We start from the raw sequence: 72089 nt of genomic DNA, 5'->3' as shown, positions 1-72089 counted from the left end.
AATATAGAAATATAGCTTTACTCCCTATTAAGTAACTCATTTTATTTAGGACCCCAAAAGTATCACCAGAAGAAACCACATGTCACAACTCTGTGCCTCATGCACACATTTTGCAATATGATGATTTCTGTTTAACTACCCAATGCTTTCTAAACACTCTTCAGTGTCTCGTATGCTCTGTCACCCTACATTATACGAGGCAAGAACCTCGAGGGCAGAGACCATATGTTTGTGCATTTTTTAAATATATTTTCCTACCCATGGGTGGCCTTCAATAGATGTTGGACCAACTGTCTATCACCTGGAACTGATTTGAGGGATTGAGGAGTCTCAAGAATCTGAAGTCATGAATTATGGGAAAATAATGTCTTTTCACTACTTCAAGATTTGTGTGTTATAGTATGCCAGTGCAACAGTCTGAGTGTTTATGTCTTCCCACAACTCATGTGTTGAAATCCTAACGCCCAATGTGATGATATTAGCAAATAGAGCTTTGGGAGGTGGTTAGGTCATGAGGACAGAGGCCTTATAAATGAGATTAATGTGCTTATCAAAAAGTCCACCGAGAGCTCCCTTGCCCACTTCTATCACATGAGGAGACAATGAGAAGTCTGCGACCTGGAAGAGAGCCTTCACCCAACCACACTGGCACCCTGATTTCAGAATTCTAGCCTCTGGAACTATGAGAAATAGGTTTCTGTTCTTTATAGGCTACCCAGTCTGTGCTATTTTGTTATAGCAGCCTGAACGGACTAAGACAGTGAGATACCTTGGAGCACAAAGGAGCTACAAAGATGAATAAGATACAAGTAAACTGAGCAATTATAGTTTATTCTTAGGAACCACATTTCAAGTAACATGGGGTTAACAATTGAACAAAATTCCACTTCAGCATCAAACATTCTCTCATTTGTTTCTCTTCTGAGGCAGATAAATAAAAGCTAGATTGAAGAAAAAACTTTCCTAACTAATAATACAATATGATTGAAAAACATTTGTCTTATGGAGACAGGAACATTGCATGCATCTGTTACATAGCTTAGGTTCTCAAGACTACAAGTCAGAATTATTTTTTCCTGTATACCCTTAGGGTATATAATATCCCATAATATCTGAAACCGGCAAGTCAATTTTGCTTAGGAAATTTCAAAATTACAAACTTTTTGACCAGATTTTTCCTCTTCTTATCAACCACATACATTTATTGAGCTTTATTTTTTGTTAGTATCAAAATCTATTGATTCACAAGATAAATATTGACCTGACCTTGCCTTCACCTCAGTTTATATCTACTTCTTAAGTCAATAAATCTAGAAACTGATCTGACAGCAGTCAATATTTGTTTAAAATTCTTAAAATAGCAGCTTTGCTGTAAGGTAATAATTCAGTATTGTATAGATCCTGACTCAAAGAAGTAAAAAGGGAATGTAACTTACCAATTTCCTAGATAAAACTATTTCTGTGTCATTTGGTTTCAAATACAAGGATACCACTCATGCCACAGAACATCTCTACTTTAATGCCTATATATTTTAGACTAATCTCTGACCCAAAGTATTTGAAATACTTTATCCCATTTGCTGTTGGCAATTGAACACAAGGGTCTTGCTTTGATTCTAATTATAATTAAGCTATATAATTATTCTCCAAATGACTGATGCTTTCCGTTGGGCTCAGTTCCCTCTGGACTGAATTTTACCTGGAGGTATAATAAATACAGTCAACAGCCATACTGGACTTTGGGAGTTAAAGGCAGTAATACATTTGTTACCTCATTAATCTGCTTGTTTTTATCTTTTCAAAGTCTAGGAGATATAAAACTACAGGTCAAGATTTGCATATATTTATACTATAGATAAAGGAGGTGAGCTTAGGGGCCTGGTCGTAACCAAAGCAATATATTCTACAATTTATTACTTTTTGTTAAGGCCACAGCACTCATCTTTTACTTACACTATTTCCCAGGGCTTTGGAGGATGGATGACATATCATAATTCTGAATTCCATAATGAAATCTCCCAAAATGCTAAAAAAAAAAAAAAAAAAACGCTTTCAATTTCCATGTCAGTAGCAAATAAGGAAATTTTGTTTTGGAAATAGTCTATACCAAGTTATGTTCTAAAGAAACAGGTTGTGATATTAAAATGTATATAAATAGACCACCATTTAGAGATTGGGTCCAAATGTCATGGGAATAGATGACGAAATCAAAACAAAAATGCTATACAGTTTTTATTTCATGCATTAAAAGCATCCTGCTATAGGACATTTCAAAGTGTAATGTGGGATATAAGTTGCTAATAGTCTTATTAAAAGTTTAGTCCATTCTTAGTGAATGATTACCTAACTAGAGCACAATCATGCAAATTTGCCAAACGATGCAAGGGAAATACAAATGCTTCAAGAAACACTGATGCTTCACTTGGAATCACATTAGAAAACTTTATAAGTGCAAAGTTAATAATCCTTCCAAAAATTTTAAACTTTTTGGGGGCAGATGTTATATATCTTATTTATATTCACATCTTTACATGTATGTATGTGTAACATGCTTTTCATGTATGTGGCTCTCAAAATCATATGCATACAATAAACTTAGGCAAATAATTTTTATTCTACCTTAATTAACCATCTTTGGTGTTCTTTAGAGAAATGCTAAATCTAGATTTAGAAGAGACTTAGTGAATACAGCAGCTAACTATAAGTCTTGATCATGACATGACATATTTCACCACACAATGTGATCAGAGTCAGGGTCATGAAGGAAAGCCCCATTGGCAAACAGTAGACTTGATAAGGTTAGTATTATCATTCATTCTTTAACTTTTGATCCCACTATTCTCACAAGTTGCTTTTTTTTATCCTGTACTATTTCTTATAATCTATTCCAGCTTCACAAATGTGTGTTTACACTGAATTTAGCATTATAATAAATATTAATTATACTACTTATTGAAAAGAATTCAGACAAGGTATTTCGAAATGATCAAAATGCAGTTCATAATAATTATGTAACTAAGTCTTTATAGTAAGATAAAAAGTAAAGAAAATATCATAAAATAATTCTAATTTATGTCCAAAAGAATTAAAAAATTTAAATGGAACTCCTCATCTAATTATTCAGCTCTCTCTCTTCTCATATATCTAAGAAACTGAAAATGGTTACAGAGAGACAGTTATTTCCAGAGAACTGGCATTTGAAATTCAACAAAATGAATTCTCCTCTTACCTAGAATTCTTTATATTTTTCATACTTAGTTTTGGTTAACAGAGAGTGCTGCTTACAGTATCTCTCATTTGTGTAAGTGAAAAATAACTATGTTTTTATTACTTAAAATATTACAAAAAGGGACAATATGCTAAAAATATGCAGTGAACAAATATCATCTGTACAGACTGGAAGAGAACCTTCATAAATTAACCTTATTAGTGCATTACTGTAAGCGAATGCCAAAAAAGCTCCTAATTTGCATTAAGATAGATTTTTCAGGTTGGCTGCATGATTTAATTAAAGAAAAGATTAAGAATCATTAAACAAGCTGCTCTACCTTGCAATAACAGAATTCATATCTGATTCAGGTTAACGAAAACACAGATGGTGATTCAGTAACTGTTGAGTTGCTGTAACAGAATGAAAATGATCCCATTAGTTCTCTGGAAATGTGAGGGAATTTGGAAATTAGTATGCAGATACATTGTATGGTGCTAGACAGCTTGGTCTGCTCGGATCATCGCTGATTATACTTTGTTTGGGTTGGCAACACTGAACTTATAAATGAAAAAATGTTCCAGGATACCACAGTTGGAAACTGTTCAAGGTTGAAATAGGTGTGCAGGCTTTCAAAAGGAGAGAGTTAAGTAAACAAATGTCAATCAATCCAGAGCTGGAAACTTTTTTTCTTTTCCTTTAAAAAATATGTCTGTTCTTAAGAAGCAAGTGTCATAAAATTGAAACCCGTTACTGGATACATATGTCCGTATGGTATTTATTATTACAAAAGCATTTTAAACGCATAGTATCAATTTGAGGAAGATGTGCAAGCATTTTAATAGCCTTTTTTTCTGGCAGAAATAGAAAAATCCAGTCACTATGAAGATGATTATATTTTTTCACAAAAAGAAATCAATATAATTCTGATGGAAAATGTTATGACAGGATAGAAAAAGTGTAAGTATAATGGCTATTGAAAGTTTAAAGGTGTCAATAAAGACCACAAAGTAATCCTCAAGGAGCCTTCTGGGAAAGAACAACTTAAACAAGTAGCATAGTCAATCACCGCAGCTGACAGAAATAGCCATCCCGTTCAAGAGCTCAGCTACACGTGCAGCCTCCATTTTTAACACCTGGTTCAGGCCGTTGGTCCGGGTGCTCAGGCTCTGACTCTTTGCAATGAATCTCAGGGACTTTGCAAAAGACCCAGCTGGACAGAAGTCCTCAAAGGCAGGCAGCAAATGACCCTGTTCCGTTAACTTGTTACAATGCAGCAGATATAACAACAGCAGTTTAAAGTTTATTTCAGGCCTGTAATTTCCCAGCAACTAACACACAGGCCAGAACAGAACACTGATCATACGGAATGCTCAGGGGATTATAATAAAATGGAGGTGAGACATTCTAGATTAAAATGTTCCCTGTTTATAGTGTGTTACAATTTTTCCAGAATATGGCACTGTAGTAAGGACTTCATCCTGCATATGCAACCCACCATAAAACATTAAAAAAATTGACATCACGTAGTCTTGGACAACCTATATTTTCAAATGTGATAATATTAATTTCATGGAAAACATAACCTTTTTTCAGAATTAGCACAATAAGGCTTTAAGCCAATTGACTTTTCTCTGGCCATTACTATTGATTTCATTAAACTTTTTAAAAAGAAATTTATATCACCATTTTTTTCTAACTTTCTAAAAATGATAGTCTATAGTGCATAACAGCTTCAACACCTGGCAACATTTAACAGCACACATTATAAACATTAGTGTCTTGGTTACAAATGACATCCCCATAGTTCCTCCACTACAAGCCTTTTTTATGGCTTTCAAACTAGAGTTCTAAGGAAATTTTACTGTTGAGAAGAAATGCTACAAAATACTTTCCACTCAATGTGGGATACAAACTCAGTATCTATAATTATAAAGGCCTTGGTCCACCCCCATTCCTATTAACCACAACTTCATCTGCTCTGTCTTCTTTAATAAAATATTCCATGCCAGTTTCCCCAAGTACTGTATCATCAAGAAAGACACTGGGTATACGGATTGTGCATGCAACATATGGTACTATTTTAAGTTGAGATGTTTAAGAATAAAACTAGATCAAGTTGTTATTTGCCACTACAGTTTAGTATGGTCCCTATTACATCAATGGGAGCCACCTTCACACTGAATGTTCAATGATCTTTTTAGCTACATTTAAATACGATTATGTGAAGATTTGTAGTCAGTGCTCTCCTCCAGTGTTCAATAATGATTTCAGCTAGATTTTTCTTTTGGTATGATGTCACTTATTTTCATTATCTCTATGTCTGAATATTCTCTGGAAAGGTTTGAAGCCAATGGAATGGAGATTTTTGGAAAGAGTTATGATACATGGCAATTTTTTTATGCTATTTGTTAACCCATTTCCTTTAAAACAAGAGCCTATGCTGTGGCAAATTGGTATTTTTTTTATTGTTGTGAAGCTGTTTATAGGTGTTGCAATATTAGCTTTGCAATGACATGGAGAAAAGTTGATCTATAAAAGTAAAAAAAAAATAAAATAGAAAGAAACATTAGGCTTCTTTATTTTAGAGAAAGCGTCACCATAGGATTCTTTATTATAAATAGTTAATTCCTGGTGGCTGTAGCTTATTTACAGAATAAAGCAAATATTTGCCCACATTCAGGTAAACTTTCCTATGTGACATAAAGTTGGATAAATATATAAACCAAATTTCAAACCGTTATGTTTAAAAGGCCATTAAAATTAAAATATAATTTAAATATACATCAAATTAGTGAAAAAGAATGAAGGCTTGGTATTGCCCTTAGTTAATCTGCATTTACTTATCATTTCTTAAGTTAATATTTTAAAATTATCTACATATGCCACATAATGTACTAGCAAATATCACAAGAATTTACATTACTTTATCAGTACTACCTTGTTATTATTTCCATTTCAAAGATTATCACATTGAAATTTAAGTAACTTAGCAGTTTTCATAGCTAAACAGGATTTGACCATGGCACTTCTTATGCCAAATTCAGCTATGTTCCTTTCAATAGTCATTAACCTCAACTAATGCAACTACTGCAATCCTTACTATACTTCCGATTCAAAAGAGCCTTTGAGTGGTAAATAATGCAGGTAAGAGGCAGTTCTGTATTCAACTGTACTGCGCCAAATTGATTTCGACCTGTTGACACGTTGCTTTGCAAAGTGTTCTGTAACTTGTTTCTGACACGTGTGGTCTATGTGTCCAACAATGTAGATTTAAGTATTGATCACTGTAACCACTGTGCCCAGGATAGAGTATGAACACCCCTACCACAAGCATCAAAATGCATACAAAAGAGCCATGAAAGTCTCCATTGGAGAGAGCCTTTGTTTACTCATTCACAACTAATAAATTAAGGGATATATTTGTTTATCTTTCACTTACCTGAACAAATTGTTTCCACAGAGTGGTAGGAAAGAGTTCCCTACCCCAAACTGCTGGAGGAAAATTGTCTCTGTTCAGGGAAAAGGTGGCCCTGAGCTACTACCTATTCAGCAACCAAGTTAATCTGGCAACCTGCCCTGGCAGAAATTCTATTCTGGTTCTTGTCCAGAGTAGAGGCGCTATTCTCCGTGCTCTGCTTAAGGCTGACCTGCTCTTAAATAGAAGGAATCCTATCTCCTGCAGAGGCAAAGTTTGAAAATAAATTATTGGAAGAGGGAGAGAAAGTGCTCAAAGAAGAAATTATCCTATTAGCATTAAATAAATGGAAGCAGGGGAAAGGAAGGAGCTTAAAGGAAAATGAGGAGGGGGAGAAGGAAGAGAGGGAGAGAGAGAGAGAGCGGGAGGGAGAGGGAAAGGAAGAAGAAAGAAGGGAAGGGAAGAGAAAGGAACAGGAAAGAAGAGGAGGAGGAAGAAGGAAGAGAAGAAGCAGCGAGATATCAAGGTAAAAACAAAAGAAAGTGATTAATTAAAAACAAACTGAAAAGAGGAAGGAGGGAACAGGTCATGAGACAACAGGGAAACACTCTGATGATCCCTGGGCCAAAACTAAATTGTCATGAATCCAGAGGTGTTTTTCTTTCTCTTTTTCCCCAATCAACATCCCAGTGCTTTCTCCTATCTTCTCCTAGAAATAAATAGAATAAACACTGGACATTCTTTTCCTGATAGGGTTCCCATTTACTCTCTCAGCTAACAGACCAGCTTTGGTAGACAAAGCATGACAGCGTAGTGGTGACGTCAGTGTCTTGTCCAATAGACAACAAAGGGCAATAAAAAAAAATGGCAGTAATCCTTATAAGCAGACTACGTTAGAGGAAAGTCAAAGAGGTCACTGTGAAATCATTGAATGCCTAAACTACCAGGAAAATTCAATATCTTAGTACTTTTGATTATTTAGGTCACCTTATCCTTTGTATCTATAATTGCCTCCTGGTCAAAAAAGGATGTTAATATGTAAACAGATGGCAACTCTAACAAATATAAATTCTTTTTCTTTATGCATATAAGTATCTTTTGTGTATAGCATCCCACAGGGCCAACCAAAGCTTCAATTGTTCTATTCCCTGCTGCATCATATGTCTTTCTACACACTTATTGATCAATAGCTCCCGGCTGCCACAACTCCCTTCAAAATAGAGAACCCCTCAAAATCCATGAAAGCAAATCTTCAGAGAAAATAAGATTGGAGGGCTTGCCCGGTGGCGCAGCTGTTAAGCACGCACGTTCCACTTGGGCGGCCTAGGGTTTGCTGGTTTGGATCCTGGGTGCGGACATGGCACTGCTTGGCACACGATGCTGTGGTAGGCATCCCACATATAAAATGGAGGAAGATGGGCATGGATGTTAGCTCAGGGCGAGTCTTCCTAAAAAAAAGAAAAAAAAAAGAAGATTGGTTGCAATTTCACAACTTAATGTTGTTCTGACTGCTTTGCCATACATACTTGTTAGGTTGTATAAATGTGGTATCAAAATGAAAGAAAAACAAATGAATGAGTCAAAGATAAAACAGTGTGGAATTAATAAAATTCAACATAATAAAAATATCTACCTTAAAATGCTATTATAAGAATTAAACAAATTAATACACATAAAAATATTAAGCATTCAATACATATTAGCTATCATTAGTTTTTATTATTTATGAAATGTGTAGACATAGATACATGATACAAGGAATTTCATGTAGATCAGTATATCAAAATTAAAATTTTAGATATTAAGAACTTTTTTTTTTCTCCCCCAAAGACAGCCTATCTTTCTCTATAATCTCACAAAAGTACAACTGAATGGCAAGTCAAGAATTTACAAAAGGTCATAGAATGGGACAACGGTCATATTCTCTTTAGCCTGCTTTGCATCTAAAGAAAATAGAGGTGAATTTAACTGGTAAACAACTGTTTTGAAAGAGAAGGTGGCTGCATCAGTCATAGTCCTGGGATGGAAGTGGAGATAGGATTCATTTTCAATGAACACTGAGTAACTCCATTCAAACCATTAGTTTCATTATTTGGTTCTCTTTACTATGTACCACGGCAATAAATACTATAGAGCATTAAAATAAAATTGAGGAAGTTGAAAAAATACTTCCTAGAGATAGTGTTTGAATAGGGAATAACTGTTATAAGTTCACAGGAAACTGTTAAAAATCTAAGATACATCTAAAAAAGAAATTAGCAACTTCCAGTGACAGCTCTAGTTAATAAAGAACACAGCTCTATGGATGTCCTACAGATTTACAGAGCCTGTTGGCAATATGGTCATTGTACTTTCAAGTGAGATGGCTCCCACCAGTAAAGGGCAGGTTAATTTATCCTAATACACACTGGAGAATGTTGTAGAAATTCTTAGATTTTTTAAAAAATAGAGAGACGAATTGAAAGAGGTAAATTAAGCTGCACCACGCCGTTCACACTCTGTAATGGCGCAGTTCTTGGACCACGATAGGGACTCAGTAAATACTGATTGATTAAACTATTACACATGCTTTAAATTCCTCATTGGGCCTAATATTAAGAAAATATAGTTCTTCTCCTAATTAATAAGAAAAATAGATTAACGAAAACTAAGGGAAATAAAGTCAAATTTTTTTTACATACAGTCTTGTTTTTGGAATTACACTTTATAGAGACAGAATTTTCAGTCTTGTATGAATCTAAACATCATCTGTTACAACTCGATCATTTTATAGATGATTACATAGAGGTTCAGACAGTTTTTAGTGGAGTTTTGAAAATCATGGGGAATTAGTGTATTAGTACATTATCCTCATGTAGCAAAAGGTCTATATTTTAGTTTAATAATTAGAATGAAAATGAAAACTTTACATGGCCAGATCAGAAGGTCATAACAACAGTTTGAGGTAGGCGCCTAGATTTACCAATATCAAGTGAAGTGAAAGTGAGACAGGTCACTCTAGAAAAACCTTTGAAGTGGATATCAAGGACCTGATTCTTGGAGACTCATGTCCTCTTTCAGATTCAAAACAGAGTCAAGGGTTCAAAATTAAGAGAGTATTTTATGGTGAGATTTTTAAAGAGCTACTGAATTGCTGTTACACTTCTCCAGGGAGCTGGGTTGGGGATGCTGCCTCAAGCCTAGTAAGAGCTTATTGAAACGGGGGCCTTTTTTGGGAAAACCTAGAACACTAGTGCCTGTGTCTGTTTAGTAACTGTATTCACCTCCGGCAGTAAAAAGTAGGGATTGGGTAGAGGTTGGGCCTGCACTCCCAAAGTTTCCTGAGGCAGAGGGATGTGAGTATTCCCATGCACCAGATGTGGGCCACATGGAGACTAGGGCCCACCTGTGGCCTTTTGGGCTCCTGCTAAAGAAGACCTGGCAGGGTCATGGACTCCAACAAGGAGAATGGACGGAGGAGTGGATGTTGGAAGACCACAGGGTGAGGAGTAGCATTAGTCAGAGGATACAAGATATATGCTGCCTAATTTTGTCAGAGGGACACTGCAGGCAGGAAGAACTCCTAAATGTGCCTATGAAATGAAAGTCAGCCTTAAATATCGGCCCACCAGAGGGTCTCAATGCTGGGAGACAATGGCACCGGCCACATGGGGCTATACTCTTTCCTCACAATCTCTTGCACCCTTGAGCCTGACCCATGGGAGGTTAGATGCAAGAGAATGCTGCAGAAGGAGAAATAGAGGTCAAAGCGGGGAACGGGCCAGGCAGGCCGGGGGGTTGGGGCGGGTGCAGCCCTCTCATGTGCCCCATCCCCGCTGCCCCCCAGGATGGAGAGCGGCAGGGAGGACGAGCGCCTGCGCTGTGCTGAGCTCCAGCGAGAGGAGAACCAAAGAGAAGCCCATACTGCCCTGCCTTCTCCCAGTGCCCCGAGTAGGCCCCTCCTGGGGGAGAGATTTAGTGCCACATCAAGTTAGAAATCAGGATTATTACAAAAGATGAGAGTGCTATTTTCTGAATTGAGACTGGGTTTGTGACTGAAAACAACTAGAGGATTTTTATTACCAGTGAGTGTCCCAAAGGAAAATGGACATCTCTAGTGACTGGGAAAGACATTCTCTGACTAAATAAATTTTAAAGGGATAGTGGCAGCCAAAAATAAAGTTTTATTTTGCTTATGCTCCAAAAATCCTGCATAAGCTTGTAGAACTGTTTACTAATACAAATACTAAATGTATAGAAAAATACACATCATATTTATTGATATTATAATATTAACAAGCCATAAAGTATTTCTAAAATAATTTAATAATTTTGCTATGAGACTAGACAGCTATTTTCAGGTTGTTCTATCCCTTCAGCTAGTAGCAATCAATACGTCTACAGATTACTTAAATTTGGTTAGAGCAGTGATTCTCAATCCAGGTGGTTTTGTCCACAGGCAATATTTGGCAAAACCTGTAGACATTTTTGGTTGTCACGATTGGGGGTTGCTGCTGGCATCTAGTAGGTAGAGGCGAAGGATGCTACTAACCATCCTATAATGCACAGGACAGCCCCTACAACAAAGAATTATTCAGCCCAAAATGTTAATAGTTTCATGACTGACTTAGAGGCATAATCATAAAAGCGTTATAAGTTAGCATGCAAGGCTGAGAAAAGATATTATGCATAGCTTCCATATTTAACAAATGAAATCTAGATAGTCTTGTAGACTATCCTCCCTTATTCTCACTGGGTACTTCTTGTCAGTTCCATCTTCTAGCACTTCCTTCTTTGAGCGGTGCTAGGTCCATGACTGGGATCCAAATGTGTAAACTGTGGGCCTCTGAAGCGGAGTGCACGAACTTAACCAGTATGCCACTGGGCCAGCCCCTGATTGACCTATTCTTGGAGTTCCTCAGGGCTCAATGCAGCCTTCTCTACTCCTGTGTCCCTAGTTAGTTTCATCTCTTAACCAATTTGTAAAATAAACAGGATAGATGAGATGATCATTTGGGTTCCTTCCACCTCTGACATTGCAAGATTCAGGTTTACCAATTTTTTTTGATAGAGAGAAATACACAAAGAGGAAGAAGGAAATAATGAAAGTCAAATAGAAAGTAAAGGTAAATAATGTACATGAATAATTTGAATGATACACAAAACAATTGATAAAAGTACATTAGTACAGATTTCGGTCTCAATACATTTTCCAACTAGATATATTTAATGATATGGAAGCTATGATAGTTCTGCCTTTTATTCTAATATTCTGATTTAATGATAATACAAGGGGTGAGCCTAATGATTCCTGATGTGGTACCTAGAAGCTAAAAGATGTTCAGTAAAAATTTCCAACATGAAATAAAATATTTCCCATTGTTATTGGAGAAGTACCTTTTGTGATTCTTTCTAGATGATGCAAGTATATTTTTGCTGGAAGATAAGGAAAGTTCCCTTTCTTCAATCTGGATATATTCCTAAGCCAGTAGAATTATTTGCCTATGATCTGAGCTCTGACATATCAGTAACCAGGGAGGATTGGTCAGTGAAATCAGCGGTTACTCTCACGCAATGATTGCTTGAGAACCTATCTGCTTGATAACGGTAGCTTTGCTAAATTGAGTAGATGGTCTGAAAATAGATAGCTACTCTTCCATTTAGGGAAGAACAGAATTTGGAAGATGAGCACAGAAGGAAAATCAAGATTAATTCTAAACATACTTTGTGACTTTACATAAAATCCACTAAAAACCTCTTCTGTTTACTCCTATTTTTTGCCTACTTTATTTGGAAAAATAGGGAGATTTACCATTCTTCTACTTGAAACACGCTATTTTTTTAGGATGTTTACCACATGTAAAAAGATCCAAACCATTTAATGTATAACAATCTATTCTGACAAAATGAAGAAATACCTTTAATTTGAAATATTCTTGAGAGGGAACAACGTTACCAAAATGTCTCCTCTACTTCTAAAATCAAACGTCCAATGTTTGATAAATTGAGCTCAATCCAGAGAAGTAACTGTGTAAGAACAATTTATGATTCCAGAATGTGAATTTTACCTAAGTTTATTTGTACTCTCAAATAGACTATGATCATTTAACCAAAAAGCTTTGAAAATGCCAAACTTCCTTATCTCTCGCTGTCCCTTCCTCCTTCCCCCCCTTTCCCTTTCATTCTTGTTCCCTTTCCTGCCATGGCTTCTTACGTTATCTTTTGAAATGCATTATCTTCCTAATCAGTTGACTAAATGCATGCCATCCACTAGCTACCTGATTTTATCCTGAATCATTAAAATTCTACGTTTACCCTAGATCTACAGTGTACAGCCCCTGGGTCTTATTTTCTACAAATAACATTAATTTTTTGTTTGTCCTCTTGTGGTCTGTTACTCCACATTAGAGGTATGGTGGCACAGTACTGACTTGCATTGTTCCAGTCAGATCACACATAGTACAGTACAATTCAGCAGGAGTGATCATAAAAGCAGAATTCTCTCTCACCCTGGGAGGATTTCCCTTCCTGTAAAAGTTGAAAGAAATGTATGGAAGCTCACCGTAATACCACTCACAGCTTACTAGGCTATGAATACAACACAACTTCAGTAAGGGCAGCTTGATGGGCATTTTTGAGTAGGCTGAGAGGAGTGTAGTGAGAAGATAGAAGTTAAAAGTACCTGCCAGCAAAACCCACCGTGATGGAGTGCCGTCAATCCACAAGCCTTGAAACTCCAGCATCATCCAACTGCTAAAGCATTGTAAGATCAAACACTTATACTTAAAATTCAGAATGCATGTTTTTGTTGCTTTTATTTCAGTGTTCCTTCAGAAGAAAACACAATTTACAAGCATTCATTTGTCTTACTAAACTTGTGCTTCCGTCAAAACCTCATTAATTCTAAACTAAGCTAAGACGGAACCTAAGGGTAAAGACAGCAGAATAAAACTAAAGCACAGTATCTCTTTCCCATGGTATTCCCTCTCTGCTCCAGGAAAAAGGAAAAACTCTGCCACCATGAACGCTTCCACAGTAATATCAAAAGGAAAAGTGCAATATGGCAGCCAAGGACAGAAAACAAAAATTCTGGTGTGGCTTATATTTTTGCTGGGCTGCTATGCCCTCCCTCTCATTACCTAAAAATATTGCTGAAGAGACAATGTGAATGAGCAGAATTCAAAGAAAATTATTGAATTTAGAGAGAAATTTAGAGAGAGAGAAATTTAGAGAGAGAGTGAATAGCTTCCCAAGAGAAAAAATAAATCACAGAAAAGGTACTGGGAGAAATTACTACATACAGTGGCAGGATCTCAGAGGACAAGCTAGAAAGAACCACCTGGGCTCTCCCATTATATACACTCGTAGTTTAGAGAGGAGTGAAACCAGACAGCTAGGGGCCAAAAATGAAATCAAATGAAGCTAAATATCTCAGGCAATAAAACGAAACATTAAATTTAGTATAAAGATAAGTGAAACAAATCTTTGAAAGTAGAAAACGTGGAAGGACACGTTAAAAAGCCCCCGATGGTGGGGCTGGCCCCGTGGCCGAGTGGTTAAGTCCGTGCGCTCTGCTGCAGGCGGCCCAGTGTTTCGTTGGTTCGAATCCTGGGCGCGGACATGGCACTGCTCTTGAAACCACGCTGAGGCAGCATGCCACATGCTACAACTAGAAGGACCCACAACGAAGAATATACAACTATGTACTGGGGGGCTTTGGGGAGAAAAAGGAAAAAATAAAATCTTTAAAAAAAAAAAAAAGCCCCAGATGGTATGTGACCTCCCCTCCCCCAGCTATCAATATTGAGACCACAGACACCCTAATATGTCCCCCATTTTAATGCAGATTCTGATTCAGAAAACCTAGGGTGAAGCCTGAGATTCTGCTAACGCTTCTATGTGATGTTTGTGCTGCTGGTCCACAAATACTTCAAGTAGTAAGGAAATAGAAAAAAGTAACAAGTGTACCTGGCTGTATGATAGAAGCATAGGTTTTAGTTTTCCCAGAAAGAGAGAGAGAGACAAAATTGATTGATTCAAAGTCCTAGATCATTGCTCCCATGTTCCCAACTATTGGTTTGTCAAAATCTAAGAAAAGAGAGCAAAATCTGCAACCTCCAACAAGACAGCACATACATAGTTCAGCTGAGCTCCGCCCTCTCCTCTTTACTCCCCTACTCACCCTGCCACACACACACACACACACACACACACACACAATTTCTCTCAACAGCTCAGACTACAGAGAAACACATTATGGTTCTGAGGTGAAGATAGCCTATCCTTAAATAAGATGGAAAGAGGATACAGGAGAATTCAACCATATTGTGTCAGAATGATGTAAAACTTGAATAAAGTCTCTCTGTTAAGTTAAAGCAATGAAAATGAAAAGAAATACAAAGACAAGTAAGCAAACATACTTTGGAGAAAAGAAGAGTAAAAAAGCAATATAGCATGCAAAAAGCAGATGAAGACCACAGTCGAAAAGACAATATAACATGGATTAAAATAATATTTCTTCGAGTGATTCACACTACGGAGGAATTTAAATTGGAACAACATTAGGGCTCAAAGATGAGTAACTTTAAAAAAAAGAATTAGCTGAAAATGGATTTTGCCTCACTAAGAGAACGTCACAACAAATAAAGTGAAAAAGTACATTCAAGTATGCATAAGAACCATATTGCCAACAGTGAGCGAGGCTTCATAAAATTTTAGTGATTAAAGAGAAAAGAGATGAAGACATTGAAGAAATTAATAAAAGTAATAAAATCAGGATACAGACAATACAATAATATTCAGTGTTACCAAATTAGAGATTTGAGCATATGGAAAAGAAACGTTCAATGAGTTAATAGAAACTTCCAGTTAATGATGTTTAGTTATACATATGGATTTACATCAGGTTTCATCAACTCAATAAAAAGATAAACTGAGACAAATTAACTGTATGCAATAGATATAGCCAGGTTACCCTATGTACAAGTTAAATATAACTGTAAACAACTACCGTTGGACAACTTACAGGCATAGAACATTAAGGACAAATAGCAAACAAAGTGAAAAAGGCCATTTTGAACAAACAGAGCAGATGCTATATCCATGACACGAGAACAGTATGCTATTTAAAAGCAAATATTAAAAGAACAGCAATGAGAAAAACCCAGAGCTTTTGGAAAGTAAGTATATTACAACAGGAAGGAAAATTCAATAGAACAGTAGGAAAGTAAATTTGATATATCTCCCAGACATGCAAGATCTCAAATTGTTGAGCTACAGTACACCCTTCTCAGGAGGTTACTAGAACATGGGCAAACAGGAGATTAATCCGAGAAAGACCCAGATGTATCATCTAAGAAAAGAGAGGTGAATGGAATCCTCAGGCAGCTGGCAAGGGGGACACTGGGATGAAACCTGTGTAGCAGGCAGGAAGAGCAAGCATCCTGTCCAGACGAGACCAGGTGAGCAGGCTCACGAGGGATGTCCAAAGATTACACAACTGATAGAGCACTGATGTGATTAGACACACTAATATGAGCTTTTCATTAGGTAAGCTTTCAGGGAAGAATTAGTAATTAATAAAAGACAAACTGAGCGAACAAAAAGCAAGATAACTATCAACTCCAGGAAAAACCATAAACTGTTCAAGACAGGAAATGTCATTATAGTCTTGTATGTCCATCTTTTGTAAATAGCATTTACATAGTAAACTGCTATGAAATCTGAGAATTATTAAAGGATGAGTCAGATCAAATAAAAACTATGTCCATGTAATATTTTACTTGTATTAACTCATTTAACTACCCATGGTGGATATCATTTTCCATTTCTTAGGGGAGAACTTGTCTAACTCTGATATTTTTAACAACAGAAAAGAGAAAAGGGAATATTTGTTTGAAATACAGTAAGGCGCATTTATGTTGCAGTAATAAGCATTTAAGGAAAGTCAGTGCCAGAAAACATCCTGGTTAAGCTAGTGAACTTTAAGAATCATGGAGTTTTGCAGACATCTGAATGGGAGAAAGATTCAGGCTAGTGTCGGGATCCTTTACGCAATATTCATTTGTTCATTCCATGGATGCTTTTGGAGCGCTCCCTATGTGTAAGATTTTGTTTCAGGCCACAACGAAACAAGCAAAGTTTTCTTCCCTCATGGAGTTTACCTTCTCACTAATTTAATGAGAGAAGACAGTGGAACAATGTGTAAGAGGTCTAAAAATATTAAAGGCAGATCCAATACTAATTAATTATAACATAAAAGAACAAACATTCTCAAACGTGAAAATGCTCAAGAAATTCAGCATCTGTGAGTTTTTTGGTTCAAGCCAACCAAGAGGAAATTTCAAATAAATAACTCAGGAATAGAGACACCATGGTAAAAGAACCAGGAGCAAGCACTTAATAGATTTAAATGCAAACTTAATTCTAAAAATCTGAGAATTTTATTATGAAATATAATGAAATTATAGATCTTGACATCACACATATTTATAATTATAAAAATTGAGAAACAAAAGACAAATGGAAAAAGTGCCTCTTCATTTTTCTTCCTTTCATAGTGTAGGTAAAAAAAACATTGCGCTTAACTTCCTAATTTTTGTAATAATCTTTTTCTTGAATTGAAAGGGATTTTTTAGTAACTAGTATTGTCTAGGAGTGATTTAAAATGTATCTATACTTCCATCAAATTCTTCAAAGTTATTTCAGATTTTCTTTATTCCTGTTTTAAATTTGAGTGCTGTTATATTTGACACTTTGTTTTATACGTATATACACATATATAATTTTACGTTGGTAATATTATTCCTTTTCTAAATCCATCTACCCGTTCTATCTTTCAGGAACAGAGTTCATCTTTATTTAATAAAGGCCATTTCTGGATGATGGTTTGGGGGTCTTCCCCCCTCCTTTAATTTTTTTTGAGGAAGATTAGCCCTGAGCTAACATCTGCCACCAATCCTCCTCTTTTTGCTGAGGGAGACTAGCCCTGAGCTAACATCCGTGCCCATCTTCCTCTACTTGTTATGTGGGATGCCCACCACAGCATGGCTTGATAAGTGGTGCACAGGTCCACACCCCGCATCCGAACCGGCAAACCCTAGGCTGCCAAAGTGGAAGGAACGTGTGATCACTGTGTTAATCGCTGTGCCACTGGGCTGACCCCTGGGGGTATGTTTTTATTTCCTTATTCATATTTGTTTTACTTCTTGAATTTATTATAATAAAATGTATCACTCTTATAAAATAGATACATTGTAAATATAAAAATATTTTTGCAGGGTTTTTGTTTCCTTTGATTTTATTTGATTTTCTAGGTACTTTTTATAACACATTTAGGCAATTGCTAAAGTACGTTATCTTTAACTCCAATCAGAAAATTGTTCTGTCATGAAAAGGATCAAGATATAACTAACCCTTCCTGGTACTGCAGCAAAAGCAGAGTACTAGGAAAGATATGATGATCACACAGATTCCAAGTGGAGGCTGTCGCTCTGGAGAAAGAAATTTGTCATTTCCAGGAAAATAAGGGATTAATAAAAATCATATTGCGGAGCACTGGAGAAAACAAAATGCATTGGAATTTCAGGATGGTTCTAGGAATAAACTTTGAGCAATTACAAAAACCTGGAAAATCTGAAAATATTGGGAAATGACCCCTTCTCGAACCAGAAATAGAGAGAATCAACAATTTCTCAAAAACACACCAAGTAGAGGAATTCAGATGGGTCCAAACTAGACAGTACTGTTTTCATCATATATGAGGAGGAATCAGTGACTCAAGTGTAGGTCATCCAACTTTTGTTGTTTACAGTTATATTTAATTTATATGTAGGGTAATCTAGCTCTATCCATTGTGTACATTTAATTTGTCTCAGTTCATCTTTTTATTGACCTGGCACAATTCTAAATTAAAGAACCACATCAGGTATTTTAACAGAGTAATTCAGGCAACTGATATTGGTGAGCGCTGAAGATGTGGAAGGCATTCTGCTAGGTGCTAGGGTTACAATGTTGAAGAAGACAGTTCCTATCTTGGGGAGTTTAAAACCTGGTGAAGAGACTCAAAGAAAGAGGCCAGTGTAACGCAGGGTGCTCCCTCTGACTCTTACAATCAGAAAGTTGGCACACTCATCAGCAAAATCAGAAAAGGGTGCCACTTCCAGAGTGCTGGCTTTTATTGGAGCCATTTACAAGCAGGTGTTCTAGATGTTAGTCATATACCTTGAGTTCTTTTCCAACAAAGCAGATGCTTCTAATCTCACTCATTCACTTGGTCTCACTCAGTCGCCTTTGTGACTAAAACACGTTTTCTCTAGATGACTGATGGAGATGAAGGTTTAGCACATATTTAAAAGACCTAGATGAAGAGTCCACGTTTAGCTTTAATCACAGTAACAATCACCTTCAACCAACTAGACAGAGCACAGAGAAGATAGCCGCATATCATAATGTGACATCAACCTGTCTTTTTAACCCTTTCCCATGTATTTCATGAATGTTTCTTGAATCCTACCAGGTGGTAGGCACAGATAGCTCGCTTTATACCTCTGTGAGCCTTTTAGCCAAACTTACTCTCTCAGTTTTTGCACATTCACCCTTCAATCTCCTGTAGTCTGAAAACTTGCTCAGGCATCCCTCCTACCAGGAATGTGTTCCTTTCTGCTTCTGAAATGTCTGATTCTTACTCTCTGTTCACAGCCCAGTGTAGGATCCAAAATTTTTAAGCATCCTCTGATCACTTCAAGCCACAATGATCCCAATCTTACTTTTTAATCTTTTACAGAATTAGTTTCCTCTAGAACTAAGTTGATACTTTGTATATCATGTTCAATATTTCCAGTTAGCTGTCGTTATGCTGGGATTCCCCAAATTGATTGAAATTCTGAAAGTTGGGGACTTTGTCTTATACTTGATATCCTTTGCATTTTCTGCTCCAGCACCCTACTCCTGGTAAGTATTTAATGAGGCTTAGTGAACTTTTTGCTTGATTGTCATTTTCTCATTCCCTATGTTCACTGTGAGTTAGTATTGCTCAATTCTGTAATGGGGAAAGCCACTGTGACTTCCCAGAATTCTGCATTCAGGCACCTAGAAGCTGCATACAGCTGACTGTGTGTTCTAGGTACACATTTCTGCCTCCACAGACAGCTTTACTGTGGTAAGTTAAAAAATAAAATGAAATTATGGGAATCACCACTGTGCCTTGGCATATGGCGTCAGTCATTGCATTTCAGAAGATGACAGACTAGCAAAACAAGAGAACAGAGAAACTTGAATAGGACATTTAGACCAGAAAAATGAAAGTCCAGCACAAGATTTTCCACATTTTAGGTTTGATATTTCCTACATCGATAAGCTAAGTTCTGCCTACATTTCCAAACAGAACACAGTCTCCACTGGCATTCCCTTTTTTAAAGCAGCTTCTTTAAAACACTTAACAGGCCTCAATTAGATATGTAAGTGTGTATAAAAATGTAAGGGGTTGTGTAAAGAGAATGTGAAAAGGTGGACTGAGCATAGAAGAAGAGGGGGTCATGGAGATGGCGTACACAGCCACGACACATGAGTTTTAACATTGTTGTGTCACCATGTGAGGGAGACTCCCTTTCCCAGTCTTCAGGGGTATGTAGCCATGTGAGAACACCCAAGATCAACTCATGGCTATCAAAGACTCATGCTGCATCATCACTTTGCTGGTGGCCGAGAGCCAGGGCTGTCATCACTTGGTTTTGTGCTGCTTAGGGCAGAAAATCTGATTGTTCAGCAACATGTAATCAGCTTAAAACAAATCTGGAAGATGTTACCCAAAGACTAGATGATATCCAGGCCCTGGAATTTTGTGCAGACAAAGAAAATGAAGGATTTGCTTTAAGATAAAAACTGTATCTGTGGCAAGAAACTTGAGACATTGGGACAAGATTCAAGTCAATAAGTTTCATAGAAAGCCTTTAAGAAACTGGGATTACAACCCAAACAAGTCAGGCAGGTCCTGCAAAATAGTGAGAGAAACCAGGGTACAATTTCTGCAACCAAAATCTTCTCTGTCTTCATTGCCCAGATATCACTTGTAATATATTCCTCAGAGAGGGCACACTCCCATGAGAAGTAGAATTACATTAGTAAAACATCAAGATGATAGAAGTCTTAAGAGCTGAACTGAGTCGTGATTTAACTACTTATCACCTGACCTGTGAACCTGAACATGTCATTCTGTCTCCATTAACCTTATTTCTTTATTTCAAAAGGTAGGGATAGTAATCCTACTTCTACTAATATTTTGGTACAAATCTTTTTTCTTCCTTCCTTCCACATTCACTCCCCCAGCACTCCTGCTAGTGTGCTGATGTCGCAGCAGTAGAGCTGGAGAAGTAAACAGAGACTCTGCAGCAAATGTATTCACAAGAGATGACTCCACAAAACATAAAAGCCTGTTCCCGTAAGAGAAAATCAACGCTAAGCCCTTTCCAGTTGGTGCCTCTGACTCCTTCTTTCTCCACCCTCAGGGGCTGAAGTAAGGCCTCTCACCCTAATGACTCCCAGGGGCAGGAGAATGAGAGTAATATGGGGTGAGCATGAGGAGCTGTGGGATCTCAGAAGCCAGGTACTGAGCCAAGGTCATTCATGAGGGCTACCTGCAAGCAATGCTGAGTGAGTCTTGAACAGTGAGTAAAAATAGCCAATGCTTACTGAGTGCTTACTATTCACCACATACCATTCTAAGTACTTTATATATATTATTTTATTTAATCCTCATGATAAACCCTTGAGGGAGGCACTCTTATTATTCCCAATTTGCAGATGAAGAAACTGGGCGGAGAGAGGTTAAGAAATTTGTCTATCGCTCACGTGGAGTAAGTGGTAGCGCCAAACGTATACGGTCTGAACCCAGACACCACACTCTTTCCCATGATGCTTTTCTGTGGAAGTGTGGGCTTGCCCAGGCAAAGAGCGAGAAGAATGTAGTTCGGGACAGGAGGCGTCACACAAGTAAAGGTGCAAAGGCATGAATGAGGATTTGTGTTCAGAGACATAAAAACTTTGGAAAGGATGCAGGAGAAATTATTAAAAAGTCATTTATAGCCAGGTCCAGAAATGTTACGATTTGTTGATTTACAAATAGCTGGATAAACTCTTAATATGAACTGATGTGCTTTGCTCAGTATTTCCTGTGATGCAATGATACTTCCCTTGTCAGCTGGGCCATAAGGCATCACGTTGTCCTGAGGGGTTTGACAAATCAGAAGCAGAAATATCTTCAGTTTGAAAAGGGCTTTGGAAGGCCAACGAACCTTGATTATTGTGTTTCTAAACACTAAAGCACTTGTGGCATAAAATTTTGACCAGAAAGACTTCGACTAATTCCTAATAAGTAAGAGAAGTTCTCCTCAGATGATACAAAAAATTCTACAGGTTGAGGAAAGCGGCAAGGAAGAAGGTAGGGATGATATAAATGTTGGCTAGGGTCAGAGTGTCTGAGAGAAAGGTGAATATGCCTGAAAATCTAGATAAAGACTAGGGAGCCAGCAATATCCAGAGTTCCCCACTACTGGGCATTATAGAAGGGCAGTAGCATAGAAATGGCTTCATGGAACATCTAGATAGAAAGACCTTGGGTGCAGCACCTTCCAGGAATCCCAGAGTGGCATCCTGTGAGCCAGAGAGAGCACAATATCATCCATGAGAGAGCTGACCTGGGGAAGCCTTGAGCTTGCTACAAGAAGATAAACAGCAGTAATGTGCATGTGCTCTGGAGAAGAGGTCATGTGGGTACCTCAACAGATGTCAGTGTGGATGGATGCTGACAACCTGGACCAGATCCCATTTGCCACAACCAACTCTTTCCCACGTGAGCTTAACATTAGGTACTCCATTTCAAGGATTGCGTTCAGGGATGGGAAACTATTTGATGAGAATTTAATTTTCAATACATAGTGAAAGGAAGCTCAAAAGAGACAACAGGTTCAGTTACAGAAAAAGTAAGTTAAATTTCTTATACACCTCGATTTGTGACTTGGCTTTCATACCTACCACACACCAAAGAAGTGCACACTGAGATGGATTTCAATGAAAACAATCCGCTGGGGGAGGAGAGGTGAAGCTGGAATAGAGAGGAAGTAGTAGACTGGAATGGGGATCAGGACCAACTCAACCTGATGAGCAGGTATTTCTCATCAATGGACTACATGGTAATTTAACAAATGTAGTACTCTCACTTTTTCAATTAATCTCAAACAAACGTGTTTATCTCTGTGTCGTCCTTTCTGTGTATGACGACTGAAGGACTCTCCTTTCTTTCCATTTGTGGACCCCTCATCCCTTGTATGAATTTGCTCCAGACAATTGTTCCAGCCCTTTCTTAGACTGATCCTGCCTAGCCTATCCTTGAGGTGATTTAAATATTCAGATCTTCCTTCTTCAACTGACCCCCAGCAATTCAGGAATGGGCATTTTGCTTTTAAATTTCTTCTAAAGTCTTTGCAGAAGTGCCTCACCCAGTACTGTAAGACTCTGTTGCTATAACTCAATTTTTAACACACTTCTCTGAAGTTTACAATTGTGTTAGCTTCATTTAAGTTTTTCCAAACTTGGGAATATTAAGCAAGTAGTTTGGTTTGGTTCTTAGTTGCGAAAACAGTACCATGTTGCCAATATTGGGGATCCAATTTAATTTAAATCATTATTTCAAGTAACCATAACTTTTTACAACTCTAAATTTTCCGTCTACTTTTTCATACGTTAATATATACCAAAGCATGATAACACTTCCCAATGACCTGAAACACTTTTAGATAATCCTTAACTCCTAATCTCAAACTCCAATTTTAGTTATGCATATACCTTTAGCAGCATTTGAATAATTATTTTCTTTTTCTGTGGTATGTGGTATCTAAATCCTGGCCTATTGTGACCTTGCTACGAAGGGTATCTAAGCTATTTAACTTGTCTAGACTCAATTTCCTCATCTCCAAAGTATAAGTATTAAGAATAATTATTTATTTAGCTAATACTTACACGGCAGTCCAGTGTGATGACTTCTGTTCTAAGCACTTCGCAAATATTAATTTGGTTCATCCTCATAAGAGCTCAGTAAGTAGTTACTTCTAGTATCCCCACTTTATAAAGAAGTAACTTGAGGCTAAGTAACTTGCCTAAGGACACACAGCTGGAAGTTGTGAATGAGGAGTTGAGCCTGTCTTCTTGACCATCACACGATGCTGCCTCTCCACTTAAAAATGCTCAGACTGTGTCTGTACACGCATCAAGTTGAGGTTTCTACTCTTAAGGGGCTGACAATTTTAGTCAGTCCTTAAAGTACTAAGAATTAAAATGCTGAAAATTTGGCACAGATGCTTACAATCAAATGATCAATAATAATCATGTGCTTCAACTGAGTGATCACTGACGATATGCCTTCAAAGCATTGACAATACATTTAATAGAAATTGAGCCTTAATATATATGTGATTATTATAATAACTATTATTATAACAGTTACCACACTCTAATAGGCTTGTAATCATTTGCTAGTCCATGGGAAATTTATCACTGGTCACATCAGCCCATAGGCACATAGTAGGGGTCTCAAAGGGGTGTGAGTCTGAATAAAACTAGAAGATATGAGTTTATCTTTGCTAACTTCTCCACCCTTTAATTCCCCTCCCCAGTATCTACCCTTTTGGACACCTAAGACAAGCACAAAGAATTGTCATAAGCTCATTGTGCTCTGAGTGAAACTTGCCAGCTAAACTAATAATTTACATTTGCATAGCACATGACTACTCTCTAAACTAGGCTTTCTGACTTCCAAGATGAATATCTGCTAGTTGAAACCTACAATCATCATGCTAAAAATCAGAAGGTAACCAGCTTGGGCCACACCAAAGAGCTTTGCATCACTATATAGAGAGGCTTGGACATTCTGGGTTAACAATTTTCCAACATATTCTATTTCTTTGTAGAGCCCTGAATAACAATTATAATGGCTCACAACTACTGAGGGCTTCTATGTGTTAGGCACTGTGCTTTCATCCTCAAAACAACCCTTGGAGGTAGATGATCAGTATTTCATTTTTGAGTGTGAAAATTGAGGTTGAGAGTAACTTTCTCACATTCACACATGGTTAGTGGCTGAATCTGTGTTATTTCTTGAAGCACGTTCTGATTATCTACTGCTCCCTAACAAATTTCCATAACACATAGTGGCTTAAAATAATCATTTTATTTTACTCAGAAATTGGTGGGTCAGGAATGTAGGAAGGGCTTGTCTGGGTTCATCTCTGATCCACATGGCATCATCTGGAGCAGCATGGGTCAAGAAAATCCACCTCCAAGATGGCTTCTCCACTAACGTATCTGTTGTTAAGTGCTCCTTCCCCATTCCACACTCCAAGCCCTGCCCCTACTCCCCAAATTGCTTCTCATCATCCAGGGCCTCCAGATGTGGCTTGGGCTTTTCACAGCAGAGTGGGTTGGTTGTTGAGTTTCACTTCTTACATGGAAGCGGGCTTTTAAGAGCAAGTGTTGCCAGAGAGGAGCAGAAACTGGTAGCCCTCTTACAAGTAGGCCTGGAACTGGCATAGCACCACTTCTACTATATTCCAATGTTCAAAGCATCAGCCCAAATTCACAAAGAGGGAAAATAGGCCCCACCTCTCAATGGGAGGAGCATCAAAATATGTGCAGCCATGTTTAGTCAATATTTGCAGTCATATTTAATCAATTAAGCATTTGCAGTCAAGTGGCAACTGGAGATGGAGATGTATGAAAGCTCATTTGGGCTGGACAGCCAAGTTGGCTCCCTCATGTGATTGTGAACTGATGTTGACAATTGGCTGAGAGCTCAGAGGAGATTGTTGACCAGGGTGCCTACGTGCACACAATCTCACTATGTAGATTCTCAAGCATGATGACTGGGTTCTTAGAGAAAGAGTCCTAACAGCTATCATTCCAAGAGACACAGGCAGAAGCTGCAAAGCTCTGCCTTAATCTATTGGTCAAAGAATTCATTAAGAAAGGCTGATTCATGGCGATCGGAGACTCCACCTCTTGGTATGAGGTGGAACATTTCCCAACTTCTACCATGGTTGCAAGACCTTCTCATTAAGTGGTTCTTGAACATGTATTACACTTTGTCTGTCTCTGCATTTCCTCCTATCAGACAGCATTTCTTCTCATAGTAATGCATTTCACACAATGAAAGGTATGGTTTATTGTATTCAAGAATAAGTGATGCCTCCACCTGAGGGACACTTAGCAGGGATAGACTGAACTATATGAAATGTCTAATATTTAGTCAACTTTGACAAACAAAAATTGCAATTTCACAATTCAACTTAATATTTTAGTTATCTGTTAGCATTGAGATATGGAGTAAAAAAGAGATTTTATATAAATATTTAGCAGATTCAGAAAAAAACCTTTGCTATTTTAGCTTTTGGAGAAAGAGGTCACTTTATGCTAGGTCAGGATTGCCAGACCAACATTTCTATCTTCTGCTTACTTTATCCGTTCGTCCAGATCCCTGAAGCCCTTCCTGGCATTGATTCTTGGAGTTTATGAGGCCAACACTTCTGTTTGGTGAATACTTGTGAAGGCCTGCTCTCCAACCTTATCCCAATGGGAGGGAATAAGTCAATTCACCGTGTCAATAGCAATGAAAGTGTTCTCCTTCATATCAAATCTTCTGTTTTTCTTTGTGGCTTTCCCAATGTTGTTCCTCAGATGAAGGAACTGCCTTACAATTTCCTTCTTGCTGAAAAGCTTTTCAATAATAGATTCCCCTGCAAAGCTCCCCACAGTTCTTAAAATGACAGAAGGGAGCCAAACCTCAAAGCTCAAAGCTGACTACTTCCTGAGGTGGTATATTTTAGGAAGGGATTACTACGAGTCAATAACTCTCTTATACTATGGTTTATATGGTAAGAAACATTCAACAAAGGTAAATCTGTAAGAGCAAAGTGATTATGAGTATAATTCTGTCCTCTTCGTCTTTCCTTTACTTAAATAGTACTGATTGAAGGAAATATGTTTTCTATCTCTCACACCTCAGAAATCTTAACTATTCAATGATATGTAGTTTGAGACATCACAGGGTCTTTGGTCTCCAAGAGAACAAGTCTCTAAGAGAACACATCTCATGTCTATATTGGGAGTTTGGGGATTTTACTTGCTGTTTGAAACACGACATTCTGATAATAAACTGCTGCCAGGGTAGACAAGACTTGAAGTGGGAATTGGAGCAAAAGCAATTGTCTCTCTCAGTGGTACTTTACAGTGGAGTACAAGAGGCTGTGAACTCACGAGATCTAAGTAGAAGGAAGGGCTGCTGACTAACGTCAGTTCTATCTTTAAGGAAGTCTGGGCTCTGCTTGGTGTTTGGGCTGAGGTACAAAACAAATTCTCTATTTTCCCAAATAGTTCACCCCTCCCTAATTATAGCTCTCAGATGAATGTTTTGTTACCATCAGAAAGCAGGCAAAGCAGGAAGGAAATAATCAGGCATTTTCACTTAGAACATTGAATTTTAACATCGTTTTTCCTCCTGCTAAGAGACCTTCCAATTTTACTTCGTACATGTTTTAACTCTGATCAATTTTACCTTTCAAGATATTATTCCTCATCCATAAAATTACACAAAAATTGACATAAACAAGCAGACTGAAAAGGAACAATCGTTGTGCATTTTTTAAAAACTAACCTTCGTGTTTATAGAAATAATAAAGCCTATGCAGTACTTCTTTGAAAGATCTTGCTCTAAACAAACTGAATTATTCATGCATCGAATTGTACAGCATTAGAACACCTGTTTTCAATCATGCATAATGTAAAATCACTCATTACCTCACAAGAGCCTCTACATCTCCAGCAATCAAATGGCATTGAAACAGCAAAACAGGTGCCTGGCAGGTGGATCCCAGCAGATGTTTTGGGCTTGTATGCCTTTTCTTGTACAGGTGTGATGATCTTGTTTTCAACTGCCTAATTGCCATTTAAATAGGTAATATTTAATTCTTCTGTACTTTAATATTTATTTTTGCTTCTTCAATTCCTCTCCCAGTTTGCCAGTGCCTGGGCTTGAGGTGGATTTCAAAACTTTCGGGATCCTGGAAGGTGGAGAGAGGCCAGTTGAAGGAGCAGTCCCATTGTCTTAGGCTGTCACGGTGAAGGGACCCTCTGCTAAAAGGACAGTTTCTGGGTGAGCATGTGGAGTTTCAGTAGCATAGCTAACTACTGAACAGGAAAGGAAAAGTTACTTTCCCTTGTTAGTTATCATCCAAAAGTCATATTTAACCATTTCTACTGTGCATACCATGAATTTTAAATTAAGTCAATGCAAATCTTTGAGTGCAAATCAGAAAGAGAACATCTTTCTTCAGCTGCCAATACACAAATTATTGAACTTCTACAGATAGCTCTGTGTGTATCTTCCTCGTGAGGCGTCAAAATGCATTTGCTTAAGCATGTTTTAGTAAAACATCTTTAAGTCTCAGCTGGAAATAGGGTTTTCACGTCGTACTAGATTTATCCAATATAAACTCATTCTAGCAGAATAAGTAATGCAGCTTTCAACAGGGGGTGTTGCAGGCACCTTATTTCCCTGTTTGTATACTTCTTCCTTGTTTAAAAAACAATCAGCAAATTTAGTATCAGTGCAAGGTGCTATATTGAAAGCTGTGAAGACAGAAAACTTTGTTTTTGAGAAGTGCAGCATGAGTTTCTATAACATACCATTGATGCTGTCATTCTCTGTAGGTCTGTGTGCCTTTTTAGCCATGGGTTTACAGTGAGTCAGGCTGCCAGAGTGGAATTATTAGTCCATTCTTCTGACATAGTTGGAAATCTAGGCACCCCTACATCATCCAAACTAAAGTCACTATCATGCGAGCAAGTGAACACAAGGATCACACCAAGAACAAAGTATATGTTTGATATGTTACCTTATATCATTGATATTTTAGATAACCTATGCAAAATGTCTAAATATTTCTATGTAAAAGAAACAATGTTTTCAGTCACCCAAATATTGTATTAGTCCCATTTAAGTATTCAGATGTTTCTAAGTATCTGGATACTCAGGAAGATTCATGTAGAGCAAAGACCTGGAGATGACCGCCTTTTCTTCCTATTCTACCAGTGTCATGCTCTTTCCAATAAAAATACCCTAAAATGAAAGAAGAAAAAAATCTTATTGTAGTTTTTTACCACGTAAGGTATTAGAATTATGTAAACTAATTTAATGGCTTTTTAAAATCAGATCAGAAAGTTAACCCCCAGGTCTTATTTTTTCACCTAAGAATTACTGATAACTTGCTAAATTAATGGTCATAACTTACTCTTGAGGTTGACCTCTATCCTAAGTAAAATGAGAACAAAATATCTGTTGCAGTATATATTAAGCAAACAGATCCCAGTCTTTTATATCTATTACATTTATTCTATTTATACATTAGTTATTGATATTTTATTACTATAATTTTTTAATCTATTAATTCCACATGAATTACTATCTGATTTCGTGTAATAATAATCATCATCATAACAAATCACAATCACTATTTTCACCACACCATCACCACCATTTATTGAGAAGTTATAATCAAACAAGTTATTAAATATTTTACATGGATTATTTAAATACTATACTATATTAATACATACATACACATATTATGTATTCATATACATACACATATACATATATTATGTTAGCTTTACCATTTTTATTATTCAAATGTGTTAAAAAATTCAGACCTACCAAAGGTAGAGAATATGAAATCCATCTTAAATCTTAGTTTCAAGTTCTTTCTCAGGATAACCCATTTTGGCTTGTCAGATAGAGTTCTGAATCTTCAGGATCTGAAGAGCTGGAAATAAATTTGATATCATGCTCCATCGTATCCAGTATGTGGCACTGATAGAATAAAGACAAGCTAGTTCTAAAGAGGATAATATTTTGAAACATTTCTAAAAGACATCTCAAAAGCAAATGTTATCCTAGACATGGGAGCACTCTATTCTTCAGTGTGTTTGTGTGTGTGTGTATCTCAGATCCTTACCATTAATTATCCATTTTTGTTCTTCAAAATGCAAATGCATGCTTAGTGTCTGACTAGCTCAATGCAGGAATGCGAAGGTATGCTTTCTTTGGACTAACTTGTACTTGTTAATACAAATAAATATAACATTCTATAGCATTTATGATTAGGTAACAATAGCAACAAAAAGGAATAAATGAAGGCATTGTTCCAATATAACTGAACAAAATATCTACAGTAATAAAGTAGAAGGGAATGATATTTTTAACTTGAAAACACCATAATTTACCTAAAGCGCAGTAGCATAGGTAAAAGTAGAATAGATAAAATTCATCAAGAAAGCTCATGGGAATATGCAGCTTCACTAAACTAAAATTTAGCACAACAGAAGACTAAAAGGTCATCAAAAACAAATAGCTACACTGTGATTTTAAAAATAGCGACTTACTGTTATTTTTTGGAACTTTTGGAGTGTTACTTGATTTGTGTGTTCCCTAAATTTGACCTGAATTTTTCTGCTATACAACAATTTTATCATTCTATTATCTATATTCTTCTACATGTATGTTAGGACCAGTTTACACCAGAATGAATCAATGCAAGCATATCAGGACTCTGGAGGGGGTGTCTGACTTCTTGCAGAATTCTGCCAAATAAAATGAAATGAAACCACACTAAAAGAAAAGCGAAATAATTAGGAGTTTAGGGATGAAATATTTTAAACTGGACATTGCATTGTATTTTCTGGAAATAGATAAACACAAGAAACATTTAACAAAATACTAATGAATTGTTTCATTTCCAACAAAATTAGTGCCCTGGAAACTATTTGGAGACAGTAAAGATTGTGGTCAGTAGCTCACACAAAATACCTAGTCTTCCAGGATTAGAAGATAATTTCTGTCTCCACTAATCACTCTTTTTACCAGAGTTTAAGAAAATGACTTGCAGAGTAATTGCCTGCTTGCTATAGTTCCTTTCCTACTACCCTTCCTTCAGACTCTCAAGGACGCACTTTCTCCATTGAGTTAGAGAATGGCAGGACAAAGAAACAGCCAAGTGTAGATTGAGAAGGTGTGCAAAATTGACATCAACTTCACTTACTTAGAAGAAAACTAGTGCCCAAAAGCAAGTCTTTGCTTAGGAAACTAGACAAATTTCTTTTTCTAGAAAATACTACATACAGAGCATTGAGGAGAATGATATAAATAGGCACAGAAATATCCCTAGAAAACAATTTCAGTCTCTTCAAATCAATCACACACTCCAAAGTCAAAATATCTCAGTATATTACACAAAAACTGCATTTCCTGAGATCCAGCCATGAGGTCCATTCCCAAGGGAGATTTTTGTTAACAGCGTGATCTCAATTTTAATGAAACTCTGCTACCAAGTAAAATTTTCTTACAAATCTGCTATAAAAGGCATGAAACATTTAAAGAATAAAATGATTAAGTATAGCTGTTGTTTAAAAATGATATTAACAAGCAGTATTTTTTAGTTGAGTACATTTTGGGGAAGTAGAAGTTGGTGGCAGCCACGGGATTGATACACATGTGATCTGTTTAATCTTCCTCAAGCATAACAGGCTTCTATCTGCCATGGAGAACCTCTTTAATTTGTGATACGAGCAATCCTGCATTGGTTTCCCACTTCTTCTTCTTGTGCTTCATGTGGATTCCCTAAGCTTTCCAAAGTTGAGACCCTCCTCCCTGTATAAGGCTTTGAGGACCAGCTTCCACAAGGTCTTTATTAATTCTTTCACTTCTACGTTTTGAATTTCCCATTGTCTATGCCATGACTCAGGTTCCCCAAACCAGTGCCAATTCTAGATGTTTTATCTTCTTCGGCATATAGTGGGTCTCTGAATTTGTCCTGCTGGTACTGAGTAATTTCTTATACATAGACAGTGCTGCAGATGTTGACTCTCACCTACAGGTACAGAGTCATGGTCTTTTCTACATCATCCATATAGAAATATTTTTTGATTTAAATTATGTTGTATTATAACATAAACATAAACATAAAATTAGTTACAAACTCCTTATGCTTACAACTTTGAAATGGCTCCTGACCATGAAACGTTGTGGCTGGGGTGTGGTTTTTTTCCTCAGCAGGATTTCCACCCCTCTCTGTGTTGTTCCTCGTTGTGGAGGTTCTTTTCATCCAGTGTCCAGATCTCTCTCAGAGGAAATTGTTCCACAAGTAGTTGTAGGTTTGTAGTGTCCCTGGGAGGAGGTGAGCTCAGGATCCTCCTATGCTGCCATATTCCCAAACTCCCTCATCTAAAAGTACCTTGAACCACTGCACAAGATCAACACTTTTCTTTCACTTATTTTCATAAAAATTATTTTTCAACACCCATTCTCTTAAAACCTGCTTTTAGAATCTTTAAGTTCTGAGTTTTCTGGCTTTTGGGGAAGTTTGCTTTCTTCAGATCTAGGGGGCCTGCAAAACCCTGTCCATAAACTGTTATAAACTCCAGGCCACAGATTTTCGGCATTAACTAGAAAGCCAATGATCTAAGACAGCATACTGTGTCACTCAAATTATGACTACTGTCTGAACTTAAGTGCACACTAACTAGAGTATTTACCTACCTGGGCCCATTTCTTCAAGATTTTAATCCCTGTCCAGTTCACTAAATGTGTCGCTCTCTTCCCTTATCTCCCATTTCTATGACGCCTGAATGTAAGGTACCAGTTAATTGTTTGCAGGTAATTTTGAGGACTATTTGAATGGTAGCAAGAAATAGATCACCAACCCACAAACAGGTGGTAAACGTTTGATAGGATCAGTGTAATATGACCATATCCTCTATTTTACTCACGTTAGTAGAGATTCTAAAACATTTTTATTTATTCTAAAGTAGATGGCGAACTTTCAAAGGAAGAGAATGAAATAAAATTTACTAAGATAGTAAAAGTAAAGTGTAATGAGATGATTCAAATGGTCTTTTAGGATTTTAAAGTATCTCAGAGTTATTTTGAATATCAAATCTCATTCTATTATATATGGGCAGACAGGAGGTTAAAGGGATTTTTCACTTGGTAGAATGCCGTAGCTATATTTCTCTGCTTTTAACATTTTAGCAAATAATTGAATTAGTATAATTTGTGTTTTCTGTCCTAGGACGCCTTGTTCAAAGAGATTGTTCAAGTTCTTACATAAAACATGTTTCTGTATGTGGTAGCAGTCATTTTTACTACAAGCACTTGTGAATTTTTTGCTCATTTTAGACTATATGGCAGCATTCAATGTAAATTAGTCAGGTAAACTAAATTTACAGAAAAAAGCTAAGTTTTCCACTTAAAATCTTATTTCATGTTGCATTGAGTTAATTTTTTTAAATCAACCATGCCAAAATTAAACTTTAAAACTTTATACAGGCAATGAAGGAAATGTTGCTTTGGAAACCTTTTTTTTTCTCAAAATACTTTATAAAGTTTCACTTAAAATCAATCATACATTATTTAGCCATTATTTATCACTTTCTTCATTTTTGTTTATATGAGTATCTGCAATACTATTCAAAAATATATACGAATAATGTTTTGTTAATGTTATTCCTTATAAAGAAATGCTTGTATTATTTGAATATTTCATACAATCTTATTGTACATGTAAGACATTATGTAGCCATTAAAGCAACATCAAAGACTTTAAAGTAACTATATATTACACTCGAAACTCTAAAAGCATTAATTACCATGCGTAGTCACACACTCAAGAATTCAAAGCTATTCCATTGTTTTTTCGGTGTAAAGCAGTAGAAGAGTGACTTTCTTCTTGGTAAAGTGAGAATGATGTTTAATACAGCATACTCATTTACTTAGTTAACTATATAATTAAGCACATTTTTCTTTGTGTGTACCAAGGTGAAGAGAAAATATTAAATGAAAATAGCATCTTTAGCGACATACGAGAGGTCAAATATTAAAATACTTTGTTCACTAAGAGGTAATATAAAATTCAACAGTTAACAAATACTTGTTGAGTGCAGTTGCTTCTGAGGTAATATTCTAGGTGGTTGGCATATATCACTGAACAAGACAGACAAACAACTCTGCCCTCATGGGGCTTAAATTCTAGCAAGGAGAGACAGAAAATGAACAAAAAACATAATAAGTGAGCAAATTGTGTGGCCCATTAGAAGATGGTAAGTGTCATGAGAGAAGAAGAAAAAGCAGAACAAGATAAGGGAGAACGAGACTACAAAGAGTAGGGTGTACATGACAGTACTAAATAGGGTGCCCAGCGTAAGTCACCCCAGTCAGCAGGTACCATCTGAAAGAGGTAAAGGGAATGAGCATAGTTGAGATCTAGGAGAAAGGCATTCCAGAAGAAGAAATGGCTAGTGCAAAGGCCCCAAGGCAGGAGTAGGAATGCCACTGCAGCTAAAGCACTGTGAGTTAAGGGGAGTAGTATAGGAGCTCCTGGAGGTGTCAGGGCCCAGAATTTTAGGTCAAGGTCAGGAAACTTTTCTGTGAAGAGTCCAGTGGTAAGTATCTTGGGCTTTGCCACCCACACAGTCTTTGTTCCAACTACTCAATTCTGCCTGTGTAGCACCAAAACATCCATAAGCAAAACATAAAGGAATGTGAGTGGATGTATTCCAATTAACTATATTTATGGACACTGAAAGTTAAATTTCATATAATTTTCACAAATCATATGGTAAAAAAATTTTTTTAACCATTTAAAAGTGTAATACTATCCTTAGCTCATGGGCTATTAAAATATGGCGGAAGGCAGATTTGGTGTGCTGGACGTAGTTTGCTGGTTCTTTCTATGACATGGTTGGCCATTGCAAGGACATTGGTTCTTAGTCCCAGTAAAATGGGGGTTTCTGTGTAAGATTTTCAGCTGAAGAGCAGCATGATAGGCCTTACACTTTCCAAAGATCACTTGAGTGCCTTTGTTGAGAATAGAAGGTAAAGGGCTAGGATAAAAGCAGGGAGATCTATTAAGAAGCCAATAAAGAATTCCAAGCAAGATATGATGGAGATTTAAGACCAAGGTGGTAGTAGTGGAGGTAGAGAGAAGTGGTCAGATTCTGAATCTATTTTAAAAGGGGAGCCAGTACCCGTCTTGATCATTTACTTAGAAGGAGTATGAAAGAAAAGAGTCATGATGGTTGCCGTCTGAGCAACTCACAGAAAATATAAAGACACTAGAATTAAATTAACCTTGATTTAAACCTCAGTTCACATTAATGTGACATCAGGCAAATTGCTTAACTCTTTCAGGCTTCGTTTCTTAAGAGTAAAATGGAGACCATTATATTTAACTTGCAGATCAAGTCAAACTTGTAGAGCCAATATCAGGCATTCAGTGGTAGCACTGAACTATGTGACTTCATCCACAGCACTTCATCCACTGTCACGACTAGCTCTTCCACCACCCAACAAAGCAGATTGTACCATGTCCTCACTGTGGAGAACTTAGCACCCACTGCAGTCCTGCCCAACATCATGCCAGTGATTGTTGGAGGGCTGTGTTTGAAACTCATTCCACCTGGCTCCAGAATCCATGCTTTTAACCATTATGCTGTGCTGTCTCCCTGAGAAAGCTATGATTCATTTTTCATCAAACCAGACAACAAGCCAACAAATAACTTACTTAGCTGTCAGAGTCTATCTTAAAGCCAGATATTGTAGACAAGGGGTTAGAAAAAGGAAGTAAAAAGCAATAAGCACAACATGATAGTGAGAAAAACTAAACAAAGAGTAACAGGATTGTAACAAGTGTGCATAGAAAAGAAATTTAGGACAGGAAGTTTTTTTAATTAATTAATTTTTTATTGAGGGCACATTGGTTTATAATTTTTTATAAATTTTAAGTGTACATCATCACATTTTGACTTCCGTAGAGAGTGCATCATGTTCACCACCACGTCTAATTTCCATCTGTCACCATACACATGTGCCCCTTTACTCCTCTTGCCCTTCCCCCACCCTCTTTCCCATCTGGTAACCACATATCTTGTCTCCTTGTCTATGTTTGTTTATCTTTCACATATGAGTGAAGTCATACAGTAGGAAAAGAAAATTTTAAGGCAAATAAAACTTCACATTGGACTTTGATTATCCATAAAGACAATTTCTCTTTCACAGGAAAATAGAAATATACAAATTCCTTCATTCATTGGATAAATATTTCGGAGTGCCCGGAACCATTCCTAAAACTTAGAAATACAAGCACCTCAGACAGATAGGGTAACTTCCCTCTTGTGTAGGCCATCATTTGCATTGAACTGGGACTATTTTCAGTGAGTTAAGAGACCCTCAGTAGCCTTGCAAAAAAAAAAAAAAAACAGAATCACAGAAAGGTAATTCAATCCCTAAGGAGAAAGGATGCAATTTATTGAAGCTGCAAAGGAAATCTGTGTTTGCTAATTTCTTAAAGGGGGGTTCCTGAAAGGGAAGAAGGAAACGCTAAATAATAAATTTATTGGATTAGTATTAGTCACTTCTCAAACTAAAATCACTACCTGTCACAAGGTCTAGTTATCTTCCAGACTGTCAGAGTCACAAAATCAGCAGACACGGAGGGGGAAAGGAAGCAGAGGAGAGGAGAAAAGAAGCTAAGCTTGATTATGATAAAGAAAAGTTTCTCTTGGAGGGCATGCACTGATCAAGCTAAATTTGCTTAGTAATAGAAAATATAAATACTAATGTAGGAGAACATAGGACAAGAGACTTGAGAATGATATGAAGTATGAATAAATATATTTGTGTAATATTATATATTTTTGATTCATTCCTAATTAAATAGATTGATCCCTACATGCATATTGACCAGAAAAAAGAAAGTATCACGAAGAAGAGAATATTGTATCAGAGGCAGCTCTCTTGTAGAGATAGATATCCATAGTTTTAGCTAGTTCTTTATTTTTCCCTTCAAATCTCAAATCCCAAGCCAGGCGTATCTTCCTGCTTTCGGTAGTGCTGTCACCCCTGTGCACCTAGCATTGCCTGCTGGCTAGTGACAGTATCTCCTTGATGAGCAGGCCAGGGCCAGTCCCAGGCAGCTCCCCTTTCAGCCTGACAGCTGCATATCCCAGGTGGTCTGACATTTGAGATGGAGGCTGTGGATAAGATTGAAGGTGTTTTAGGGGAGAAGTAGGCTGTGAATAACACCAAGACTTCATCCAGATGGAATCACTCATGAGACAACCTGAGATAGTCTATTACTGTCCATATGTCTTCTAGGTCTCCAAAGGCCAGGCTCCATTGATTTATTAGAAATTCACTCTTTATGCTTTTGGCTCATCTCACAACAGACTACAGTAAAGAATTTATCAGAGATGCTGCCGTTTCTGGCGGTTGTTGGAATTTTATAAGTTCTTTAAATAAAACAGCCTCCATAAATATCCTAGTAAACATCAGACAATAAAGTAAATATTTGGGGGTGAGATTCAGTTTATTTCCTCTTTATATACACCACCTTTTTACAAGTTTCCTTCTAAGTGCAGCCCCATGGCAAAACCTTTTACAGAACATACCTATTTTAGGTAAATAAATAAATATGTGACTCCAAAGAAATCAAAATTACTAGACGTAACTATGCTAACAGTATTGCTTAAACACTCTTTTTTTCCCTTGCAGATAAACCTTGGAAGAATTATTTCATTGTTTTACCAGCACAAACAGTTGTTATTAGTGTATCTTATTTATAGATGGTTCTTTGAGGGACTATAGTAATCTAGCAAAATATCAGTTATTTCATCACACTGGTGGATTTAATGAACCTGAAGGTGTGCGTTATTTTAGCACTTGCTGTAGCTCCTGTGAAAACCCAGTGGTGCTAAAATCTGTAAACCTGTCATTGCTTAAGTAATAACCTTGTTAAAAGCATCTTCATTTAACTTACTTTAGCTTCTGCAGAATGTAGGTTTTATTTTATCAGTGCCGAAAGTAGGTGTTTCAAACTCAAACCACTTATTGTAAATATAATTAATTGTAGTTCATTAATTTATTCTCAGTGTTGTTGCCTTTATTTTAAAATAAAATAACTTGAGTTAAATTAAATATTGTCTGGAATCTAGTACCCATTTTCCATTTTTTACAAACTCTTAATTTATATTGAATTTCTGTGGTTACAGGAGTAAATTTAGTCTGAACCAATGAAAGGGTTCATTTTAATGTTTAATACTTCTTTATGCGAGGCACAACAAACTCTCCCCTCCTCCCCTATATACAATGTAGATGAAAAAAACAAAGTGCATTTTTGCTAATCTCCTTGGAATGGATTTGAGTTTATTCTTGCTTTTTAAAAATATGGAGAAAATTGGATATTGATGGTAGGTGTTCAGAATTATCAATTGATTTCTACAAGAGCACATCTACAATTATTGAAATGCTGGCAATAAAAATGGAAACTCCCTCCTATTTAGAACTATTCATGAAAAGAGAGAGAGGGAGAGACAGAGATAGACAGAGAGAGGAAGAAAGAGGATGAAAACTGCAATTTGTGTAATTACAGGCTTAAAGCAAAAACAAACTTTCTATAATTACCTGGATAGGCCGATAGTAAGGTGTGTGATAAAAGCTATATGTCATCAACCAGTTTGAAACTCTTGGCTAATTGTAATAATGCAGTCAGTAAATGCTGATACATGTTACATAACCACATCTAACAGTGTTGGTGGTCAACTGCCGTTTCACTGCTGAGCGAAATTAGTTAAATACCTACTAGCCTGATAAGTAGATTAAAATTTATACCAAATTTTCTTTCTTCAAAAGGTATCAAAAAAATTACAGGATGTAAATAGTATTATATGCCTATTTGGCAATAAATTGAACCTGTCAATGGGGTTTTTCTTTCTGAATCCGTTACTTGTAATACAACTTTTTTAAATAAGATCATAAAAATCTTCCATTTACGTCAAAGTCTTGGAAAATTGATGAGTCAACTGCTCATCTCTCCCAAAATGTCTCCAATTTAACCTGAATTTTAGTGCTTTAATTAATAATGATAGAATTTGGGGCCAGCCCTGTGTCCTAGTGGTTAAACTCAGTGTGCTCTGCTTTGGCAGCCATGCTGTGGTGGCAACACACATACCAGATAGAGGAAGATTGGCACAGATGTTGGCGCAGGGCGAATCTTCCTCAGCAAAATAAATAAATAAATAAATAAAATATCAAGTTGATTACTATAGTCTTCAACATATTCTTGTGAAATTAAAAAAAAATGTAAATCTGATATTGATCATTCTTTTCCACTCCTCTAATTATAAATGTTAATTTTAAATTTGGGGCTAGAGAGAGTGAAGAAAAGAAATACATCAAGAACAAAGGCAATTTCTTGAGTTATCTTCAACATCAAAAATAATACTCATTTTAATTTTTTTTTTCTTCTCCCAAAACCCTTTGGAACATAGTTATATATTCTAGTTGTGAGTGCCTCTGGTTGTGCTATGTGCGACGCTGCCTCATCATGGCCTGATGAGCGGTGCCATGTCTGCACCCAGGATTGGAATCAGTGAAACCCTGGGCCGCTAAAGCAAAGTGCGCAAACTTAACCACTTGGCCACAGGGCAGGCCCCAATACTAAATTTAAATATTGTTTTCTATTTAACATTTTTGTCTTTTATAAGAACATTTTTAGAATTATTAATATTCAGCTTGTTTAAAGCATGAGTCATTCAAATAATAGTATATTTAAATCTGTAGTGAAAAAACTTGTTTTAAAATTACATATACACAATTGCTGTTATTATCAATATTTTTTGTAATATATCTATTTCTAAAAACATTTTTAGTAATTCAGTTAATGTTTATATGCCTTGAATAAATATCAGAATATTAAGCAACCACGTTAATTTTTGTTTGGTTTGACAGGTAGTATAGTTTCTCAGTAATAGACGGACAAGAGATTACACCATTGTATCTTTCAATAAGATACACTTTGCATGTACATTAAAGTTAGAAAAATTTAATGAAATTCACACTTATATCAAGGATTTTTTTAATTAAATCTATTGGTTGTTGGTATCTGTGAACTCTTAAGAATAAACACCTGCAGTGTTTTATTATGTAAAAAGGTGGTTTAATTGCATCATATTTATCACAGACAAATCAAGCCCTATTCAGAAGATAATAATGACACAGTAATTGGATCAGTAATTGGTTCAGGATGATTCAATATTGTACTAATAATCATAAATACTGCTGTCTTCTGCTTTGATACAGGGCTGACATGCTAATATAGATTGGATTTAGAGCAATAAATATCAGTGAACTGGATCTAATATTAATCTCTAGATCCTTAGTTAGCTATTCCAGCCAGAAACAGGTATAAAATAGATGTGCTACTTGAAAATATATATAATTAAAATTATAATATGAATTTAGTCAATGTCCTTTAGTGGCTTTCTTAACTATTCAGCTCTGTAACCAGCATCTTCAATAGACTGGGGTGGAGGGGAGTAGAAATAAAGACATTTCTTGATTTTTTCCTGTAAAAATGATTGTTTTGTGGGAGTAATATAATTTTTACATTTGATCCAGCCAAGTTAACATGGATGATGTGACATGATGACCTGGTGGGTAAAATTATTCACGTGCCAGTCATGTAATGATGGATAAGAAAATCATTCCCATTACCACACTGTGTTCGGCAGACACTTGGCGGTTAAACAGGACTGTTTCTTAGCCAGTGTGGTGGCAGCCTTTCACCGAGAGCCAAAGGAGGGGGAGGCTCATTATGTAGGAAACAATGATCCTTATTCACTCAACATGGAAAGTTGCCTTACAAGAGCACATTGGACAGCTCTGGGCTGGAACAAAAATGGCATATCCCCTTTTATCAATGGAACAGAAACCAGGATCAACATGCCTGGCTTGGAATGCTGCCTACTGGTGATAGAAATGGATATATTCAGGCATTTGTTTATTTATGATAATTTCTGTGGATGGGGGTGTTTACTGTCTACCCCTGCTGGAACAGGTCTGTTTTGTGGGAGAAGTAGAGAGGGGCAGCACACAGGTACCAATAAAGAATATAACTCTGCAGTTATAACTCTAAAGTTATAAGACCACTGGAGACAACTAATTAGATATGCTATGTTTACCTGGCAATGGGAGAATTTTTTAATATTATTTTTAATTAAACATATACACAAAATCTATGTACGGGACCAAAAGAATGTCATAGGATAAGGAACCAATGCTTCCTGGTAAAAAACCCAAACATAATGACACATTTTCTAAAAATAACAGAGAGGCTGATGAGACCAATGAATCTAAAGAAGGTTTTGATTATCCTGTTACCCATCTCTTGCCTTTGGGTTTTTGTTGTTTACAAATATGGAATTTGAAATGGCATTTACTCACCAAAGGTCATTATGAATAAAATGAAAATAAAGCTTATCAAATCTATTATTTATACAAATGCTCCAGGATGCGTATTGAGATTCTCTCACATAATTTCTGTCTATTCTAATTATTTAAAAAATCTTTGAAGGTAGGCATAGAGTGGAGTGATTACTTTATTGCCAAAGTCACACACAGGAAGCACAAGTGGATGAACCATGTGTTGGAAGAAAAAAAGAGCCAGAAAAATATGATATCAGTGTCCTTACAGAGATTTTGAACAACCTATGGATTCTCATTCAAGAGAATGGACTTCAACCTATACTGGTGTTCTCAGTCCTCCCTTTTCACGCAAGGTATGGATGACACAATTTTCTCAGCATATGCTCACTTGAATCTTTCTAATGGCATCCATGTTGGCGCCATTTTCTATGTAGGCATGGAGGGATGTCTTCATCATTTGCAGGAGTCTGGGGTTACTGCCAAAGGCAGTGATCCAACTCCACAGGCAAGGGAAACAGATCATTTCGGTTCCCGAATCAGCACTGCATCCAGTAACACCTGAGCAGTGAAAATCCTGTGGCGTCTTCATTCAAGAGCCAGGAAATTCCATGTGTTTATGGAATCAAGTTCTCTCCTACGTGGAGTGACTGTTTATTGTTAAGTATCCATGAAAGAAAATCTGCAGTCACATAGCAGCCAGGCAGTCACACATTCACCGTGCTTCTACGCCCCAGTGGCTCCAGTTCGGAACCAACTGCACGGGAGTTATAGGATAACTAATTCACTTGGTCTTATGTCTGCCTGAAACTCTACGTGTAGTTGTGGTTCACTGGTTTAGTGACGTGAATGAAGGGAATTCACTGCACTCCAAATCTCTCATTACACCTTAATTAGGACCCCAGCTAGAAATATCAATGTATTAACAACTGTAGCAGACAAGATTTCTTTTCTTTCTTTAATCACATATTGTAAAGCATATTGAAGTAGTTTATCAGTGTTTTCTTCTTTTGTTTTTCTCTCGATTGAGAATCCATGGCTAAGTAGACGAACATAAAAACTAAGGCTGTGGTCTTTCAATTTTAATCCTCAGCTCGGTCAGTGACAGAGTAATAAAGGATAACAGTAATCATAGAAAATACATTATTAAGGAGGAACAAATTCGTCACTATTAAGTTTCTGTTGTCGTTGAATTTTGTTTTCTGTTTGTGGGTTTTTTTTTTTTTTTTTAACAGAAATTGTTCCCCTGAGGCAAAGCGTCCTTCTTTTTGTTTGTTGCTTAGTAAATTTCCACGTAATTTTTAAAAAGTCCCTGTTCATTTGGACCTTAGAAACTTGTCTTGGGACCACCAGTTACCAGTGTCCTTAACTTGGGGCCCCCCCGAGTCGCCTCCTCTGTAAGGTAGAGGTTTACTGTAGAAAACTCATCTGACTGTTACAACATCTGGATCATAAATAACAAAAAGCTAGTTTTTAGGTGTCAGCATAATAACAGCTTTTATACTAAAATAGGGAGACTATGTTGTTTGACCTATTTATAATTATTTAAATATTTACCTTCCTCCAAAACGAAGTTACAATAAATTTCCAATTAGCAACAAAATACAATTAAACCATAACTTTCAAAATCCACCTTTAAATCAAAGAAAGACAAACAATACTCAAATTTAATCTGTCCTTTGGGACGGGAGACAGCTTACAGGTTCTAGTCAGCCAGCTAAATGACAGTCAGAAAAGATCATGTGACTGGGGTCTAAAAACTAATTAATCTCCATAAAGCTGTAAGTGAGGTAGGTAAGATGACTTGAAATCTGATTACATTATTGCATTTAAGGGGAGAAAATGCAGCATGTATTTTTCATGTTGATTTTAACCACCTGAGCCCTTAATGACGTTTTGTACCTTGGAATAAAACTCATATTTCATCCATATTTAAAAAGAACTACAAAGATGCTACAGTCATTAGTATATGATTTACACATTTGGTGTAAATAATATGAAAATGAATCACGTAGGTTGCCTTTGTAAAGTTTTCAAAGAATAAGCAATTCTTTGAAAAGTAGATTCACTGTAAAAAGGGAGCCATAAATCCTAAGAGTAAAAGAAATTGACAAAGATATTTAAAGGAAATAATAGTTTTTCTATTCCCACCCTGACTTCCATAAAAAGCAAATGATTAGGTAGTATATTTTGGCTATTGGACATTTATGTGCTACATTTTTTATTATTTCTAAAGTCCTGTTCAAAATAGTTGTGAAAATTGATTAAAATACAGTATTTTCTAAGGCTTGCATTATTCTAGTCACACACAACATATGTAAACACTTTGACTAGTAGAAGGATTCATTCAGAATTCCATGGAACCTTCTTGTATATTTCTCAGCTAATTCTTTTTTTGATTGTTTTCACATTTAAGTAAAAGAGACTTCTAAGCATTTGTTCTTCAAATGTACCCTTCTTTTATCTACAGCAGAAGAACAAGGATTATAGAATAATAATTTGGAACATTATGTCTGAGATGTCCTGAAAATAATCCTTATTAGATTGAAAAGAGCCCTGAAGAGTGTGTGTGTGTGTGTGTGTGTGTGTGTGTGTGTGTGGTGGGTTTATTTGTATGTAACAGTGAGAGAGAGACAGAGATTTGGACTTTTATTAAAAAATATTATCAATCATAGATTATGTAAATCATAAACTGTCTACAAAAATTTTATGTAAAAATAATTGAAAGCACTATATTTGAATAAAAATACAAGCCAGGGAATTTTTATGGCTGCCTGATAATCCATTGTATACTGAATACAGAGAGAAGATGATAGGCAGAATATAGTTTCTAGTTTGTTTCATTGAAATCATAATTATTATTATTTTATAATAATATTAATGCCTGTATAAGGAGACTGACTTATGAAAATAGACTACCTCTCATTGAAAATCTGAAATCACTTTATAGATGAAGGACTTTTTTTTTATTCTATTTTACATGAACAAAGTTTTTGTGAGTTAAGGTGTATTCACTATTTTAGGACAAATGTATCATTTTTCATCTTGACAAAAAGACTAAATGCTACTTAAGTTTTTCCCAATATGCAAACTTTAGAGAAGTCACAAAATTTGGGTGTAATTCAAGGTTGAGAAGACAAGTAATATCTTTTGTTCCTTCATTTTTCTTTTCGCTAATCTCCTTAAGGTGAATGTGCTTGCATACAGAGAGATGTACACCCAGGGATATACTTGTACGCAGGGTGAGAGGAGCATCTGGAAGACTCTAGAGGTGTCGGAACTAGGCAGAGTGATGGAAAAGCCACAGGATATTGTGTCAGGAAGGAGAGCCACTCCATCTTTTCTGACCTCTGCCTTCACACCCATCTAATCTTCTCTGTATCCCTTCCTATTATCCTCTATCTTTCCACTTTGCCCTTTAGATACAGAGTATGAAAAACATTTTCCCTGACCTGAATAAGCATTTATGAGCAGCTACTTCCTGAGTTCAGTGAATATTTTTGACCTTAAAAAGCACTGTAGTTGTGACTTTCTGACTAGAACTGATGATATCTGTTAAAATATTACACAATTATTTAGGATTGAGTTATTACTGCTTAAATACACCAGTCTATTTTTCCAATCATTGAAGATTTGAAACATTCAGACAACTCTTGCTAATGGGTAACTAGTAAATATCCATAGTTAAAACTGAAAGGAAGTAAAAATGAAAACATGACACTGAAGAATTCTGAAAGTTTGTGTCAAAAATTTCTAAATGTTCTATATGCAAAATACTTTACAAAAGCCTTATTTTAAATTATTTTAACGAATGTCTACGGAGAGGCAAGAGTATACCTGAGGTGTAAGGCTAACAGATATCCTCTGTTAAACTCTGACTTCTAAGGAGAATTCTGTTCTATCGTGTAATGATGCCCAAATGCCTCACCATTTCCACCAACTGCATTACAGAAAAATCGTATGAGCTTATACTCAGTCAACTCACTGCCCTTACAAAATCGAGTAGACAAAGGTTAATTAACCAGGGGTGAAAAAAGAATTAAAAAATTGAGATGGAGCATTCAAAAAAGAACTGACATAATTCTCTACTCTATCTTTCTCTCAAATTTCCCTTTACTCTTGATATTACCAAATTGTTTAGCAGTTTTAGAAATTCTGAGATCCAAAAGGTGTCAACAGTACAACGCCTTAAATTTTTTAGCTGCTTTAAAGCGTGCCCTCAAAGACTCGCTTTTTTAAGCAGTAATTTGAATAAATGGCATAAACTGCCAACCTTTCTGCAATCATTCACCGAATTAGGTTTTGGTTATGGAATTAGTTTTCATCTCCTCTTTCTTTTCTTTGTTACTTCCTTTCCATCTGACAAGGTGTTTCCTAACACATCTGAAATTTGGATTTAAATTGGGACCCAGTTTGACAATTGAAGGACAGATTTATAAAGCACCAAAACTCCTAATTGGTAGTTTGATTTTAGTATTTGTTTTTTTTGTTTGTTATTTATTTATTTATTTATTTATGTACTTACTTCTTCATTCATTCATCTACTTACTTATGGACAGAATATTAGATAAGAATACATTTGAAAGCACTTTAATGAGAAAGAGGGTAGGCAAATTCTCGTTTAACGTAAAAGCCACTTCAACTATTAATCATGATTACAGAAAATTCCCATTGTGACAGAATATCATTTAACTTCCAAAAACTAAAGGCAGTGACAGCACACATTTTTGTAAAGCTCTACCATATAATAATTTGGTGTAAGGAAAGATTTCACAACCTAATCTTTGAAAGAGCTTCAATTACCAATCAAATATACATAATCTGTTTCATTTGTTAGAATCTTGATTGTATATATTATTTTGGCTTTGTTTTAACAAATATACTTGGCCATAACGAAAATAAACCTGCTGAAGTCTCTGCGGTCTGAGACAAGCTATAACACATTTCTGCACCACAGGGCGGGCCCCTGGGATACCTACTGAGAAAATGCATGCCCACTGAGCATGCCCAGACTATTAAAATGAATTGACATGTTAATGCTGACAGGAAAAGAGCACAAGAGAGCTTGCTAAATTACTGCTCAGTCAGGCACTAGGAATTCCTGAGTGGCTAACTCCTGAGCAAAACCCACAGCAAGCACAACAACAACAACAAAACTTTATTGTCAAATGCACCCAAAACAAACAAACACTAACAGGGTTGTCATGTTAGCAATCCACCTAGCCATAAATCATATGGATTTTAATCATACCTGCCACCTTAGCCGCTTATCCCCAGAGAAATTGTTTTCTTTTTGCTCCCTCCTTCATTCGCTTTCAATTATCTGGAAGCTGTTTCGCATGTTTATTTATTTATCTAAAGTTCACATACAGTATGCATGCACAAATTTTCTCCAGGGGTCTGGACCAGGCAGATCATACGAGGATGCAGTGGAGCGTAGCAGCTAACAGCTCGGATGAATGTACTCAGTCTCAAAAACCTGCTTTGGACCGTGATGACAAGGAAAGGGGAGGACAGAAGTAATTAGTGTGTGTACAATGATTGATTATGGCTTAATATTCGGGCATTTCCCCTTTAGACCACCATAGGTAGACTTAACGAATGAGGAGACAGGAAGTTCTCGTGGTTTTCGGTAAGTGAGGAAGGAAAAACTGCTTTTCCATATTTAAGTCATTAGCTTCTCTTCTGTGGAGGTGGAATAAAGTTTATTTGCTTTTAAACACATATGTTTGATCAGTCTATTCACTGCCTCTAAGAGTGGTTCAAAACCTCAGATATTAAGATGAGCATAAATAAGTGACTTCTAGCCTTGGGCGGGCAGAGAAGAGATGAAAGGAAGCTGCGCATTTCAGATGAAATTATCCAATCTCACCATCGTGTTGTCTTATTCCCACGAACAACTTCAGAAAATAATACCAATTTGGCTATTCAAGGAATCGGCAGTGAACTGTTTCTGACCTTTTCTCTACTCCAGGAGGTGAGAAAGTAGCATAGGTACATTGTGGAGTCCATGTCTTTTAGACACAAAACTCATTTTCATGAGACAAAATTGAGCAAAATATAGATATGTTAGATATAGGAAATTCAGGAGAAAGAAAGCTCACTTTATTATATCTGTCAGATTCAAGGGTTTTTGATACTGTTGTGTGTGTGTGTGAGTGTGTGCGTGCATGTAAGTCATGAGGGCTTTTTATGCACACTTTGATCTGTACTTGCCACGCTGTGTATTAGCTCCATCTCTAGATAGAATCTGTTTAGAACACCCATAGAAATTAAAAGGATCACATGGAGTTTGACATTTTGCAAAATGAAAGAATAATGGATGTATTATATTGTGTTTTTTTTCCCTTTTAATAAAAATGTCTAACTGACCCATGGGAAGCTTGGCTGGAAGTTTAGAAGTCGGAATCATTTTTCTTTCCCTTTATGCTCAAAAAATATAAGAATGTAATTTCTTCAGCTTTATATTTCTTGAGATTTCAGTGTATTTGAGTTATCTTTCTTGTTTATAAGTCAGAAACTAAATACTCTGTTTACCCTAAAACACTTTATTGTCTTATATTCACTTAGCATCCTATATCTAAATGCCCAGATAATCAAATCTCTCTGCTCTATTTACTTTTATGGTTTTCTTCTTCTACCTGACCAAGGACATGGCACAAAACACAAAAATGGTTGACCTTTAACCTCAAGTCTGAACAGAATCAATAACCCATATCAAATTAGATGCAAAATTTTAGTCTTCCAAAATGCCAGATTATTGATATTTGGGGGTAGAAAATAAATCGAGCCACATTTCATAGATATTTTACATTCTACCTCAATATTTCATAGTTTGCACTCACGATTTTGTATTTCCTATAATCTTCCTTAAAACATCACATATGGGGCCGGCGCGGTGGGTTGCGCAGTGGTTAACATCGCACGTTCAGATTCGGCAGCCCCGGGTTCGCCGGGTCAGATCCCAGGTGTGCACATGGCACTGTTTGGAACGCCATGCTGTGGTAGGCGTCCCACATATAAATTAGAGGAAGATGGGCATGGATGTTAGCTCAGGGACAGTCTTCCTCAGTGGACAGAGGAGGATTGGCGCCAGTTAGCTCAGGACTAATCTTCCTCAAAAAGAATTCATATTAATTAATCTATTCAACTGTACTTATTCATCACCTAGTATGTGTCAGGGAGGTGCCAGATCACAGTGTCTTAGGTGAGATAGTCCTTAATTGTTGCATAGATATAACTAGATCAATATCTATCTACCTGTCTATCTCTCTATCAATCTATCTATCCATCTCATTTCAAAAATATCAACTTCAAAATCCAAGATTAAATTAAACTGAACATGGTTTAGATGCATTAAAATAACCAAAATACATCAATAACTTTGTGTACCACTAAAAAATGGCTGATAAGATTTTGATCACCCAAGTCTACATTGCACTACCTGCATCACATGGGCGAGAAGAGAAGATAGCCTAGGGCAGAACATAGAGTGTCCTAGAATTGCAAGAAATCCCCAGAAAAGCTGAGAAGGAAGAGAGAGACTGAAGAAACTGAGGGGAATGTGAAATGGGAAGAGAGTATTTCAAGAAAGAGAATCTAATGCTGTGAAAATGTCTAACATCCTAGAGACTGAAAAGGGTCTCTTGGTTTAGTAAGAAGATGTCACCGTTGACCCAGTAGGGGGTCCAGATTGCAGTGGCTTTAGAAATAAATAAGAGAAGAAAATGAAGAAACAACTAGTCTAGGAAATTATTTTAAGAAGTTTTTCAGTGAGAGGGAGGACAGAGAGGTAAGACTGTGTCTAGAGCAGGAAACTGCAGTAGAAGGAAGATTTCAGAGACACCACACTGCAACTATTTATATGGTAGTGTGTGTCTGGCTCCCCATGGAGTGGTGCCGCACACGCACAGTGAAGCCCTATACAGTGCCACCATTATTGCTTCTTAGTTTATTCATTCATTTTTTTTTTTTTATTTTAAAGATTTTATTTTTTTCTTTTTTCTCCCCAAAGCCCCCTGGTACATAGTTGTATATTCTTCGTTGTGGGTCCTTCTAGTTTTGGCATGTGAGACACCACCTCAGCGTGGTTTGGTGAGCAGTGCCATGTCCACACCCAGGATTCGACCAACCAAACACTGGGCCGCCTGCAGAGGAGCTTGCAAACTTAACCACTTGGCCACGGGGCCAGCCCCTATTCATTCATTTTTAAGATGGGAGAATCTTTGGTATGCTGAAGTGTTCATGGAAAGTGGCTCATAGTGAAGAACAGGTTAGAGATATTGGGGAACGAGAGAGAGATTTGGAGCAAGTACAATGGGGGATTGGCCACAGGGGCAAAAGGGGGAATCTCTTTTTATTTAGACAAGTGTGAATTCAGGTCAGTTTGTGTCACTTGCTGTTCTTCCATGGAATTACACATGGCCAGCCTACATAAAACAGTGCCCCCCCCCCAACATCCTTGCCAAGTCATTTATAAATTTTATCTTTTACGCCATCAACACGTGACATTATTTGTTTAAAGTAGAAGAAATTCTATCTTTTTTTCACTGTTGTATTCCCAGCTCTTAGAGTACTGCCCATGGGAGGCCCTCAATTTGCATTTATGGATTTTTCAGTCATTCTATAATACGGATATTTGTAAAACTGTGTTATTTTCTTGAAGAGGATACTATTGTTTGTCAAAACAACAGACAATTCACTTTTCTTCCTACATTGGCGGAAGTCAATTTTGTTCAAGGGAATCCACCATCTCTTCCCCAGTGACTCAGGAGATTCACGATTGGTCTTAGCAGGTCGTGGTTGACCTATCCGTCAGCTTCCCAGGGGCTTGTTTTGCATGAGCATGTGACCCAGGACTGGCCAATGAGATATGTCCAGAGGTTACGTTATGGAATTCTGTAAAATGTTTGCTTGATGATAAAAAGAAACAGAGAAGAAATAGTTCCTCATCTCCTGCTGTACATCATTTTATCTTCATTTTGCACCTCGAACTAGAGCACTCATAAGTATGAAAAGAGCCAACTTACTGAGAATACTGGAGAAGAAAGATTTGAGCCAGAAATAAGTTAACCCCGACCTTTACTTACTCACTCAACTGCATTCCACTACCACCCCACTAAGTGCCAGGAGACAATAGAAATGACAGCCATAATCCCTAATTTCAAAAGTTTACAATATCCTGGTCTTGAAGGCAACATGTCCCCATATAGGTGAGAGGACAAAAAAAAGATTAACAAACAAACAAGTGTTTCTTATCTGGAGACTCGTCTGGGGACAGGTCCACTTACAACTTACAAGTTGATTTAGGCTGTTGACAGACTTTTAGCAAGATGATTCTTATGTAACGTAATTTCAAGAGTGACACCTCATCACTTTGTGCATATTCTATTGGTTAGAAGCAACTTACAGGTCTCATCCACAATCTAGAGGGAGGGCTTATACCGGGGCTTGAAAGTGGGGCTCTTTAAGGTCATTTTGGTTTCTGTCTACCACAGTCCACCATCTGGCCATCAATTATTAATGTCCCTCCAACATGCAAAATAAATTCTCCCCCTCCAAAGATCCAAAGGGTCTCATTCTGTAACAGTACCAGCTCGACATTCAAAATCTCATCATTTAAATCAGGTCTAGGTAAGAATGAGGTTTCTGGATATAATCTGTCAAGAACAGCTAGCCCTTGAGGCATTCCTCTCCATCTGTAACCCTGTAATGCTAAAGACACAAGTTATCTACATCTAACAAACTCAATATAAAATGGGGGGAGACCCTAAAAATAACATTTGTGGACATTCTAGTTCAAAAAGCAGGAAAATGGAAGATAAAAAGGAGTTCTGAAGTTTAGCCAGGCAAACAAGAGTTTAGTGATTAGATGTCAAGGACTGTGAATAATTCTCTGTGGCTCTAGCCTCCATCCTTTCTCTCTTGGTTCTGCTTTGTGGTCACCCTTCTTTTGTCATGAAAGGTACTGTAGGTTCTCAAGTGAGTAGTTTTGTCAGCACTTCCAGCCAGTAGAATTTGGGGTGATCTGACAGCCTCCTTTCGCATTGCACTCTGTCTTTTCAGTCCAAGCCAATAGTGACCTCTTCATTGAAACAATTACCTCAAGTACTTTCTGGGTCTCCTGTAGATTTTAATGGGGTCCATGTCACTAGACAAAAACTAGGCCCACAGATATTTTTGAGATAATCCTTTCTCTACCTTGGCATCCTGCTAACATGGCTAAGGAGCATCACACCGAACTTCGCAGAATCTTTATGATTTGATTGGAAGAATCTTTGAGGCGCATTGTTAATCTCTTGAAAGATCTCTTTTTGTGACTGATTACCCTAATCTTTTAATCTTTCTGAGGCTTCAGTAAGAAGTTATGGAGTCACGACCTTGACTTTCCTTCAGAGCAAGCTTTTCTGACAGTGAATGTCAATGTTAATTTTTTTTTCCTTTTTCCATCTGGAGAGAATGAGAATTTTCAGAATCATCAAATCTTGGGTTTTTTTTTAATAGTTCTTCCCTCAATTTATCTCTCTCCCCTCACATTTTACTATAATCAACAAGAATAAACAAGACAGTACCTTCACCACTTTGCTTGAAGATCAGCCTTATGACCAAACTCATCACTTATAAGTATTTTCCATAGAACCATAGAAGACAATTTTGCTAAGTTTTTGGGCACTATATAACAAGGATCCCTGTCCTTCCAACTTTCAATAACATACTCCCCTCTTCATTGTCAGCCTCATTGACAGTGCCCTTAACGTCCAGATATCTGCCAATAATCTGCTGCTCATAGCTATCTAGGTATTTTCTATCATGTTTATCAAAATTCCTCCCACCTCTGCCCATAGCCTGGTTTCAAAGTCACTCATGGATTTTTAGGGATTACTTTCCTTGTACCGTGTAATAAATTACTACAATCTTAGTGGCTTAAAAACATCATGTATTTATCACTTCACAGTTTCTGTGGGTCAGAAGTCCAGGCATGTTGTAGCTGAGTCCTCTGTAAGGCCATGGTCAAGGTTTTAGCCAGGGCTGTAATTTTCATCTGGAGGCTCAACTGGGGAAGAATTCACTTCCCAGTTCACTCAAGCTGTTGGCAAAATTCATCTTTTTGTGACTATAAAACTGAGGGAGCTAGCTTCTTGCAGGTTATTGACAGAAGGTCTTCCTTAGCTCCTTGCCATCTGGGCCTCCTAATATGGCCACTGATCATTTCAAAGCCAACAAAAGAGAAAGTCTCTAAAGCGAGTCTGTTGGCAAGACAGACAGGTTACTATACAATGTTATTACATACTCATGGGAGGACTCCTATCACCTTTGCCATATTCCATTGGCTAGAATCAAGTCAAAGTTCTCACCCACTCTCAGAGAAGAAGATTATAACAAAGGCATGAACATAAGAAGGTGAGTGTCATAGGTTGGATTGTGTTCCCCCCAAATTCATATGTTGGTGTCTAACTCCCAGTACCTCAGAATGTGGCTGCACTTGGAGATAGGGTCTTTAAAGAGGTAATTAAAATGAGATTATTAGGATGGGCTCTAATCCAATGGGATTGGTGTCCTTCTGAGAAGGCGAGATTAGAAGAAAGACATGTGCAGAGGGAAGAACATGTGAAGACACAGGGAGAAGATGATCATCTACAAGCTAAGGAGAGAGGTCTCAGAAGAAGCCAACCCTGGCGACACCTTAATCTCAGACCTCTGGAATTGTGACAAAATAAATTTCTGTTGTTTTTCACCCAGTTTGTGGAATTTATTATGGTATCGTTAGTAAACTAATACAGTGGGGTCATTGGGGGTCACTTTAGTGTCTATCCTCCACAATTGGAGACGTTGATGGTGGTTTTAAGACATAGTCCTAAGGAGCACTTGGTGTTCTTCTGAGGTGCCTTAGAGTCCTTCCAGCGGGTGGAAGAGCAAGCATATGGGGCTCTAGGGCTCCCAACCCCATTTCAATGAGTGAATTCCACTTGAATCTGTTGTATCTATTGGAATTCTACCTACTGAGAATTTTTCAAGTTCAAAAAAATCTCTGTAGTCTTATCCGATGTGTCTTATCCCAGGAATATATTCCTGTATGGAAATTTTATTGACTGTTAAAATAGCACTGGACTAGTATTTAAGAGAGCTAAACTCTGATATCCACTCTGATATAAGCCAGTTTGGGAACTTTGAACAGGCCTCCTAAGCTCACTGACCTTTTTGTTTCTTCACCTAGAAAATTAGGAGTTTGGACGAAACGATTCCAGATTCCATTCCATCTCTCAGTAACGCAAATTACAGCAGTTTATAAATTTTGTTGTTAATCACTTTGCTTCCATTTCTACACTTACAGGGGAGAGATAATAAGATAATTCTAGGAGCCAGCCTAGTGGCGTAGTAGTTAGGTTCATGCACTCTGCTTCTGTGTGGCCCGGGTTTGCCAATTTGGATCCTGGGCACGGACCTAACACCGCTTATCAAGCCAGGCTGTGGCAGGCGTCCCACATATAAAATGGAGGAAGACAGACAAAGATGTTAGCTCAGGGCCAATCTTCCTCAGCAAAAAGAGGAGGATTGGCAGTGGATGTTAGCTCAGAGCCAATCTTCCTCAAAAAAAAAAAAAGATAATTCTATACCATACCAAGTTTGTTTTGCTTGATCAATAATGACAAAGATTTCTGACACTTGAAAGCAATATATATATTTGTACTGAAAAAAAACTTGATGGTATTTCTCCAGCATTAGAAAGATGTGTGAGAGTTACATTTTGAGCATTGATTGTAGTTTTTATTCTTGATTACATGTCTTTGAGAAAGGAACTGAAATTAGGCAGAAGAGACTGGGTATTTTCATAAGTTCTGTGAGTGTAAAAGAGTCTTCCCAGCCAATTTTAAAAGAGAATATTTTTATCTTAAACCATATATAATAGTTTTTACCTCTGTGTTTTCAGAGATGAATTTACATAGCTGAGATGTTGTTTTTGTGTCTGTGTAAAACTAGTGACAAATTAGAAAGTGAAAATAAACTTTTGTTCAAATGCCAGGGACCTCATCTGTATTTTTATTGCTTTGAGCTTTTTCACTCACTGATACAGGATTTGAATCAATGAATAATTCTTTATCCTCACACCTGTAGTCTGAACTTGCTGCCGTAGTTGACAATGCATAATTTTGCTCTATTCTGTCAAAACTCAGCCCAGAAACTAAGAACATGTTCTCCTTCATTCATCGTAACATTCTAAAGAATTCATTTCCTTTAGGCGATGGTTCAAAATTTGAGGTCAGCATGAGTTAAAAAACTTTCAATGCTCTTTTAACTCTCAGTTGTCACCTATTCTGATTCTTCTGTCTTCAATTCCCACAATGAAGGTCCCTGAACAGAACTCATCTGAATACTGAAAAGGCCATGTTTCTAAAGCTATAGCAGGCTGGCAGGAGCTGCTCCATTCAGATGAGCTCTCTGATGTACAGGTGAGGCAGCAACTATATTGGCAGCATTTGCTGAATTCTCCAAGCCCACGGGGGGCAGGATTCCACCTGGTTGGGATCCTCTCCTGGAGTAAACTCGGGGACCAAGCTTTCTGAAATGAAATGGGCTGCAGAGGAACATCCCAAAGTGACAGCAGATTTTGTGTTCAATGACCGTCTGGTTTTCATTATCTTGTTCTCAACGAAGAATTCATCCAAAGAACAACCAAAGAAAAGCAATGTGTAAACCATGTCAACTCCCCCTTGGATGAATGTGTCACACTTGATCCGTTATCTAGCGGTGATTGTGTAAAGGTGGGGAAAGGGGAGAGGAAGAAGAACAAAAAGGAAAAGGAGGGCAAAAACAAGAGATGGTAGGAGTAGGAGGAAAGCAATGTGTCAGCTCTTCAGCTGTCTCATTATGCAGCTCCTCACACTCACCAAAGATGTAATTCATCCTGCAGGTGCAGACATTGTTGGCTTTCTCGTGGACTTGACGGATGGACCAGATGTATGTTCCCTTACCCCAGATGCTCTTTAAGAACACTGACCATGAGATAGGGGATTGTGTGCACCTGAATCAGCACAATCACTGAGCCTTATTTGTCTCATTTCTTGTTTAAAGAACCAGTAGTATTGTGCACAGAGCAACAAAAACTAGACAGAGGGCTTTTCTCTTTTAATATAGAAAAATGGCCAATCTAAACACCTTTTGGAGTCACTTCTTTATAACTGCCCCTGAGATAAATACGACACGACCGGCCTGATTACTCACTACCAAGAGACACATTAGTGGACAATTATCAGAACACTTGGCAACATTGCATCCTGTAATAAAATTCATCCGTATGTTTTCTACAATGTTTCTAAGAATTTAATATGGATTTTTCTAGTATAAATTAAAAAAAGATTTTTCAAGTCATGTGAATAGATAACATAGAAATGGGAACGTTCATTCTATCTGAATGTGTCCACTTCCCCTCCCTGCACATTAGCTCCCACCACCTTCAAGGATTCCAAAATCCGAACGAAACTGTTGCTTTTTGGGTTGAAGTTCCATTGACTCTTGGCAAAAAGCAACTTCCTGGTTCAAAGAAAAAAGACATAAAAAAGCTCACAAGGCTTCTTAGACATCAAATGGGTCTTACGAAACCACATTTTGATGAGCTAAGTGTAAATGAATCAGAAACACATGGATTAAATTTCCCTTGAAATACACATGGGTTTGAAAATTAAGGAAAAAGTGTTTAGCCAAATGTGTTTTGGGTTTCCTTGAACTGAAAACATTTGAGAAAAGTTGAGGCATTTGCTAAACCCTAATACACTGTTGTGTTTGCTCAACCCTCCTCCAGATCAATTAAATTTCCACGAGGCTTCCTCCATTCCCTTGTGGTTTGTCTTGTCACCTTTGTCTTGACACATTATAGACCAAACTAAATTCCCATTGAAAAAACAGACTGTTGTTCATCTACTTAAATATGAGGGAGCTATTAAAACACCCAGTGAATCAGAGACATTAAGGGGTGGAAAAGCACCCATTAGGTCATGAATTCTATCCTGAGGGTTGGAGCACATGCACTCACAGCTCTCTAGTGCTTTATCCAGTGTAGTTTTAAATGTCTCAAGTGACAGGACTTCCACCACCTCCCTTGGGAGAGTATTGTGCATTCTAATAGATTTTGCCATTAGGAACTGTGCCTAAGTGTAGAACAGAGGCACAGTGGACCGTCTCGGAGAAAAAAAGGTATTGTGGAGGATTAACTCTTTCACTACTCCATATCAATCACCTGTAGCACGTGCAGCAACTTACTTTAGCATTTCAGTACTTATGAATGTGCTGTGTTATATGTGTACCTCACTAGTTTTCATTTCAAAAATACCATTTGATTAATGGGATAAAATTGTGCCTATTTTAATGCAAGATAAAGCTCCACAATTAACAGATACAACAGAATAAAACTATAGAAAGTCACAAATGTATTCTCTTATTTGATATTATTTTAATATTCCTCAAAAATACATGACTTTGAAAGTCTTGAGATTTTTATTAGTCAGGAAATGACATCTAAGTGTCACCAACCGGAACCTAAACACACATACTACCTGTTTATATATTTTATTACATATCTTCTCCCAAAACTGCCTTCCTTCTGCTGCTAACATCTTTTCTTTAAACCTCTTCACAGCAAGTTGAACTTATTTTCTATTTCTACTGCTCCTAAGGAAGACAACACATTTGTTGGAAAATATCTAGATAAAAAGGAAAACCTAGCTTTCAATATAACTAACATGTTTTCGGAGGTCTTATGGCAGAGTTTACATTAATTTGCTCCAGTTCTCATTCTACTTACAAATGAGTTATAAGTCACATAATGACTTACATGGCCTGTCATACTGCTACTATGCTGACCTTTTCAAGATTCTGCATTGTGAACAGCTGACAGGCATACCTCTTCCATGCCAGTTATTGCAACCTATAAAACTTAACCAACGAAGCGACAAGAAGAATCAGGTAAGGCGAACGGGAAAACGCATGACATTCTTGACTTCCCTTTTCAATCTCTTTCAGATATGGGGTGGCTTTTCATGTTTCACACAATCTTTCCTGTTCGTTTTAAAATGAGCATTTTCTTCTCCCTGCACCCTGTTGCTCATATTATCTTGCCCCTCCGTATGCATTTCTGAGTCGGTCATACAAAAGAAGTCCTCTGTTAGTGTATGGAGTTGAGAATTTTGCATCTCAGTAGCTCTCTTTTTTTTACTATTTTAAGATTTGAGGGGAAGGAGAGATTGAATTGAATAAATACGTTTCAAAATTCTACATCCATTTGATTATTACCACACTTTCTCACGTTAAACTGTCTTTCTTAAAGACGTTTTAAACAGTATTTAAAGCTGAGGACTTGCCTTTCGATTAGGACATCAACACTGAATGATACTTACCTTTAACAAATAGAGTTGGGTCATTTCACTCTCTCAATTACGCCAAAATGAGAAGTTGCTCTCCCAGACTGTTGACGTTACTATACAGCTTCGGTTACCATCGTCTTTTCCTGCAACAGATGTAGGTTTCCGTTTTTAATTTTTCCTTTAATCTTTTCTTAAAAAGTCGATCCTTATGGCCCTTTAATAAATGTGACTCTTCTCTGAATTTTTTCTAATGGATTCCCCTTCTCTCTTAAGAAGATTGCTGTTAATATTTAACAATTTTGAATCTCTGTTTTTAAAAGGGGATGTTGGATTTTTAGTTTTTAGGCTGGTTTGAATTCATATGCACTTTTCCACAGCTAAGACTGAAAAGCACACATACGACTGCCATTTGATGGCAGCCAGGACCAAAAGAGGGCAAACCGCTGTTTCTTTCTTCTTTAAAGTTATTCGATATTAAAATAATTACAAGCACAGAGTAAGAGCAATATTCTGAATCAAGTTACTGAGTTCCGTGCTCTACTCTGAATTTGTTAAGTTTCTGCGTAAAGGGGTATTTATTTTACCATCTAGAAAATGCTTTAAATTATGTCTCATGTTCAAAAAGACTGAGAAATAAAAGGCTCAGTTCTTCAGGCAGAGCTAACCTTTGAGATTATGGTAAGCATATGATGCCTGCTGCCATATTATGGCCACTAGCTTCTTTTTTTCATTATTGGCAAAAGTGAAACCAGATTCGGTAACGCATTCAGTGAGATGCCTTCAACTTACTCAAACTTAGGGAAGTCTGACAATCTATCAGAAGGAGCTGATGGCGAGGCTGTGCTCAACTAAATCCAAATGTGCATGTGTACTTTCTACTTGTTCTATAACGGATACCTTTAAATAAAAGTCGCCATGTAGATCATCTTATTAAGCACATCAGATGAGTCATTGTCTGAGGCGGAATTCAAACGCAAGATTTGTTTCTTGAGAGTGATTTTATTCTATCTTACAAATACATGTTATTTCAAAAGGAGATATTAATAAATCCTTGAAAGCCAACATTTTCTATGCAATGATCATTTCATAGACATTGGGAAAGAGAGAAAATATTTATAAAGCATTTAGTGATGAGTAATTCACAAGGAAATAATTATAAATACAAGTCAAACAAATTGGCAATTGTTTGCATTTCAAATTAGAAATCACATGGAATGAAGCCTCGCTCTGATTTGCCTCATGAGCATCTTAGGGAAAGCTGTTCCTACCTACGTTTGTGAGGCTCACATGGAGGTCTAGATGATAGAACATTCGTCTGAGGGTCTGGATTTCATAAAGGCTTTCCTGGCTCTATCAGACCTTGCTGTGTGGCCTGGTGGAATGTACTCTAGATTTTCTCTATTTCAGTTTCCTCATCAGGGCAGCTGGGAATTAAAAGAAATTTTTTTAAAAATGTTAAAGATCTTAATAGTAAGAATGCTACCAATTTAGTAGGACCAAACCATGTTTTTCACAACAAATGTGTTTTCCCTAAAGTCACTGATAGCCTGAACAGCCTCAATTCCATCTAGACTTTTCAGAAAATCCTGCATGTCCACTTAAGAGATGAGGAAATTCAGCTGAAGAGATGACGAGACTGAACGAAGGCCACTATGGGTATCAGAAAAACTGGCTAATGCCTTGTTTATAGAAGTGTTCAACAAATATTACTTAATATGATCCTACAGTGTCCCACCAGATTAGCCACAGACAGACATTCTTTCTTTATTAACTCCTTAAATGATATTGTCAGCATTATCTGCTTGTTTTTATCCTATATGTAGCGTCAAAAAGCAAAAAGGCAAAGATTTTAAGTCTCCTCTCAGTAAGCATGCTAAGAAAACCACAAAATCCTCAGACTTAATTATATTCACAGCTAATGGAGTGAAGAACAGTGAGTGACTGGGGAGGGAGATAGGTTAGCGTAAGCAGACAAACTCGTACCAGCCCTAAATTAATTTGAAATTTGGTGTTTCCCCACACACAGAAAATCCAATAGTAAAATATAAGTTATATAAAAATTCATACATGACTAATGCAATTTGTGGTCATGCTTTACTCTGATCCATGCATGGTCCAGTTGATCCATGCACAGACAGGAATAGCATTGACTCTGGTGCAGGGGGGATCATGTTCCCAGGTTTGCTTGGAAAGTCCAAATTAACACTTGTCCCTGTTTGCTGAAAGCATTGCCCTAGATTTTTTATCGTCAAGCAATGCGTTATTATTAATAGTTGCATTCAATAGGTCAGGATGGTTTGGTAGAAGTCCACATTTCAGTCATTCAGCCACTGAATACGTATATTTCCTTTAATGTCTTGGGGCTTTTTTTGCCTTTTGTCATAAGCAAAAATTTTTAAAATGGAAAGTTAAAAATTTCGTTTTAAAACTTTCACAATAAAACTTTTAATGAAAAGTTAATTATTGAATTTCTGCTTGCCAAAATAGAGGATGAAATTTTAACTTGCACAAAATACTTGTTGACATTTATTATCCACTATAGGACCTGTAATGATATCACTAAACACATGAAAACTCAGACACAACTCTTTTGAAGAAGCATCAGCAGCTACTTCAAAAGTTACCAGTTGTTTATAGACAACTCTGCCAAAGATGATAATTTAACAAATGTAGCTAAAGAAGGTAGGCTCTCATATTACTCTGAAAGCAAATCTTTTTATTTAGATCAAGTTAACGTTCTTCGTTAATTTGGCTTATGCTGAAGTCCAAATTTTCTTGTGCATATAAAAAAAGGAAAGTAATAGCTGCTATTGACTCTATTAGCAGAAGAACTTTGCAAATGGTTAAATGACGTTACTTTTATCTTTGTTATCAGATGCTTCAAACTGACAAGTTAATTCCAGTGGTAGTTTAATTTTTTGATCTCATTTATAAAATCAAATCAAAGATTAGGGCAGTTCATTTTGCTGAAATGAAACATCTGGCATGGAATATTTAGTTTAAAAAGTTCAAAAATAAATAAAATTATTTGTTTTCATAATGAACATAAATATAAATATTGATGAAGAAAAGTGTCATGTTAAAAAATATTCTTACTAAATTAGGAAACCTACAGAACAGAAATATAGTTGGTATTGGCTGTGGTGAACACTTAGTTTATACTTTTGTTTCCAAACAAACTGAAAATGTTGAGTTAGAATAGAAGTAGCTGTTGTCAGAATTTACAATTTTTTTATTTCTGCACAGTAGGACGGACTAAAATACAGATTTTTTTTTGTGATGAAGTTAATGGTGAATAATTTTTTTTAAAAAACAATGTGGTAGTGCATGCTTTCTCTTTTCATTGTCCATCAATAAATATATTTCAGAAATGTTTTATCCTTTGAAGAGCTGCTTAATAAGTAAACTTAAGTATTCTAATATGGTATTAAAACTCTTCTATAATTTTTATAACTATGTGTTAAAACAGAACAGAAGTAGAAAAAAACAATCCTAAAATTTGTATGGAACCACAAAAGAGCCTTAACATCTAAAGCAATCTTAAGAAAGAAGAACAAAGCTAGAGGCATCACACTTCCTCATTTCAAATTATATTACGAAGCTGTAGTAAGAGGATGGTACTGGCATAAAAACAGGCACATAGATCAATGGAAAAGAATATAGAGCCCAGAAATAAACTGACGCCTGTATGGTCAATTAATTTACGATGAAGGAGCCAAGAATATACAATGTGGAAAGAAGATACAGTGTGGAAAGGGGAGTCTCTTCAATAAATGATGTTTGGAAAACTGGATAGCCACATGCGAAAGAAAGAAACTAGACCACTATCTTACACCATACACATAAATCAACTCAAAATGGCATAAACATGAACGTAAGACCTGAAACTGTAAAACCACTAGAAGAAAACATAAGGAATATGCTCCTTGACATTGGTCTTGGCAAGGAGTTCTTGGATTCGATCCCAAAGCAAAGCAATAAAAGCAAAAATAAACAACTGGGACTACTTCAAACTAAAAAGCTCTGCACGGCAAAGGAAATCATCAACAAAATAAGACAACAACCTATGGAATGGGAGAAAACATCGGCAAATCATATATCTGATAAGGGGTCAATTTCCAAAATATGTAAATAACTCAATAGCAGAAAAAAAAATCTGATTTATAAATGGTCAGAGGAACTCAATACATATTTTTCCAAAAAAGAAATAAAATGGTGAACAGGTACATGAAAAGATGATATCACTAATCATCAGGGAAATGCAAATCTAAACCACAATAAGACATCACCTCACTCCTGTTAAAATGGCTATCATCAAAAAGACAAGAGGTAAGTGTTGATGAGGATGTGGAGAAAAGGGACTCCTTGTGCACTGTTGGTGGGAATGCAAATAGGTGCAGCCACTATGGAAAACAGTATGGAGGATCCTGCAAACAGAAAGAAATGAAAATTTATCCTTATAATAGCAAAGGGCAAATTGAGGAATTTAAATGACGAATTCTCAAACAACATGCACTATTTAATTTTTAAATTCTAAAATTGTGCTGAAAAATCTTGACTCATGGGAGAAAAAATTTGGAGGTCCTTATTTTAACTGAAAAAATATATACAGCGTACTGAAATGGAAAAAAATTAGAAAGCCTACAGTTTTACAGGATTTAAATATGGCAAATCATTCAAAACAGTCACCATCGTTAACTTATTTGAAAAATGTAGTCTTACAAAAAGAATTGTTAGATATTGGTGAAAGGTAATGTAAATAAAACAAAAAGCCAGTACCTGTGAAAATAGACAGTACTATATATGTATTTTTATGTTAAAGAAAATTCAGATTAAGAATATTTCCTCTTTAGTAGCATTTACCATTACCTTATGAGGTACTACAGTATCTGTTAACAGATCATTGTCTCATTTCGAATTATTATAGTCCATAGAGAAGAGTCAATTGAAGGCATCAACAATTTCAAGTTAATTAATCAGAAAAAGGGACTTGGAAGAATGTTGCAGGTAATTTTACAAAGAAGTTAAAAATAGAAAGCCTTTGTGATGAGATTCACACTCCTCTGTAAGTTTATTTAAAAACATTGAATTGTACACCTAAAATGAGTGAATTTCAGGGCGTATAAATCATACTTCAGTAAAGATATTCAAAATCAAAACAAAAAACACATTGAAAAACAAAATTTGTTCTAGGGAACAAAACCAGTTACACAATAACACAGACAAACTAAGAAAACTGATTAAGTTCATGAAAATTTAACAAAAATAATTATTCTACTTACATTCCTTCATAATATTCAACAAACAATAAAAAAAATTTTATTTTAATTTATGTGAATGTATGTTATTTCATCTTTTTAAGAAAAAGGTTTTTTCTTTTGTTTTTTTTGGTGAGGAAGACTGAGCCTGAGGTAACATCTATGCCAATCTTCCTATTTTTGCTTGAGGAGTATTGTCCCTGAACTAACATCTGTGCCAATATTTCTCTACTTTGTATGTGGGATGCCACCACAGCATGGCTTGATGAGTGGTGTGTGGGTCAGTGCTCCAGATCCAAACCAGTGAACTCAGGGCCACCGAAGCAGAGTATGCAAACTTAACCACTACATCACTGGGCTGGCCCTGGAAGTTGTTTTTTTTATTGTTATTATTTTTTAATGAACCACTATCATTTACAAGGAAACTTTTTCTTTGATCAATAAATAAACCTTTCAAAATAATCTATAAACTTTAATGCTTTTAGCATCCCCTTTCACTCCTTTTTTTTAAAGATTTTATTTTTTCATTTTTCTCCCCAAAACCTCCCGCTACATAGTTGTATATTTTTAGTTGTGGGTCCTTCTGGTTGTGCTATGTGGGACGCAGCCTCAGCATGGCTTGATGAGCAATGCCATGTCCGTGCCTAGGATCCGAACCGGCGAAACCCTGGGCTGCCGAAGCAGAGCGCTCGAACTTAACCACTCAGCCACTGAGCCATCCCCATCCCCTTTCACTCTTAAAAATATCCTGTTTTGGATGATACATTTCATGCTTATACTATTTCTGCGATACTTCATGCTGAGCACTGTTCTAAGATTTCACAAATTGTGATTCTTCTAACCCTCACAACAACTTTATGAAGCAGGTTATGATGGGAAAATTGGGACCTTGAGAAGTGAAGCCACTTTCCCAAGGTTGCACAGGTAACAGGTGATGGCACCACGATCCTCACCCAGGAAGTTTGGCACGCAATATATTGTGTGTTATTTTATTCTATCAATGTTTTTAAAATTTCTTTAACTTCTCTAACATACAAGTACATATACATACATATCATACTGAATAATTATATATATATATATCTTTACTCTATTCATCATTTTATTTAAGTGAAATAATAACCTAATAAAATGATACTTTACGTTACCTAAGTGATCCAAATATTTGAATTATCTTGTTTGAATTAGATCTCTGTTCTTTTTGCTTTCACGTAAGTGCTTTGTTTTATGTTGCACTCATTGCACCACAGGAATTTCTTTAAGAGATGAAAGATGGAAGAAGTGGAGAGAATGATCTCTCTCTTTCAGTGAGTTTATATAGTGATTCTATGACGCTGCAGTATTGAGTCAAACATGCTATTTTATTGGGAAGACTAATTTTTCTTGACTATAGAAACTGTGGTGTGGAGGTTTGCTTCCTTTGCGTTTGATTAATTGGAAGTTGTTATTAAGGCAAGTAACAGCTTTACTTGAATCTTCATTCTTTGAGGAAACATTGATGATTTCTTTATGAATGGCTTTCTGATAATCTTTCTTGTGTAGTCATTCTTTGCATTTTATTCCAAATACAAGCACCACTTGGGCTCTTTCGGGAATGACTACCCGGTACTAGGCACATCCTCACAGCCTTCTCTGGACAGTATACAGACTCTCCACAGAGGTGTGGTTTGATTTGGTCCACATAGAATGAGCAGTATGCAGCTATATGGAAAAGAGGTGAAAGAACCTACTTTTAGTTATTCCATGTGGCACAGAAGATTTACATATTTAGGTAATCTTTAGAGCCATGAATAGAAAGGTCACTTGAGATTGGATTATAGAAGTCCATTGCCAAACTAATTAATTAAATTAATTAGCAACTTTTTAGTGAAAAGTAAAAGTGGTAACTATAATGCTAAGCAGATTCATCGTACAAGTATAGAATGGAAATGGAAACCAGAAAAAAAGGAGTGTGAGAGTCTTCACAGTGCCCTACTCCTGAGGGATCCCAAGTGAGTGACATGTTAATTGGTTTCTACTAGGATAGACCCAGGAACACAGCTTACCAGTATAAAGCTTGTCACCAAGATTGAAAGTTAGCACAAGGCAGGAAGAGAACCTGAGGTTTACATAAAATCGAGAAAAGGAGATGGGAATCAATGCTTGCAGTGGTGAAAGCACAACAGTATGCATTGCTCTATTTTGATTCCTCATGTTTAATGCTTCCTTCATTGACACGGTATGAAAGGTGACTGACCAGCTTTGCAGAGGTGAGGTCACCTAGGCCAAGGGTCCCTGAACACCAATCTTTGGACCCTGTTAGCCTGACTTCAGAATAGTTGTCCTGGGGGCCAAGGACTGAAAGGCAAGTTAAAAACCCAGATTTCTGGTGTCTGATCCCACAGATTCTGGCTCTGTAGGCATATCTGGGATGGGGCAAGGGAATCTGTTTTGCTCTTGTTTTATTTGTTTTGTTGTTGTTGTTGTTGTTGTTGCAGAGTATGCCTGAACCGAGAGATGTTACCAGGTAACGCCTTCCTAGATGGTAGCTGTTCTTAAACCTCAGAGTATATTAGAATCACCTGGAGGGACTTGTTAACCCAGATCACCTGAGAATTTATAGTTGCGTCAAGTTCCCAGGTGATACTGATATTTCTGGTTCAGGAATGACAAATTGAAAAACGCTTGTGTAGAGTGGTTACATACTCAAATACCTATAAAACCTAAACGAAAATATATATTTGCATGAATCAGACTGAGAATGAATAGTAAGAAATGAGTGGTCTATATGGACTAGAGAGAGCATGTCTAACCTAAATATATTTTTAACATAGCTTCTTTTAAAATATTCTACTGGCTAGCTGAAAGTTCTCTGAGGGAAAATTCTGCCCTATGCCCTTATATGTGTAATTTCTAGCTCTGTGAACTTAGATTGAGCATGGCTTTCTATAAATGGGGGAAATATCATTCATTCATTTATTCAGCAAATATTTATTAACTCCCACCTGCCAGGTACCGTTTTTGGTAGATACGATGTATCAATTAAAAAAATTTTAAAAAACCCTTGCCCTCATGAAGAATTGTATATAGAACCAACCCACTTCTTCATATTTAGTTTAAAATTGAGATACAAATAATCTTAAGATCTGCCTTACTTATTAGTTAAAACTCCCACGAATGCAATCACTGAATATCAAACCAAAAATAAATGTCTTAAGTTTCATAATCTCTAAATAGGGTCCAAAGAAACCCTATGGTCATTTGAGTAATTACCTATCCACTCCCAACTCTCTATATTTCCATTGGTCCATGGATCTCATCACCATTTCTAATGAGCACAATTTCATATATTTCTTCCCAATTTTTCACATAGTACTCTGGATATCTTTGACTCAGTATTGCTATTGTAGATTCTGAGTCCATATGCTGATAAACACTGGGCTAAGTATTTTTAATGAGTTATTTCTAATCCACACATCAAATCTGTAAGGTAGATATTCTCTTCACGTTATGAATATGAAAACAGAGGTGAAGAAGAGAAGAATAAATTTGTTCAAGCTTCTAGAGTAGCCTTATAAACCAGAAGTCCATGCCAGATTAGTCTGACTGAGATGCCTATATTATTTTTCTAGCTTATCTCTTCAAGGCTTCTACAAAGTGGTTTTCTTTCTTCTTCTTGATCATGCAGAGTAACTCTAATCCTTTTTTGATAAGTCTATTATTCATGGTACCATTGACTTAAGACTTTTCTAAAGGTAAACCTCATTTCCCACAACTGTTCCTCATGTGTGGTAATTCCTACTGCCTTTACTTGCCTTGTCACAGTTCCTTGCAAACGGGTCCATCTGGGGCCCACAGGGCTGACTGCACTCTCCAGGTGTTGTGTGTGCAGATTCAAGTGGATTTGCACCATTATTTCCCTTATTCTAGCACATTGCTTCTATGAATACAGCCTCCGGGTCCATCAGCCTTTTTGGCAGCCACATTACTGTTGACTCCTACTGAGCGTATTGTCAACTAAATGCCTAAGTCTCTTTCACACATGCTGTTGCTAAGTCGTATCACCCCCAATCCTACTTTTGTGCACTTTGTTTCTGAATCCAAGTGTAGGGCCTTACAATTATTCCTATCAAATTTAATCATATTAAAAGACCATTTTTCCAGACTTTTAGCATTTTTCAATATCTTTTAGCATCTGTTGGGGGGGATGGAGAATAGTCGGGGGAGATTGTGAATCTACCATTTAACTCAATGTTAGAGACTTAAAGTATTTATGTTTGCAAATCTAATCAGATAACTTTTAATCCATATTTAATTTATTGGTAAATCTCTTAACCGAGTAAGACTTGCTACAGATCACTGGAAACTTCTACTCAGGACAAAGACATCGGCCCCAAGGCTGATGGATCTTTTAGGCTATAGCCTGAGTGGTGCCTCTCAATGTTCTGAACCCAGTATGTCCTCCACTGCTATGTGCAGCTTGTTGTGTTCATATATAGGCTGAGAATAATTGCAGAGAATTCATGAGTTGATTTTCAGCTGAGCTCAGGTAAGCAAAAAGTTATGAACACCCTAAAGCAATCAAACTGTTGCTAGGTTGTTCACTCAAACTACATTGCCACAGACACTAAATCCCGAGACAAATTAAAAAGCTACCAAACCACGGGAGCATAAGAGGGGATTAACACTGTATAATAATTTAGTCACCAAAAAAATCACTACCTGTTTAAAATTATGTAAATATTGTGACTGGATGAACTGCAAAGTTTTTACGTGAGGGCAGAGATGAAAACCGTATTTGAAGAGAAACAAAGCTTTCTGTCTCTCTTCATCCCTTGGCCTTACTCTCTCCTTTGTCTCTTTTTCTCAACTCTTAGACAAATACTAAGCAACCTAAAAAAAAAGAAAAAAGGCAAAAATGTTCCATGCCAGATAGTTTTTAATCTTCTTCCTCTAACAGCTTCCAAGAAACTAAAAAGGGAAAAGTGGAGAGAGGAGGAAGATAATCAGGGTTGATTGTGAATCTGGGAAAAGTCTCAACTATGTATTGAGATACACAAAAATGAAATATGAAAGATCACAAGAGAGGAAATGAATAACCATTTTGCCCATTGCCAGTGTTCGGCTCCCCATTCTTCCAGCTGCGGCCGATGTTTCAGCTTCGCCCTTCAGATCTGAGTTAGAAACACATGCAAGCAACTCAGCTGCTGCGCTTTCTGGGACTGTAGTTTGCCTTTCTTTAGAATGCCCTAAAGATAGCATTTTTAGTAAACATACTGTCAGGCTGAGGAAATTTCATCAGGGGGGATGTAACCATTCTCTCTGGTAGGAAAGACTTCTCCACCTGCAGAGCGTAAACTATTGGAAATATAAAAAGTTCTTTTGGTAGCATCAGCAGCCAAAAAAAAAAAGTGCCAGATTCAGCTCTCCAAATACTTTTCTCATCTCTGCAGAGGATTCATGTAATGGGCTGATGACCGTCGTCTTCATAGTATGTCCTCTGTACTTAGCACAGTGTATGGCACAGACCAGGCATTCAACAAATATTTGTTGACTAAATGGATGAACTTTTGCTTGAACCATCTAGGATGAATTGGTTCTTTGGCATAAATAAGTATGAGCGGACACTCAAGGAGCAAATATTTGTGTCGTCTTGGGCAGTGGACATTACCAGGTAAGGAATTCTGTCCGCATTTATAGTTGTTTTGTGGGTGGTTTTCCAAATATTTGATTGAATTTCTCAGACATTTCAATGTGATGGAACATTCCATAACTGAATATACAGAAGTTCAACCTTCCCTTGAACCCTGAGAGCTTCTCACTCAGTTGATTTGATATGGGACCCAAGAGTTTGTGTTTTTCACAAGTTCCCAGGTGGTGCCGATGCTGTTGGTCGAGAGACCACACTGTGAAAACCACCGCGCTAATCCAACCCCTACATGACAAATGAGAAAACTAGAGGAATAGTAGGGATAAAGTAACAGATTATTACAGTTGCTAGAGGAGCACCCACATCCTCCCTCCAGCTGAAGCATATTTCTATTTTCTCATGGCCTCTCCAAGCAAAGGCAGCGAGAGGAAGAACAAGGGCAGGAGGGGGACCTTAGTGCAGTAAAAGCAGCACCAGCAAATGAGGACAGACCTCATGTGAAACTTGTGGATTAAATAAAAAGTTTTCACTTGTTTTAAAGTTCTCCAGGGGAAAGAGAGAGGTTCCATAATCTCCCTTGCTAACTTCTTCCACATCTAAAAACATTATTCAGAACATTCCTGCTACGAACTTAAGCCCATTTTCCATTGCTAATGAGGCATTCTATATTATACTACTAAGGAGCTGATGTTGGAAAATAAATGTGTCTATGAAGTAACCACATTTAAAAAAAAAAGAAAATTGAAATAAAAATAATTAAATGCAGCCAGCTGCTTTAAGCAACCATTTCATCACATGGTAAGAAAAGTATTCAAAAGCTATCCAAAATCGGTTCTCCTTTGTTTCTTCTTGCCTTATTGCCTCACCACCATGAGCCATATCAGTTATTGAATCCATTGTCTCAATGCATTTCCTTGTTCTCGGGCCAGTCCTGAGCCCTTTTGATGAATGGAACCGTCTTCATTTATTCCTTTGTACTTATCTAGCTTTGTCCTGTTCATATCAAATTATAAAAAACAAAGCCTATACTTGGTCACAAAGAAAGGTACATTTCTCTCCTCAATAGTCTTTATGAAGACAATGTCAGAAAGGGAATGCAGTGGGCTGTGTAGAGATAGATTCACAGTTGGGGTGGGAGGAAGAGTCATACTGTTCCCCCCAAATTAAATACATCGTTTTTCTCAAACTTTGAAACCTTTGAAATCATTACCACATGACCTACGCTTCTCGCAGATATACTTACTTGTTCTTAAAAATATGAGGTGGAGCGGCACAAAAGAAACACAAATATCTTTATGTTTATGAAAAGAACCTTGGCTGCTCTTGTCCAGACAACCAGACAACATTACACTGCATTTATTAGGAGATTCTCTTGGGAGAGAACTCATGGAATTATGATTGAGGAAGACCCATGATTCATTTTGGTTAATGCCCTAATTTTCTTGGTTTGTTTTTAGTTTAACTTCTCTTTTGTATGTATTTTGGTCAATGATTCTAACAGGTGAATAGTTGTCATACTTTATGAAGTGCGCAAACTTGAAATACTAAATAGCAAAGTATTTTGCTACACCCCAAAGCACCAGCCTGCTGACATGGATATATATCCAGTTGAACTGGATTTATTCACTGCAATTTTTAGCATGTAAGGAAGCTCATGCTGGAATAAATAATAAAGAAAAGGGTTTAGTAAAATGCACACATGAATGTTTATAGTTAAAAAAACAACAAAAGCTAATGCTAAATATTTTTTCTCCCCATAGCTTATAGATAGTTGCCATATTCTGGGAATTTTCCTAGAAGTTACTAAAAAACTGCACTTTGCTATGTGTGAATATTATTATTCTGTATATATCTGATTACATGTGCTAGATTTATTCTTAAGTATATCAGAATAATAAAAATTTTAGAAATACAAGTCATTTAAATAACCTGTGCCAATGCTTTTCAAACTGTTCTTAAACAGATAAAAAAGCACATTTTTATAGCATTACCCAGCACAAATACACACATAAACACACACAGCTAACACAAAATTTCAGACAACAATATAATGGTGCTAAATGAGATACATTCTGACATTTTCCATTCTATTCTGTGTTGCTCTTTAAAAATCGCTGTTCAAGCCCCACTAAACTAATGTCAGTATTCACTAAATTTCACAAAAATCTCATCATCTGAGAAACACTGCTGTTTTTAAGAAATTCTTTAGTCTTGATCAAATAATCCTTGAGTATGTTGATTAACTACCTTCCGATTTGTCTCTATACCAATTGAAGGTTTTGATGTAGTGGGACTTTTGAATCTATGCTCACTTCTGTTTAACTAATGTCTATCTCAAAGCAACTACAAAGTATATGTTATACATCTGAGACAGTGTAATACTTGATAATGTTAAGTTTGCTTAAGATGCAATTGTTAATGAACGCTTTGCAGTTACCATCTCAATCTGGTGAGCAGAATGTGCAACCTAGTGTCTCTAGACCCGGTGCCTCTCTGTTCCATTCCCCTGGGCTTATCTATACTTGACTTTCTATACATCAGATCCCTCCTCAGAGAAGTCTAAAACAGCATCTCTAGCAATCTTTAATTCATATGATTAAAAATTCAAAAGCAGCCCTTGTACCAGCTGTTAAACTATGTTCGTAAGCTGTAATTCAGAGTTCAGACCCCAGCAAATTGAAGGTTAGGTTAACAGGATCATTCAGAGGAACTGCATTAAACCGTGGCAACTAGAACAGTAGGTGGACTGTTTTATACATGCTCATTTGCAGAAGATAAACTAAGGATGAGCAAACGGATCTCACCAGAAATCTTGCTATCGAATTTGATTTTTTTCACCTCTTTTCTGCAGTATGGTTTAAAAAAGAAAGCAGATGAAGCTAACCAGGGTTTTTGTTTGCTCCACACACAGATAAAAAAGAAGAAAATCCACGCAGATTGTTACACTGAATCTTATTTGAAAATTAACAAATGAATTTCTCTTTTCAGATTCTAACTTTCTCAAATAAGTCCGATGTTTCAGAGGCAAATATTTTTGTTGTCCCAAACTGCAGTGTGCTAACATGTTCATCTGGGAAACTATCGTAAATTAAAATAAGCCTGGGTAGTAATATCGACGCCCCTTCACTTCTGTGGACAGTTGGGAAAAGTCATCTTTACAGTATCAATTCCCTAATCTCAAAAAATAGGAAAACCTAAGTCATAAGATAGAATACATGCGAACTGAGAATTGGTCATCCTACAAGTGGGCCTGGCTCAGTCACTTTCAAGTGGCGTGTCTTTAGGGGCCATTTAAACTCTCAGCCCCACTGTTTTCACCTATTAAATGAGAGAAATGGACAAGATGACTTCTTCTGTGGCCAATGGTCCTTTCTTTTGTAAAATTTTATGCTTCTACATTTATGCATGAAGCGATGGTGGGGCTGGATTTCCTTGTTTGCTGATAGCAGTTGGGGAACAGAAGAAGTGAAGAAACACGAAATATCTTCTTTCTTAAATGAAATTGAAATTTTCCCTTCTCAAGAATGACTTATTGCATTGGAAAAGGAAAATAAGACTTCTCCAGGAGAGAGTGAAGAAAATGACACAGATTAGTAATCTGGGTTTAGAAAATATGAAAGAAAATCAATTGAGAGAAATTGAAACAGATGCTTCTGTCTCATAATGCAGTTGGCATATGTAAGGAAAGGAGTGAAAGAAACTCAAAAATATGTGTGTTAGCTTCAACAGAACAGGAAAATTATCACCCAAAAAAACACCAATATTTTGCTTAAAAACAGGATATAAGAATAAAATGTTCTTGTGAAAACTCAGACCAAAGTTTTGAGCAAACTTCAAAAAAGTATTTAAACCAAAACCAAAATATTTCAAAGATCACTTTCAGTCAGA

The 72089-nt window shown here is 36.8% G+C and overlaps 1 long non-coding RNA gene across 1 annotated transcript; it reads right to left on the bottom strand.

The window, feature by feature from the left end:
• Nucleotides 1–27229: 27229 nt before the first annotated feature.
• Nucleotides 27230–57564, bottom strand: LOC139045189 (uncharacterized). Its single transcript, XR_011503084.1, has 3 exons — nucleotides 57348–57564; nucleotides 29362–29470; nucleotides 27230–28767 (listed from the first exon to the last, which is right to left on the bottom strand). It is a non-coding gene; the product is annotated as an uncharacterized lncRNA (long non-coding RNA).
• Between the last annotated feature and the right edge of the window lie 14525 nt (nucleotides 57565–72089).

Source organism: Equus asinus, chromosome 4 (genome assembly GCF_041296235.1).
Source record: "Equus asinus isolate D_3611 breed Donkey chromosome 4, EquAss-T2T_v2, whole genome shotgun sequence".
Classification (NCBI taxonomy): domain Eukaryota; kingdom Metazoa; phylum Chordata; class Mammalia; order Perissodactyla; family Equidae; genus Equus; species Equus asinus.
This window is presented reverse-complemented; position numbering and strand designations above follow the sequence as displayed.